The sequence below is a fragment of the Strongylocentrotus purpuratus genome, unplaced genomic scaffold (assembly GCF_000002235.5).
Source record: "Strongylocentrotus purpuratus isolate Spur 01 unplaced genomic scaffold, Spur_5.0 spur5_scaffold_14, whole genome shotgun sequence".
In the NCBI taxonomy this organism is placed as follows: domain Eukaryota; kingdom Metazoa; phylum Echinodermata; class Echinoidea; order Camarodonta; family Strongylocentrotidae; genus Strongylocentrotus; species Strongylocentrotus purpuratus.
This window is the reverse complement of record NW_022145599.1, coordinates 3,996,605-4,068,693: the sequence shown is the minus strand read 5'-3', so window position 1 is coordinate 4,068,693 and position 72,089 is coordinate 3,996,605. Positions and strand designations below refer to the sequence as shown.

The 72,089-nt window shown below is 38.0% G+C and overlaps 2 protein-coding genes across 3 annotated transcripts in view; one reads left to right on the top strand and one right to left on the bottom strand.

Annotated features, from left to right (window-relative positions):
* Positions 1-2,609, bottom strand: part of LOC577333 — a 5,586-nt gene extending 2,977 nt beyond the window's left edge. The window contains exons 1-2 of the mRNA XM_003728146.3: positions 2,468-2,609; positions 117-346 (exon numbers count right to left, since the gene is read on the bottom strand). Of these exons, the coding sequence (XP_003728194.1) occupies positions 117-321 (205 nt within the window). The 5' untranslated portion in view covers positions 322-346; positions 2,468-2,609. The remainder of the gene's footprint in view (positions 1-116; positions 347-2,467) is intronic.
* Positions 2,610-38,811: 36,202 nt separating this feature from the next.
* On the top strand, positions 38,812-66,021 carry LOC592016 (retinol dehydrogenase 8). Of its 2 annotated transcripts, XM_030984000.1 has the most exons (8): positions 38,812-39,087; positions 45,694-45,869; positions 46,229-46,396; positions 51,765-51,905; positions 61,436-61,720; positions 62,474-62,653; positions 63,230-63,323; positions 64,873-66,021. In XM_030984000.1, exons 1-8 carry the CDS (start codon positions 39,071-39,073, stop codon positions 65,204-65,206), a joined length of 1,395 nt encoding a protein of 464 aa, XP_030839860.1. In that variant the 5' UTR covers positions 38,812-39,070; the 3' UTR covers positions 65,207-66,021. The 2 variants fall into 2 exon arrangements, with proteins under 2 accessions (XP_030839860.1, XP_030839859.1); XM_030983999.1 differs by lacking the exons at positions 61,436-61,720; positions 62,474-62,653; positions 63,230-63,323; positions 64,873-66,021 and adding exons at positions 53,064-54,074; positions 55,311-55,762 and having other exon boundaries at positions 38,825-39,087.
* The last annotated feature ends 6,068 nt before the right edge of the window (positions 66,022-72,089 follow it).

Genomic DNA, 72,089 nt, shown 5'->3' with positions numbered 1-72,089 from the left:
ATTACATTCATTATGGTTAGTTTAATCGACACATTCATGCATAATTCACCCTTTATCTTTTAGATTGAAAATATTGAATTGAAATGCCCATAAGTCTTTCCATGATCTGTACATACCTGGTAAAGAGAAGCTCAGTCCTAGTGGCATGTCAACAGGTTTAATGATGACCTCACAAACATAGTTTGACTTCAGGTCATTGTCATGGCAACCAGATGTCTCGATGCTGAACTCTCCATCCCCTTGGTAGATTGACCTCAAGACTTCTAACTCTCCCTGTATATCATCGGACAAAGATTCCTCACTGCTCTCGACCCCTGCCATGATCTCCGTCTAGCTAATCAAAAACCTAGAAAATAAGGAAAGAAAAATGACAATGATAATGTTTTGGATTAATTTAGCACCTAATAACATGTTTCAAGTCTCTTAGCAGTTTACAGATATATTATAACCCCTGTCATCATATTCAAGCTTGCTCGCCTCCTAGAAAGCATTAGGTGACTATTTAGAAGTAGTCATAATGCTGAACAAACCACAGTAACTTTCACATTTGATCAGGTATGCATTTATCCCTTGGCCTGGTGGAGGGAAGCAATATAGACGAAATGTATTGCTTAAAGATAAAGACTAGTTATGATCATGCGATTGCATTGTGAAAGAAACGTTGTGGAATCGATCAGAAAAGGTTGATCATCTAGCATATAGCTATTGGTGTGTACTGCAAGGTTCTGAAATAATCAAAATGATAAGAAATGTGGCCCAGTCTTGATAAAGTTGCAAGCACTGTACACAGAAAGATGTATATGGGACTACCCCCACACGTGCGCAACATGTGCGTTATATCCATCAGGTCCAAATAGATATAATAATTTACCAAATATATCAATTAGTAGGCGGTTTCTCAGCAAAATTTGTATGATCACGTATTAGTCAAAACATATTCTTTCACATGATTGGTAATAAGAGCTTCCATTTCATTTTTCGAGAGGGGGGCGTTTCCAAAACTGGTCTTTACCTAAGGATCATCATAATATTATCTTATTCTTGGTTATTTATACAGTGCACATATCCACCATGCATGCGTGCTCAAGGCGCTCCAACTATTATACCCCGGCTCTGCTAGTGCTATGCCTAGGATCAAATCCATGACCTTTGTATCTCTCGTCAATTGCATAAACTATTCATATATATTTTGATGCAGTGACAATGTGAAGACTCCTTACAATTGACGTTTGGTAAAATGGTATGAAATTGCGAATACCAAGCAAGAAATATAAGGGAGCGTTTGCCATAGAATTCCTTTCCAAACTTCCAAACTGATCGAGTCAAGAATAAAATTGGACAGAACTTCACCACCTGTTCACAGAAATATTGAATCATCCAACATGTACACTGTAAGGGGCTATTTGTTTTCAGATTTTTTTGAGCTTTTTATTCTGGAGCTGGAGATGGAGAGCTGTCAGAATTAGTACAACTCAATAGTCGACGGCGGATGTCTGCGCCGGACTTGGACGATGCGTTCCGTGATTGAGCCCCGCCACCCGCCGCACAGTGGGCCAGGGAGGAACCAAAGTGCGCCAAAACTCATGTTTGGGGATTTATTTTTTATAAATCCAGAGGAAATGTTTGGATTTCCAGGGATTTTCGCTTAAATGTTACTACTAACATTTTCTCTGATGTCTAAGCTTTAAGCTGATACCAGATTTGGCTTCCCGATTCTGCCCCACATTTTTTGGGGCAATGTGGCAAGGGAAATCGGCTCTAACACAACAACGGGCAAGTAAAGTTCTGGCAGCCAAATTTGGTATCAACTTGAAGCTTAGACATCAGAGAAAATGGTGGTATTAAAATTTAAGCGGTACACCGCGGAGATCTAAACATTCCTTCTGGATTTATAAAAAACATGGATAATTAGTCCATTTTTCAGTGAATTACCCTATAAGATATCATGAAGATTGTGTTTCTATTAACTTTAACCCATTCATTCAACGAAATGAACTATCAGGAATATGTGAGAGCAATTTCATATCAATAACTTAAAAACTCCCATGTTGAATTGAAAGATTTATAAAATAGGTCTAGACTAAGTCACTTTTGCACTAAAACTGCGAATATGTAGGCTTTTGCTGTTTGAAGTAGTAAATTTATACCCTTACTGTGCATACCGGAATTAAATATTTCACTGAGGTATTCCTCTATGTATTACCTTTCAACTGGGCAAGAAAAAAATTGAAAAAAAAAAATCACCCAAACTTAGTTTTGGCCCACTTTGGTTCCTCCCTGGCCCACTGTGCGCCGGGCTCCACTGCAGCGCGCTCTCGTTGGCGTTGCAGAGCCCCATGACGTTACAAGGTAGTCGGGCATTCATGTAGGCCTAGTAGCGTAGCTCGTAGCACACGCTCTCTCACTCACGTTTCCACCTAATTTTCATGAATTATATTGAGAAAATAAGTATTAGGAAGTAACTCACCTAGATAAAACCTGAATGAGGTAACTGACTGTCTCTCTTCTATGAATGCCATCCCCAGCAGCAACTCGACAATAAATACCAATAACAATCTATATTTAGCTAATGACAAGCAGACACCCATTGCTTACAGTTGCGCAATATCCAGGAAAAATAAAAGTAATAAGAGCGCCACCTTTTGACGAAAATGTTAACATTTTAGTACGTCTGGATCTCAGAATGCATGATTTCAACAAGGAGTGGTTTATATTAAATTGATTGATTGATTGATTGATTTTATTCGCAAAGCCTCCAACACACAACAATATAAAATAATAACAGATCAAATTTAAGTCAGCCTGAACAGGATAACCCACGAAAGCTCGAGAGCTTATTTCCAGTGCACTCTTATTTCCACGGCGTCAAATTTCACTCTAAATGGCGTCAGCTGGGAGTCAACTCTATTCCTAGTTAAAGTGACACGGATTCCGAATCAATTTGACTCGGATTGTGTGGCATCAGCTGAGAATTGACTCAATTCAGAGTCAAGTTGACTCCTTTTCCTTGTCATTTTAACTAGGAATAGAGTTGACTCCCAGCTGACGCCAGTTAGAGTGAAATTTGACGCTGTGGAAATAAGAGTGTGGGGTCCCCGACCAAATAAATAAAATAAAATGAATTAATGAAACAAGAGGTACCTTCCTTATGTACATCACAATGTCAGATAGAGGTGTACATACTTCTGTATTACTAAAGTAGGATGGTCACTATCAAAAGTCTAGAGAAAAAAAGAAACATTAATGTAAAGTTCATGAGGTTCAAGGCTCTTTTCGCCTTATTTTCGCCGGATTCTTACCGGAACAATATCATTATCCACAACTAAAGGAAATAATTGTAATACTACCTGTTAGTAGTTACACACGCAGGAAGAAAACACATTGGAAGCGAAGTCGTTAACTTAACAGACACTGCTCTGCAGAACATGATACACTTGTTTACATGGCTATAAAGTATAAGGTTCTTGAGCAGGGCAAATTATTATCGGAGTAAACGGGCGTATGAGGTAAGCTTATTCTTCTTATTTCATTTAACAAAAACACAAAAATACAATGATGCCCGTAAAGTTGGTATACATTTTCGTACCTCTTAAATGATTGTGATGATATTACCAAGACAGTGTAGCTACATCAGCATCAATGCTGTTTTACTTGCGGGCACTGCATGCAAGCATTTTATTTCTCCAGCAATTTCCATGTACATATTTACACGCAGATGGAGAGTGGAAAATGTGGGTTAATGTACAGACAGAAGAACATAGTACCGAGATGGGATTTGAACCCCAACCCTTGGCTTCCGAGTCAATTGAATGAACCAATATCTGATATAGTACACACATGGTAGAATTACATACCCCTATAGTGTTGTGGAGATGTAGTAGAGTTCGGTATAGCGAAGTAATACAATCACAATCGGTGATGATGTTTTACAGTGCGTGTGTACAAAAGCTGTACCCAACTTCGTAGCTCCTTATTAAAAAATCATAACCAATACGACTATGATATCTATTTCATGATGAAGAAAAACTTGTTTTCTGTCCCATGATACCCTTTTCATAACATTTCTGCCACGGGTGACTGAGCGCCATGGTCTTTAAAGAGTGTTGTTAAAATCACCTGGGTTAATGGAACGAATGTGGGTATGAGGCTCTTGGGTCTTAAATCGTTTTAAAAGTTTAATTACGCCTCGTATTTCAGTGCTTCATAGTTTAAAATGATGCAATGTATCTAGGCTTTCTCAGAACCTTGTTTCAATCCATAGGATAATCTTCAATTATTTTGAAGAGCCTACGAACCTCTTGTCTCATGATATCTATAAGTTCTCTCTGCTCACTTGTCTGCTGCGCCATTTCAGACGCGTAAGGAGAATAATGTATTAGGTGTTTGTTTAATAATATCTCGAATAGTGAATGAAAACTCAAAGGTTACTAAACCCAAATGCAAGAAGGAACATCATTTTTATATGATGATAAGTATCAAATAAATCCCAAATGAACTGTATTTCCCATTACTAAATGCGAAGCCATGCGAATGAAGTCAAGATTTCTTTTCAAGTACCTGATATAGCCAATCAGGCGCGTACGCAGGATTTTTTTCAAGGGGGGGGGGGGGGGGGGTTTAACATTTATAAATCGGTCCGAAAATTTCGCAACCACTCAGCCAGCCGCTGAATAAGCCGGGGGGGGGGGGCGGGGGGTAAGAGGACACTTTTTTGTTTTTTTTGTTCCCCCCCTCGAAATAAAAAAAAATAACAAAAACAAAAGGGGGGGGGGGGTTAGGTTTTTTTAGGGGGGGGGGTTTACATACATAAAATTACCAAAGGGGGGGGGGGGGTTAACCCCCCCCCCCTGCGTACGCGCCTGTAGCCAATGTAAATACGTGAGCATTTCTTTTTGGAATGCGATGATACACACAGTCATAAATGCTTTCGACCCCATATGTATTGCTTCAGTGCGTTCAATCGACACTTTTTCACCCTAGAATCACGGTTTTCAAACACGGTACAAGAGGATTTTGACAAGACTTTTTGAAAAGTCTGCTGCTCTGTCATCCGTCCATGGCCGCACAATTACGAGTACATTGGACAGGCTATTATAGTTACCCTTTACGATGACATAATGTTATGTTATAACTATATTCAATTTTAATGGCTTTTGATCCATATCTATTGCTTCACCTCAAACTTGGTGCCAGCGAATTTTGACAAAAGTAACTTTTTGAAAAGCCTCCTGCTCAGTCATCCGTGCATGGCCGCACAATTATGAATATGGTATCATTAGACAGGGTATAAGTTATCCATACGATGACATATAGTTCAAATTCAGAGGTTATTATTCAATTTGAAGCTACCAAAGTTGGGTAAACCTTTTTTTGTGTGTAGATAAGCACTTTATAATAATGTATGTCACAATGGGCAAATAGAACTCCCGAGAAGTCATGCATGGCTGAGAATTTAGCGAGAGATAATTTATGTTAAAGACGTTTGCTGAAGCCATACAATGAGGAGAGAGAGACATAGAGAGAGATAGAGAGACACAGAGAGAGAGAGAGAGACAGAGAGGGGAGAAATATAAAAGAGAGACAGAGAGAGGGATGTATGTGAGAGAGAGAGAGAGAGAGAGAGAGAGAGAAAATGGGAGGGTGTGTGAGGAGAGAGAGAGAGAGAGAGAGAGACAGACAGACAGAGAGTGAGAGGGAGAGAGAGAGAGGGGGGGGGGGGGGGTGAGAATGAAATCCTAGTTAGCTGAGAAGCAAGATGTTGTTTCCTTCTTGTATTCATTGATTAGTTCTCATTTTATCAGTGACTCTCCGGTCAAATAAACCAGTCGCCTTTATTTATAGTTGGTGGAGTGAGTCCATACGGCAGATGTAACAAGGTAATAGATTTGTATTTTCTTGTCTCATCTTCTTATCATTTAATTATGCATGTTCAACAGTTTCGTGTTAGTCAATCGCTGATTTTCCTGAAACATAATATTGATACAATTTTTAATGAATACTGCATTTGTAATAATTTCTTTAATCATTATTATTTCGTTTAATTGACCTGATTTTTGATGTAATGCTGTGCACTGTACTATGGTAGATCGCGGGTATGTGACTGTCTTACTTAACCCAAACTTGTCTGTCTGCAAAGCTAGACAAATTTGGGATTTAGTTTCGTAGCCTTGTCGACATTATCGCAAAACTTGATTGAACTTTGCGGTCGTTCCTTTTTGGCAAAATATTGATAAAATAGAAACCTATATATCGACAAACATAAAGACTGAGGATCTACCTTGGCTTGTGGAAAATATTTCGGTTCAGAAAAGCCTCGTGATGCCCTTTTTTCGGGAGGGGGGAGGGGGGGACAAATTTAGACGGAATGATCTAGCCCCTCCTCCTTTCATCGATGCTGGATATCAACAAAATAATAGGATCGGAAAGACTTTCGAAAATGATCAATTTCAAATACTTAGACATCATAAAAGTAATCAGAATACGATTTCTTCGGGATAGCCTATCGGTATTTTCATTGAGGTCACAGTTTGCAATCATAGTTTTCAGTAAACATTGGATGAATGAATGATGGGAAAATAAAGAAATACAAAATCTACATTGATCTGCAGTCATTGAATGTAATGTCTGTCTTTACAGTTATACATAACTAATTCATCTATCCAATAACTTCCAGATTTTGCCCTAAAGGTTGGATCAACAAATCATTTATATTTTAGTAGTTTTTAAAATCATATTCAGGCATGTTAATCGGGCGGCTGGTTATGTTTCGGGGGGGGGGGGGGAATTGAGGAAAAAACCTTATCAACCAAGTTAAAAGTACTTATATCAGGGGTCTTTTCTTCTCCATTTTTTTCGTAGTTAGGGATTTTTTTCCAGACTGATGCCTCTCCCCCTCCCAAGCTAGACAAGAGACTGTATCCACAATTGGCCAATGGGCCATTCGAGCCATAGTGGGGGGGGGGGGGGGGGGGGGGGGGGGGGGGAGGGGGAGGGGAAATCGCCCCCTGAGAGGAAAAAAAGCCTCCAAGAATCGGGGGGGGGGGGGTCTGCAGTGTGGTTTGAGATCCGAGGTAGATATCAGAAGCGCAGGTACATTCGTTTATCATTTGGACATACTGATAACATATTCCCATTTTCGCCATTCGAGTGAATGATTGTTTGTCTGTTGGTGCGTATGTATAGACGAAGGTCGACCAAGCTGAGCGAAGTAGGGCACGCTGGGGATGATCTTATGGAAACAGTCCAATTAATTTTCTTTAAAAATGGGTTTAAGGGGTAGGAAATTACAATCATGTTTTATCCACTCCAAATTTCACACGGTATGTAAGATGTATGACCTTGTCAGTTATTCTTTTTGTACTGCCAATATCAGGGGCGTACGCAGGATTTTTTTTCGAGGGGGGGGGGGGGTTAAAATTTGAAAATCGCGCGGAAAATTTCACAACGACACAGCCAGCCGCTGAATAAGCGGGGGGGGGGGGGGCAAGTAGCCATTCAACTATAATAGTCCTATAGGACTGCATGGTTTTGCCAAGCATGGACAATTAATTAGATGCCTTAATTCACCCTCGGTCTTTTATTCTTCATCTATATTATCATTCATTATCTTGACTTATTTTATTCTACCTTTTCTCTTTTTTAATACCCTTGGTCTTCTTCTTCTTCTTCGTCTTCTTCTCGCGGGTTTTCCTTTTATTGGAGGCCATTTCCTTCTTTCTTTCCTTTTTTTCTCAGTTCAATTGCATGTTCATTCATGTGATAAAAAATGTGATGAAAAATGTGATATTTGATATACGTATTAGATTGCACTTGAATCAAGTTTCATCATTGTCGTGTTAATTATATTTTTGAACCTCGTCAACTTTGGAGGTCATTTTCTTTCTACTTTTTTCTCTTTGTTTTGGTTTCGGCATTTTTTCATTGCATATTGGCCTCGAATGGCGGAAATTGTTTTTGAATAATTATTGATACACATCACTAAGCCTACATTATTATTTGCTTTCTCAACACTCTATTCATTAGTTTATGATAATAATAATAATAATAATAATAATACTCAGTTTATATATAGCGCTTATTAGAATCATAAGCGATTCCAAACTTGGAGATTGTTACCCTAATTAATCTCCTTATCATAGTAGAATTGGTTTTCAACAACTATAATAATACGGATGTTCATGCCATGGCTCATTAAATGAATACTGATGGTATGCCGTGCACGATTTAGGTTACAAGTTTTCAAGGTTATTTTCCACATCTCACTCAAAAACACAAGTACATATTACAACATTGCATATTACACGGTAAAGGAAAAAATACATAAACCCGTTGAATCCTGAATTAATTGATTGGCTATAGGCTCAATACAGGGGCCACCTGGTACTAGTAGACAATGGGGAAAGTTAATTTACATAGAGTACATGGTTATATAAAATGGGACGATAACTTACATTAAAAAACAATTCAACAAACGCACACACACACAAACAAAATCAAAACAATATATTGTAAAAACTGAGGATGTGGGGGAAACACTAAAGGCTGAGTAGCCTATCAGTGGCCAATTCCAGATTATCAAAAATGCTATACATAACTAAAACAGTATTATGTTACAATTACATTAAACATTCATAAAAAAGTAGATAAGCTTACTTGCTTACATCTTTACTTTTTTCTCCCTCCTGGTCGCCATAACGTTCAGTCTTTTTCATTTTGTCTCTATTTGTTCCCAATACTGAGAAATAATGGTTTCATTCAACCGTTCAGAAAATATTCTCCAGCAAGATAGATAGATAGATAGATAGTTTATTGGTTTCCACAATATCTCATTTTACAAAGAGTGTAACAACATATTGAAAATGATTATTTTATACATGTACATACAATACCGGTACCCAATATTCAGAATATTGTCCTTCAGTTGAACTTCAGAGATATAGTGGCGGATCCTATGGAAAAGCAGAGTTTGTTGTGGATCCTTAAATTACAAATGATATAATTAACTAAAGTAAAGTTTATAGGATACAAATACACGCTAATACAGGGAAAGGGAGATTACTGGGGTACATGAACCGATACTCACAATTAACTACAAAAGACAAGGAAATTGGAAGGGAATGTTATCTGCAGCTCATTAAAACAATATTACAATATAGTTTGTTCTCGATATGAGTATATTATAAACATAGTTGGCATGGTCATACCGTTATTTACTCACTGTAAACAACAAAAGTATACAGCTTGAAGACAAGAATAGTCAGGAATCAGGAATGACAATATGTATTGCAAGAACCATTTTCAAAATGACTTTTGTTGACCATCATTATCATTATATTAGATCTAGAGCCAATTCAATAAGTTGTGGTTGTTATTTTTACCTGTCAGCTAAGAAGGCATAAATGCTTTTTAGTAAGCAACCAGCCTTCTTTAGTCTTTAACCATTGCGAAAGACAGGGGATGGCATTTACTGCTTGCAGATGATATGGCTGTCTTCGAAACTGAAATGCAAGAGGGACAGCTTGACTCACAATACACCGGAATTAATAAACAAAACCAGTGAATTCTAAGTTGGTATTATAAATCAAGTGTTTCTATTGTAGTAAGTTCTGCTATGTTTCTTATAGCGGGTTGGTCTCTTCCTTTTAAACGTATTACTTAGTTTAACCGAGGGTTGTATGCACATCAAGCTTCATTTTATACTGTAGCCTTCCTATATCATGTTTATCTCATTTATATGCATTAAGCGTGTGACTTAATGTCTTACCTGTGCTATGTCATACATTGCATTGGATACAAAGTATTAGATGTAAATGACACATTAATGCACATGAATATTTGAAAAGATGATATAGAAATCAATAAATCAATCATCAAATGTCAATCAGTTATCAATTAACAATAATGATACGTAATTATTTTCTATTTTATGTTTTTCTATTAATATCCACTTTGATTTTTTTTTTTTGGTATTTGAATGTCGATGCTACTGAACATTTTTGTCTATTTCTATCTTGTTTGAATGATCTTTGTTCCTGTTCATTACCTCCTGCATTTCTCTAATCATGGGCCGTATCTGCAGGCTCTTGGTGAGTTATAGTCTTATGACACCTAAAACAAGTTCGTTTACATCTGCTAACATTCATTGTTTATGCGCTCCTTTTATGGACGACGGAGGGTCTCGTATTTCTGACGTTATCAATGTGCCACCATGATGAGTCAGTGCACTTGATGTGCAATCTGGCGTCTTTTTGGCGCGAATTGTGCATTTTTACGGCGCAGTGTACAGTCATGCACCGTAAATCTCAGAATGAAGGAATAAAGAAAACTCTATTTCTGGATCAAAATTATTCCATAATGAGTCATTTTATTCATAGCTTTACAGAGAAAACAAACATGTTTAAAATTAGAATCGAATCTTGATTATAGCTTTTCTTTAAATAAAAACATAGACCTACAAACTAAGCTTTCCTTTCCTCTGAGCAATGGAAGAGACAAATCCGTTTCACTACTTTCTTTCTTTCTTTCTTTCTTCTCCTCCTTCTCCTGCTCCCTTTTTTTCGTTTTCGTTTTCTTCTTCATCTTCTTTTAAGGGCAGGCTTACAATTTTGTTCGATATCATGATATCTCTTTCTTTTTCTTGATGGTCTTATTTTTGTTGTTGTTCTTTTTCTTGATCTTCTTTCTTATTGTTCTTCTTTCTCATTGTTCATCTTCTTCTTCTCCGTCTTCTCTTTCTCCGTCTTCGTCTTCGTGGGATGGCAATGCATACTGCTACTACTATTACTAATCACGATGATTTCTTTTACCCAGGGAAGCCTTAATAGCATCAATGCTGTTCTCCCTTAGGGCCCTGCAATTATAATTACCCCAGTAATTGACCACACCTTGGTGGGGATCGCTGTCTTGGGGAAAGGACGTTAGTGATGGGCCGAGATTCGAACACACAGCCCGTGGGTTAAAGGTCAAGTGAATTGGCCAAAAGACGGATCCAAATCAGTTCGAAGTTGCAACTAATAACCAGCCGATTTCCGACTCGAGATATTTCCCCGAAGCTTGAAATTGCGTCCTCACCAGACCGATACGCTCATCATAAAACTAACGCAAATTAGCCCGCTATTTCCTAAAACTGCGGGCTGATGACGATGCAAATTAGCTGGTTAGTTTGAGATCGGGCTAGTTCAAATCAGGGGCGAATTCGTGAGCCCACCTTGATCTGCCACTGGTTAAAATAGGGGGTTGCAACTTTGCAACTTCGGTCTTATGATGACAGGCCTCAAACAGTGCGTCCCAGAAAAAAACGAAACCGAGAAGTATCGATGTTTTATCATAACTTAATCACAGTTATAATTGATAAATGACACATGTTTGGAAAGCTTAGATCCTCCTCTTTCATTTGATGTCATTTATATGATGCATATTTCACGCATGAGTGATTAAAATGAATTTGAAAAGAGGAAAACAAAAAAATCATTTGGCGGACGGTATCTGAATTTCAAAGAGAAAATCACATTTCTAGAAAGGTTGAGTTTCTGCCCTTTCATATGACACCTCAGTCAGGAAAAATGAGCTAGGAATAACAAAGTTCTGTTTGTATAAAGTGTTTGCATTTTCTTATTTTTATTAAACGAATTCGTTTTCACTGGCTGTCTGACGTATCAACAAACAACAAACAAACTCCGTTTCGTTGACAATCAGCCGTAGACGACAGATTTATAATGCATGGCTGATTGTCAACGAAACGGAGTTAAGTCTTTTGTCAATTCTGCTAGTTGCAACGGCAGGCAGCCAGTGAAAACGAATTCGTTTGATAAAATTATGAAAATGCCAGCACTATTTTAAACAAACAGAACTTTGTCATTCTTTGCTCATTTTTCCTGACTGAGGTGTCATATGAAAAGGCAGAGACTCAACTTTCTAGAAATGTGATTTTCTCTCTTCAAATTCATTTTAATCACTCGTGCGTGAAATATGCATCATATAAATGGCATGAAATGAAAGAGGAGGATTTAAGCTTTCCAAACATATGTCATTTATTAATTATAGATGTGAATAAGTTAAGATAAAACATCGATAATTCTCGGTTTCGTTTTTTCTGGGACGCACTGTACAATAGATCGGTGGGACTTACATTGACGTATAGTCAAATGCACACGACTGTCCACTAATGACGGTTTTATAACAACCTAAAGTTGTGGTGTTTGAATTGTACTCTAAATTGGTTTCACGATGTAAATTCGCCTTACCTATACTAGATGCCATTTACCGACTACTTCAAAATCTGAATGGTCTCATAGTTGATACTTTATTATACACTATAATAGATCTTGTATCAACGAAAAGCTCATTCCTTTATTTAGACACACGTAGCGCTGAAATAATAGACCTATAATTCATTCGAAGTACATTGGTGTCGTTAAACAAAACATTTATTAGTTCCTCTCCTTTTTATACATCCTCATCGGCAATGGCGAAGCGTTACAATCCAAGGGGGCATTCCCCTCATCGCCCACTTGAATAGAAATACACCAGGAAAATGTCACTGAAAGATTATACAAAATAAAATAAAACATAAGAAAATTGTAAAATTTTAAATACCTCTCCCATTTGGTCTGTACTGAAAAATTACACACAAATTATTATCTTAGATATAATTCTATTACATAAAACTCGTGCAAGTCTATAGAGATTAGCATATCCCAGGTGTTTAGGGAATGGAATCACACAGATATTTGTGTATTCAATGAGCACTGATAAAGACATAATTTAATTGTTTTTCCTCGTCAAATACTTTTCAGTATTGTCGCTTCCTGCCCTCGGTTCTCACAATATCCTGCATCTTCCCCCAGTATCACTGGTCACGTGGAAAGAAGTAACGGCTAATTTTAGTGAGTGTTCGTGTCCCGGTTGAAGAAAAAAAATAATGTGATTTACTTCCTCTATGAATTTTATCTATAAACTATGGACTCTATGAATAATCACTAGACACATCCGACCCAGATCACGTTTATTAATAGAAATCAGTGGCATAAAGTGAAAGTCTCTCCGCAATCACATTTCTAGATGCCCGCCCCCCCCCCCCCCTCCGGGAACGGACGGACCCCATGCGTGTTACCAAAATGTCCGGTAAAGGCAGGCGCGGATCCAGGAATTTCTTACCGGGGGGGGGGGGCACCGTGTGGGAAAAGATTTAGTCCCCCCAAAATATGAATAAGCGGGGGGGGGGGGGGGGGGGAGGGGGGAGGGGGGGGGTGGGGGGGGGGTAAGAGGACACCTTTTTTTTGGTCACGAAATATTTTGGTCACCGTTGGTCACCTTTTTAGGTCAGCCATTGGCAATTTTTTTAATTTATTTATTTATTTATTTTTAAATTCAATTAAACAAACAAAAACCAAAAAAATCATTTTTTTTTATTGGGCCGGGGGGGGGGGGGGGGGCACGCCCCTGTTTTTCAGTATATTTTGGGCGAATTTAGGGCTGATTTTAACATATTTTTTGGCCGGGGGGGGGGGCACGTGCCCCCTGTGCCCCCTGGATCCGTAATCGCCACTGAAAGGGGTACTTTTCGTGTGACAAAGTCCGGCCCGAGAATTGTAAAAAAAAAAAAAGGGGTGTATTAACTTTTCACCCGGAGATTTCTTTAAAAAGGGGTGTTTTTTCGTTTTTTCTCTCATCTCTTTGGACTCCTGAGAAATTATTCCGAATTTAGGGGGGAGGGGTACATCGAGCATTTTTCATGATTTAGGGGGGTCACCAAGGCAGGAAAAGCCCGCGAAAAGCCCACGAAAGGGGGGTTCGGAAATGTTTGCAGTCCTCAGATAGGGGGTGCTTTCAAAAAGAGGGAACAAGCATATGCGTACCCTACATAACACTGAGTGGGGGGGGGGGGGGGCGGGTTCACGTAAAGGGTAAGGGTATAAAATGTTGATAATAAAAGAATAAGATTTATAGACAGCATCACATTGGACCATCGAAACAGAGAGTGAAATGAATCTAAACGAATGTACGTTCATTGAAAGAGATTTATATCTTAAGGTTGTTTTTCATGGAGTTGTTTTGATATCAAAAACGAGTGAAAATGAAAATGATATGTAAAGTGACTTGTTCATTTTTGTACTTGGATTAGAGGATTGGAGTAACGCGCCGCTGATTCATTCCTCATTTGAATTTCTGTTTTGCTCTGGATTTTGATTTTATACCAACGGTAAGTTTGATTTGCAATGATATTCTATTTCTTTTGTTGTGCTTATTTAGAATTTACATACTGTACACTGTATATTATGAATGCATTCATGCTTCTTAATAATCATTCCCACCAATGATTCGGTTTTTTGAAATCGAACCAATAGCACGGTAGGGTATATCCAAGATATTTGATCATTTACTTGTTCCGTACGTCAAATAATATTGCATAGTTCTTCAAAAATGTCTTTTCATTTACGATTTGGTTTAACGAAATTTCTCGAAAAGCGTCATTAACTTAATACTATCATCAGATTATACTAAAATCCTAGATGTGATTTGTGTCAGTATCTAAAGCAAGTACTTTGCCTAATGTCCAAGCTTTACGGAATTACATTTCCAGAGAATTTTCAATTATGAAAAAAACAAATTGTTAGATAATTTAATAAAAAATCTACAGATTAATGATATGATAGATCTATATAAACTAATATGAGATAATTTCACAACAGTCGATTCTTCTATATCGACCATTCATCATATTCATAAAATAGTGAATTGTAGACAGTTTGTTAAGGAATGTCTGTTTATGAAATTAAATATTTCGGAAATCTGAAGAATGGTTGATAGCAAAACTTATTGTTGCAAAAGTACCTAATATTAGTTAATATATCATATCATTGGTTTGTACATTTACATTATAAACTATATTATATTCTCTTTATCCCATGTTGAATATTTTCTGGAAATGATATTTTAAAACGCTCGGAATTGACCATAACTGTCTCGGATAACTGCCTTCGGACAATCACTCCCGGGATTAATCCCTCTCATCAATGTCCAGAGAAAGCTATGGACTCCTTCCCTGCATGCGAGTAATCGTCTGCTCGTAAAATCTTAACATTAGTAATTAATATAGATAGTGACATATAAACGAGTAAAAACATTGATTTACCTCTCTAATAATTCGTGAGTTTGGTTCTGAAAGTATAATAGAAACAGGCAATTTAATTTTGGTATAAATAACGATTTCACAATGGTTACTCGTCTCAAGGAGGTCAGTGATCTTTTCAACCACGGGGTCATTTGATTTTTAATTTCTTTGATCTTTTCAGAATAATTATGTTCAACCATCTGTGATAAATGTACTGAAAAACCTATACTTATAGGTAAAATAACCTTCGGATATCCGGTTCAATTTGTATTCGTGTAACATTTCTGTTTTATGAGACCTGTGCTTCCGGATCCATATAACTTGCGTTTTTGCTATGTTGATTTTGAGATTGGACATATTTTCAAAGTTAGCAAGTATTTCAAGGGCACATTGTAAGTCTTGTCTGGTACTATTGTGTACAGAGGATTTCATCTGCATCTTGCAACAGTTTGAGTTTTTTTCCATTCATGTGCAATCCAACTATTTTGAGTGACGCATCAGGATACCAAGTATTCCACTCAATAACAAGAACAGGTACGGAGACAATGGATCTCCCTGGCGACCCCCTCACCCTATTAAAAATATAATAGTACAGTGTCCGTTAAAGGCCCACTGCACTACTTGTAGCTACTTGCGCCATCTATATAACAAACAGTGCCTAATCGGTGACCATTGGTCCCCCATGATCCTCTTTTTCTTATGTTAACTGAGAGTTGAGTTGATGAGATAACCACCTGTTCAGTGACCTTGCAGGGTGGTCTAATCCATCCTGTAAACTACGGCAGATAAGCTTTAAGTAGGACACACGAAGAGGCGTTTTCATAATACAATTTAATTCATTTCTGAAAAGATGGGCCAAATTGAAAGAAATCAAAAACTTTGTAGATCGAATGCCTTTTCGAAATCAATAACGAGTAGTGTAAAGTAATGTGTCGTGTAATAGACGTATATTTACCCCAATACAATTACCTTATAGAAATCCCTTTTGATTTTCGTATATCAAGTAAGACAAAACTCCTTTTATTCTATTAGCTATACAACCAGAGGCTAATTAATGAATAACGTTAATCAAGGAAATTGGGCGCCAGTTTTTTAAGTAACTCTCTAGACTTGTTCCCTTTTGGAAACAAAGTTATAGTCCCCAATTTTTGCGATTGCGATATAGGTGTCCCGTAAAATAAGCATGGTTCAATGAATTTACTTATTATTATCATAAGGCCTATTATCTTCTTCTTCTTCTTCTTTTTTTTTGCGTGGAGGGGGGTATATTAGAAAGGGGGTACATGCCAAGGTACTTGTCGGATGAAAGTTCTATTATCGATTTATGCTTTTCCTACGTGTCAACTTCAAGCTCCTGGATATGTTATTTCCATGACGAGGAAACGATGTCCGGGTTATGTGTATCATTAATGTAATACAAATACAATGGCCGATGGGATGTGAAAATCAGAAAGGGCAAAGGGCGGAAGTATTAAGCATCCGGTTTACGATTAAAAATGCATCGAATTATCATGATGAATAGCACTGGTCAAACAAAAATGGGTATAATAATTATCACAATGTGCCACAAAAGGCAACAGGGCATGGTAACTATAGCAGGTACCATCTACTCGTAAATAGCAATGAGAAAGGAGGGGACATAGTTATAGTAGGACACAGGTTATCAAGAGTTGGGGAGGGGAGGGGATGGTGGGGGGGGGGGGGGGGTTGTGAAGAAGTAGAGCGACTGAGCTGAGGGACTGCCCCCCTCTCACGCTGTAAGGATTTCTTTAATTTATGTCCTTAAAGTAGGTGTTTCTTCACATTTTATAAGAAATTTCCAAAAGGTAAGGAGGGAATGCTACGACACTCCCTAGTTCTTTTAAAATATGGCGGCAAACCTGATGTGCCCACCTGTTCACTGCTTTATTGGGGGGGGGGGGGGGCAGGGGTTTATGTGTTAAAGGAAAATCCAGCCTTACTAGCAAACTTCTCTAACAGGAGGTAGGTAAATCAGAATTAGACTGGTGACATTTTGAACAAAACCGGGCAAAAATAAGGAAGTTATGGATTTTTGAAAGTTGTAATCACTCCACGTATGGGAATTTCAAATTGGCTGAATCAACAATGTCACTGAAATGTAGTGCCGGACAACCTTCCTATTTATTTCAAGAAACGACTTTAAACGAATTTCTTCAAAATATATGATTCAGGAGGGTATTTTCTTTATAGAGGACTTACAGTATGATAATATTCTACCAATCCATAATAAATAATGTCAGTTGTGCCACCAAGGGGGAAGACACTTATAGGAGAAAACAGAAATTATCGATATCTTTGTACAGACAAACGGGCGAGAAGTCCGTCATTACGTCACAACCCATTGAGATTCGCATCGATTCAGGGATCTCATATTTCAAACATTCCTAACTCTCTATCATTGGTCTGAGTATTTCATACTTTCGCCGTTATTTTTCTCTGATTTTTCTGCCTTCATACACAAATATTACAAAGGTTGGATTGTCCTTTGATACATTTCAGCTAGATTCGACTTACTGTGCTGGCGATGGCTACGTATAATTTGATTTGATTTATTTACCAACAGCAATATATTTCATACAAAAATGTACATATACAAGAAGAGAAACTATTATTTGGTAAAAGGGGCCAGATAATAGCGCATGTGCTAGTCGAGCCTAACCCCTTAAACAGCTAAACAAAGTATTTTGGTCTAAATCAGTTTAAAGAACGTAACAAAACAAAAAATAATGAATTTACTTTTACAATCGATACTTTAAGAACAGTACTCAACGATGTCTTACAATATACAAACTAATAATGTAAAATATGAATTGTGTACATATGAGATTATTTAACTTGATATTTCATTCATGACTAATGACTTGTAACAGAATTCCGAAATTTATTTCGAGACCTTGTCAATCTGACATCAAAAGGTAATCTATTCCAAAATTCATTGCCCACAAAAGACAATGAAAATTGACCTTGTTTTGTTCTTAATTTTGGAAGACGTAATTGTCCACCTTCTTTTTGTCTTGTGGAATAGCTATGTTCTATAATGTCACAGTACTCTATCAAAATATGAGGCAAATTTTCATTGACTAGATCAAACATGAAAGTAGAAATGGATAAATAATGTAAATTATACACATTTCATACAATCAATATTTAAATAACATGGCGCAAGGCCAATGAGATAATGAGAGTTTTTTTCCTTTTTTTTTCTTCTTCTTTTTCTTTCTTTTATGTGATAAATAAAAATGTAGATAAATAAATAAATCAATAAAACAAGGCGATAAATTAGAATGCAGCTAACTTCACAGGTACATGCACACAGGAAATTGGGCACTGGGGCCAACGGAGGTGGTCATCCCCCGTGTGGTCAACAACTGGAGTGAAATCCAGTCTGGCTTGTCTTTGGTTGGTGCCTCCTATGGCCTTCCAGTAGGCAAGTTACCCATCAGCTCAAGGACCTGGTGTGTTTTGTATTTTGTTGAGCGACCTTCATTGATGCGAGTCCAAAATCATCTCAGTGTAAGAAATTAAATAATACCGTCTGTACCTCATATTGTGTCATGTAGATTAAAACTGGTCTTGCCTATTATAGTAGGCTATTTAAATTCTTATCCATCAAATATGATTTTGTAAATGTTATACATGAATATGCTTTGGTTTCATGCAGGGCCCATAATGACAGTTTATTATTGTGTCATGTAGATTAAAACTGGTCTTGCCTAATATAGTAGGCTATTTTATCATAAACACATATGATAAGAATTTTTTATTTTTTTTATTTTATTTAATATTTTTGTTTTTAGGGTCAGCTATATGCCTGTATATAGGTCGTTTGTAACGTATTGCACTTTATTAAGATTAAGGTATTACTAACTGCACCTTGCACAAGAAGCCCAAAATATCTGCATAATTTGAGATTTTGAAAACTGTTTATCAGTCTTATTTAATCATAATGTTTTTTGTTTGTTTTTTCTTTCTCGTTTTTTGTTGTTGTTTGCTTTTGTTTTTCCCAGAAAGGAGACAATCCCACCGACAGACATCCCATAATAGCTTTGGCCGGTATTGGAGGGGCCTAGGCTGCGCATGAACATGCAAGCCGAGAAGCCTGTCCAATGTACCAAACCGGGTTGGCAAGAAAATACGCACAAAACGGTCAAATGATTTTATGTAGACAGCCTGTCTGGAATCTCCGCAAAATGCGAAAAAATTGAACAAGGTCGATTTTTTTCCTTCCTCCTCATTTCTGCTTCCATTTAAAATTGTTAATACAACTTGAATTCGGCGTAAATATACGCCTTTAATACTAAAACAACAACAACAACAACGTAATTTTCCACCTCGGTATAAAACAACCCGGTCAAATGTTCCATCTAGACCCCCCACCCACTCAGTGTTATTTAGGGTACGCATATGCATGTTCCCTCTTTTTGAAAACACCCCCCTAAGTCCGGTGTGTAAAGTCAATACGGGCCGGATTTTTGTGTACTACAAGCCGGACTTTGGTGCGTGAAAAGTACCCCTTTACCGGACATTTCAGTAACACGCACGGTATCCCTCCGTTCACGGAGTGGGGGGGGGGGGGGGGGGGGGGGTGGGCATCTAGACATGTGATCGCGGAGAGACTTTCACTTCATGCCACTGATTTCTACTAATAAACATAATCTAGGTCGGATATGTCACGTGATGATTAATTCATAGAGTCCATAGTTAGGGGGGGGGGGGGCGGGCATCTAGACTTGTGATTGCGGAGAGACTTTCACTTCATGCCACTGATTTTTACTAATGAACGTGATCTGGGTCGGATGTGTCTAGTGATTATTCATAGAACTAGTCCATAGTTTATAGATAAAACTCATAGAGGATTAGAGGAAGTAAATCACCTTTTTTTTCCACATGATATGAAAAATGCCAGAAACGTGGGCGCACTTATGTTTTCTAAAGGTTGAAGGCTCATATCATTCCCAGGGCTCAAATTCCAAAATATGAATTTCCTTTTTCCCGGTTCATAGTTCGGAAAAATAAAAGTATTTCATTACCCCAGCATTTTACTATTCTGAAGATCTATTCGGAGATTCGTAAATTGATGGGCCCCTCTGAAGACCAGCTTTTAGCAAAAGGGTGATCCTTTCCATTTTGTGGGAAAATAAATAACTAAAAAAAATATAAAACTAAATTAAAATTTTAAAAGATAAAATTATGAACCATCGGAATTGTTTCCATTCTAGTAATGACGAATCATCGTAATAACGGACCTAATACTACTTACCCCCCCCACCATACACCACAACATTCAGTGAAAATTGTGTTTTTATATCAAAGCAAAATTTTACGATCAAAATTGGCCTTGGTCAATTATGCAAATTTTCTCGGAGAAAGAGCACATTGTAGTCTTCGAAATGAATTGGATATATGCAGTAGTGTTGTTAAAGGCCACAAATGGCGCTATAGCAATATTGGAGCCAACACGGACAGACAGTAATGGGTTCAAGCTTGGTGGTCTCCAATTCCCTGCGGTCTCCAATTCCCTGCACCTACCCTATATTGAAGAAAACGAGGCTTGTTTTTTTTAAGGTCTATATCTGCCATAATAATAATAAGGAGAGTTGTTACAGTAACCCTGAAAGGGCGGGGTTAGTATCTCTTTCATCCAATTAAGGGTGGGGTAGGGGTGCCCCCTTGGAATCTCAGTCATGGAATCAATGACGAAAAATTATTAAACTTGGCATATTGACAGAGTATTAAGCATAAAGAATAAGTTCGTGACATTTCATATGTCTCAAATGGCTTTTGAATGATTATTCACATATCAGCGAAGTGACAATTCCGGGTACCGCTTAGGCATTGTTAGCTATATAGAGGGCGCGAGTAGCTACAAGTAGTGCAGTCCCGCTTTAAAAGCATATGAAATGAAAGATGCATATCTTGGCGGCTTGAAATATGACTAGGTTGTGGTTAAGTGAAACAAATTGTTTTGAAGCCAGTATCATTTCAAAACCGAAAGTCAAGTGTGACAATTGCCCCACAACAGTGGCGGATCCAGGTGGGGGGCCTGGGGAAAAAACGTGTAAAATTTTACCTTTTTTTTAGATGCCCCCCCCTGGCGCTCAAGGTGTGTGTGTGTGTGGGGGGGGGGGTACGATTTTTCCAATTTTCGAGGGCTCAATAAAAAATTAGTGCTCACTACTCAGTACCCATGGTATCCTTTACGGTTCGAAATTATATAAACTTGTACAAAACTAAAACAAAAATATTAAAAAACTGGGCCACGCCAGCGGGGCGGGAAAACTCTTATCCTTGTGCTGGCTGAATTCAAGACAAAAAACAAAAAAATGTTGAGGAAAACAAATAATCACATTTCGTCCAAGATAGAAAATGGGGGCGAAGGGTAGGGGAGTCGAAGGGGAGCGATCGCAGTGAGTTTTTTCGGGGAGGAGGAAGGTGGGGCGTGGATAAACGTTGGACAATTAAGACACAGGTCAATATAATAGCTACAAAATATAAAGTTGGAGTTTCACAATCAAGAAGTTATAAGGCATATATTTTCACTTCACCCTCTCCTCTCTCTCCCCCTATCTCTCTCTCGTACATAATTATGTATACACACACGCACACACACCAAACGCGCACACGCGCACACTCACACACACACACACACACACACTCAATCACTCTTCAATCTCTACCTATCATATTTCTCTTCTTGCTGTACTTTTGCATCACCATGAATCCCCTATCTTGTTTGCTTGTATTTAATTTAAGGGGATAACTGAGATAAGCATTTATACTTTTGTTATCCCTCCACTTCATTGGTTGCACATGTATCGTTTTGTACACTTTTATTTCAGGTTGAGTGGAAATAAATTCAATTCAAAATTCAATTCAGTCCAATAATATTATCATGGGTCACACTAATATTAAGGCATCAAGCTTCGCTTATCTTGGAGCCTTGGCAATATATATATCTTTCAATTATATTGAGTTTTACCATGTATTTAGAACTGTATTCTACCCGTATGTGAAGCCGGATATATTCTCAAAGTCGCAAGCTTCGGCATTGATCAATTTGTCAGGCCAAGTCGGAAGCAAGATCCTATGCGGGTTTTTGCTGATGGATGGCTGGCACCGCGGTAAAGGGGGAACTTAAACAAAAATAAAAACCGATATTTTGACGAGGTCATAAGTGTATCCATCATTATTTTGATAATCTATGATCTAAATGAATCTTCTTTTACATTGACCTATACAGTGCGTCCCAGAAAAAACGAATCCGAGAATTATCGATGTTTTATCATAACTTAATCACAATTATAATTAATAAATGACACATATTTGGAAAGCGTAGATCCTCCTCTTTCATTTGATGCAACTCATAAACATGTATATTTCACGCATGAATGATTAAAATCAATTTGAAGAGAGGAAACCGAAAAGTCGTTTGGCGGGCGGTATCTGGATTTCAAAGAAAAAATCACATTTCTAGAAAGTTGGGTTTCTGCCCTTTCATATGACACCTCAATCAGGAAAAATGAGCAAGGAATGACAAAGTTCTGTTTGTTTAAAGTAGCCCTTACATTTTCATAATTTTAGCAAACAAATTCTTTTTCACTGGCTGCCTGCCGTATCAACAAACGACTTAACAAAAGACTTAACTCCGTTTCGTTGACAATCAGCCATGCATGAAGTCTTTCGTCTACGGCTGATTGTCAACGAAACGGAGTTAAGTCCACTGTTAATTTCGTTTGTTGATACGGCAGGCAGCCAGTGAAAACGAATTTGTTTGCTGAAATTATGAAAATGTAAGGGCTACTTTAAACAAACAGAACTTTGTCATTCCTTGCTCATTTTTCCTGTTTGAGGTGTCCAGGCGCGTACGCAGGGGGGGGGGGGGGTTGAACCCCCCCCCTTTAATATTTTTTATGTGTGTATTTTGGAGGAATACCCCCCACCCCCCCCCCCCCTTTGGTATTTTTTTTTTTTTAATTAAAAAAAAAAAAATTATACCAATGGCTGACATAAGAAAGTTGACCTTACCCCCCCCCCCCCCAACGGAGCAAAATGTCAATTTTTCAAATTTCGAGAAAAAAAGTGTCCTCTTCCCCCTCTTACTACTACTACTTCTGCTACTACTACTACTACTACTATCACTACTACAACTGCTTCTACCACTACTGCTGCTTCTATACTACTACTACTACTACTACTTCTACTACTACTACTACTATTATTATTATTATTACTCCTACGACTACTGCTACTTCTACTGCTGTTGATATTATCAATTACGATTTAGTTGTCGCTCTAGTGTTGAATTTAATATGTTAGGTATAACATGAAAGGAAAAAAGTCGTTCGGTAATAATCGTGAAAGATACAATAACTTCAGAGAAACGGAATTCAATGAAACATTTTTTTACTTAATCATTGCAGTACTCGTTTTTTCTTCCACACTAGGAGCAAGCAATGCAGAAGTTTTGCCATTGTGTTGAGGGATGTTTCATGAAGTTCTTGGTTTTCAACTTATTTGTCCTGATTTCGCTGCTATCCGTCACTACTTGGTATGTTCATGACCACTCTATTCTCTTCGTTGATACACGGGGTTGTGCAAAACATCATGGCGCCACCAAGTTTAGATGTGAGGTAATATTCCAGTAGGGCAGTAATTTTATTTATATATTTATTTATTATTTATTTATTGACTTATTTATTCACCTTCTTATTATTAAAATTATTTTTTATTTTTTCAATTAATATATCTATTATATGTATTTATGTATTTATTATTTGTTGATTCAATTTTTTATTAATTTATTTAGTACCTATGTCTTTCAATACATCGATATTTTGTTAAGGGTGATTTTTACAATGGTTTCGATGCCCTTTTTGATACAAGAGTGTTCTTGCATTAATAAGTCCATCCAGAAGATGTTGGATCACAAGGAGGGATAGCGGGGATATCGTAAAATGGGTGGTTCAATTCAGTTTTCAATTCAATTCAATAATGGTTTATTATGTAATTTCAAAATACATACATCATAATTGTCATTTTACATGAAAAGCAGCAGAAGCTGGATTATTCATGTTTACATGTTGACATAATAAAGTGACAGATTGCATTTTTAAATATTGACACGTTAAAAAGATTGTTAAAAATACATTCAAAATAACATTACACGTTAAGAATAACAAAAAAAGTTTTATACTCTCGTTTAGAATGAATACATTGGATTTTAAGACTAAAGACGACTGAAGTGAAGACTAGTACTGTGTTTGAAATTTAACATGTAGTTAAAAAAAAGCATTTAATTATGGTTAATTAGATTGATCAAATAAGGTAAAGGGCTGTTTTTGAAGCGATTGGTTTTGCATTTGAAATTATGATATGTAGGAGTCTGACGTAATGATATTCTAATTTCTTGTTTTGAAGGTAGCCAGTTCTGGCATGCTGGGTGAATTGCTAAAGATTTTGCAAATTTTCTACACAGTACTAGTTTTCTTTCCTCAAGTGTACTTAAATTGCATACTTGACATGCATGTGAATATGACATAAAATTAGAGCGTAAAATAATTTTGCAAACCCTCCGTTGTATTCGTTAGAGACTGTTTTTCTGTTCAGATGTAAGACCACTATGAAACACAGGGGCGCAATATTCTAATACTGGTCGAACCTGTGTAGAGAAATACTAAATCATTAAAAGGTAAATTAAATTTCTTAAGTTTCCTCAACATATACATTTTTCTATTACATCTTTTCATTAGCTCATCAATATACAAATTCCACTTTAGATCAGACTGGATGACCACTCCAAGAATTTTAGCACCTTGCCTATTACACAACTCGGTGTTGCAAATAAAGAGAATTTCTGGGTCTGGTGGATTTTTCATGAAAACACTTTAAAGGATTTAGTGACATATTATTCACAATAGACCGAGATTGCACAGAATTAAGTACAGATTGTAATTGTGAGACATATTTCCGACATTGTACTAACGAGAGGTCGTCGACATATTTGAAATACGGTATAGAAAGTTGCTCACATAAATCGTCAACCATAAATAAAAAGAGAATTGGCCCAAGACGTGTACCTTGGGGAACACCTGCATGATTGAATTCAACATTTGATAAAACACCGTTATATTTTGTATTTTGTTTTTTTGAAATTCTAAAAAACTAGCAATCCAATCTATTATCCTACCGATTATAATGATATTGAATGTGAACAAAGTCCCTCCTTTCGAGAAGAATGTGTAACTGTAAGTGAGTTTGAACATCAACAGATTCCAGTGATCATCCGCCCCCGCATACATCAGATGAAAAACAGAGATATCCGATACTTGATACATGAACTTGGGATACCATTTAATGAAAATCGGGAAGTAATAACCATTCAAAGAAATATGGTTCCACACTCAAACTCCTTTACTAACTTTGCAATTTGGAACGCACGTTCAGTGAAGGCCCGCGGAAAGTCTACTGCCATATGTGACTTTGTGATATCGAAACAGCTCCATATTTTTGCTGTCACGGAGACTTGGCTTACTAACTCAGATCGTGATAATCGTGCTCTTGCCGACATTAAGACAACTCTGCCGAACTTTGAATTCCACCACTCTCCTCGTCTTAGCGGAAAAGGAGGTGGGGTTGGTGTTTTGCTACATAAAGGGTTCAAAGTGAGTGTAAATCGGGAATTCACCTTTGAGTCCTTTGAGCATATTGACCTGATGCTAAGGTCATCTGGATCGACGGATCTTCGTCTTGTTGTCATCTACAGACCACCGTCCTCTGCTAGGAAGAGAGAGACTTTAAGTACCTTCTTCAATGAATTATCTACTTTGGTTGAGGTGCTCTGCATCAACCATCAGAGGCTGTTGATGGTCGGTGATTTTAATGTTCACGTAGATGACCCGAATAATGTTGATGCTCAGAGGTTTCTCAGTCTTTTGGATGTGGCTAATCTTCACAACCACATAAAGGGCCCCACACACTCCAGTGGTCACACACTTGATCTCGTCATTTCTCGAGATAGTGATGATCTTGTGTTGACATCATCGACTGATTCGTCTCTACCCTCTGATCATCGGTCTGCAATATGTGGCTTGTCGTTTGCACGACCGCTTCCTGTCAAACGTACAGTGGTGTTAAGGAAATACAAGGACATTGATCAACAGGACTTTCAGAAGGACATTCAGAAGTCACAACTATTCACAGATTCTCTGGATGGATGTGGTGACCTTGCTGACCTATATAACGAGGAGATGCAGAGGTTGTTAGATCAGCATGCACCGCTCGAGGAGAAGGAGTTCATCCTTAGACCGCAAGCTCCATGGTACTCGGACGCCCTCAGGAGATCCAAGCAAGAGCGGAGAAGAGCTGAAAGGGCAGTTTACAAATCTGGCCTTCAAATTCACAAGGACATTTACAAGGAGAAGTGCAAGTCCTATTTATTTCTTCTTCGTCAGACAAAAGAGGACTACTTTCTCAAGAACATCGATCATCGTGATCAACGAGGCTTGTATCGAATGGTTCGGACTCCCTCATCACCACATGCTTCTAGCCAAATACTGCCATGCCATGACTCTCCTGGCCAGCTTGCAGAGTCGTTCTGCAGTTTCTTCGATGAAAAAGTCAAGCGTATACGGCAGGAGCTAGATGCATCCATCTCTGAGGACCTGTCAGTTCCAGTCAAAGATCGGTGCTCCTCGTATCTGACTGAGTTCCACACAGTGTCTGAGGATGAATTAGTCAACATCATCAAGGGAACATCCAATTCTTACTGTGATTTGGACCCGATACCTACGTCTCTATTTAAGAAGGTGATATCTTGCCTGGCCCCAGTTCTTGTCAAAATAGTGAATACCAGCTTACAGAAAGGAGAGGTGCCTGCATGCTTGAAACATGCAATTGTCCAACCTAGACTTAAGAAAGATGGTCTTCCTCATGATGATGTATCAAGCTATCGGCCTATAGCGAATCTCAGTTTTGTTGGAAAGCTGGTAGAAAGGGTCGTCGCCAGGCAGATCAGGGAATACCTAGCTGATCATGATCTCCTTCCTAGCGCCCAATCGGCATATCGCGAACACTTTAGTGTTGAGACAGCGCTTCTCAGGGTCCAAAATGACCTCCTGATGGCTCTAGATGCTCGGCAGGATGCGGTACTGGTGCTGCTAGATTTTAGTGCAGCATTTGATACGATTGACCATGATCTGCTGCTTGAAAGAATGGAATCCTACTTTGGAATCAGGGGAATGGCTCTTCGATGGTTTTCCTCATACATGGAAAACAGAACGCATGTTGTTATGATAAAAAATGCCTCTTCGCAGACCTACCATGATAAGCATGGGGTTCCACAAGGATCCGTCATCGGGCCCCTTGCCTTCACAATGTACACAGCGCCAATGGAAGACATCATAACATCTCATGGTGTAAATGTAATGCTTTATGCGGATGACACGCAAATGTATATCGTGTTCAAGCCTAGTGAACGTGAAGAATCGTTAGAGAAGCTGAAAGCCTGCATAACTGATGTGAAGATTTGGGCAATGAAAAACAAATTGTCTTTGAATGATTCCAAAACTGAAGTTATCCATTTCACATCTAAGTTTCGTCGAGATCCTACCCTATCTAGTGTATATGTCGGTGACTGCCACATTAATCCTGTTCCTCGTGCCAAAAATTTGGGGGTTGTCTTTGACCAGCACATCACCTTGAAAGAACATATAAAAACTGTTTGCAAATCAGCAATGGCAGGAATCAGGTGCATAAGTAAAATCAGATGTTTCCTCTCGAAGCAAGGTGCACTCACTCTGGTGCATGCATTTGTGACAAGCAGATTAGACTCCTGTAACAGCTTGTTGTTTGGACTTCCCGCAATTGACATTCACCGGATCCAGATGATACAGAACATTGCAGCGAGACTGGTCACTCGCACTCCACACCAACAAAGTATAACTAGTACTCTTAAGAAACTACACTGGCTTCCTGTAGATAAGCGCATCATATTCAAACTCTTATTAATTACATTTAAAGCACAACATAGTTCTTCTCCTTCATACCTGACTGATTTACTCAAACAATACCACCCACCCCGAACCCTCCGTTCAAGCAATCAAGCATTACTTTGTGTACCAAAAACCAATACTATATTCTATGGGGGCAGATCATTTGCAGTTGCTGGACCAAACCTTTGGAACAATCTCCCCAATTTCATCCGACAGGCACCCACTTCTGCAACATTCAAATCTTCACTAAAAACGCACCTCTTTGGCCTTAATTAATTAGTTTAAGCTATCCTTACTTACGTTCTTTGTTTTGTTTTGACCATTTTAGCTATCTCTTTATTATGTTATTTACTATGTTAAGTTAGTCATTTTAGTGGTATAAGATTTGTATATTTCTCTGTGTTGATTCATTTTATGTGATTATATATATGCTTGTACAGCGCAAAGAGAAACTTATGTTTATTTTGCGCTATAATATTGTATTATTATTATTATTATTATTATCCAAGGCCTTATATCCATATGAATCATTTTTCTAATAAGAATATTGTGATGTATGCGATCAAAAGCTTTACTAAAATCTGTACAAATAACAGTTGACACAGATTTACTGTTTTCTGCATTTTTATATAGACTATGTAAAAGACCAATAATATAATGTGTAGTAGACAGACCAGGTCTATTGCCAAATTGGTGAGTGTCAATATGTTTATCAATATCTTCTAATAACCATTTTGCTATAAAGGATTCTGCTACTTTGGAAAAATATGAAGTCAATGCAATTGGGCGAAGATTATATGAGGAGGTTGAGATTTTGGAATCGGACATATTTCAGCAGTTTTCCATTGGGTTGGAACTTTTCCTTGTCTAAAAGATTGGTTTAGAATCTTCGTAGATGGTACACTCAATTCACATGCAAATTCCCGTATAATGCGTACCGGTATATCATTACTAACGGATGCTTTTTAAATTGTATTTTACGTAGTTTACAATACACTTCCCAGTTACTGATTTCTGGGCTATTGCACTTTGAAGGTAAAAAAAAAACATGGTAAAGTCCTCCTATATAAGGGAGGAAGATCCGAGGCAATAGACACAAACAAATTATTAATTGCATTAGCAGTTTCTTTATAACAATGAGGTGTTTGTGATTCAATACCAGGAATAGTAATTGGAACGGGGTCACATTTACCATTTGTAAGTATTTTAATATGTTTGTACCAAGCAGACAGATTATTCAACTTTTCTCTTTTTATACGATAATTATTGTAATAATTCTTTTTAGCAACAGATATAGCTTCAGCAACTTTATTGCGTAAATGTTTCCAAAGATAATTATTTCCTTTCTTAAAAGCGTTTTGTCTATCACGGATAAGCGATTTTAAATGTGGAGTTACCCATGGTTTATCAGTATTGCACAATTTTATTTCACATGTAGGCTAGTATAAATCAAGGTGAGTTTGAAGAGTATACGTTAAATCAGAGTTTTGAAAAACTTCCTCCCATGTATGAGCAGTTAACCACTGACCAAACAAGCGTACCCCACTGTCTTTCAATGGACGTACAATCTTGTTTTTCTTTTTAGTTGTTTGTTTAACAAAATTATCAGGAGACCAAATGATAAAGTTGTGGTCACTTTTGCCAATTGGTGAAAGAGCAAAATATTCGTATAAAATTCAGAAAAATTTGTGTAAATCTTGTCAAGTTTGTTACATTCCCTCGTGGGTTTATCCACTACTTGTTTAAACCTATCATCTCTTACGATTTCTCGAAAGTTAAAATCATTGAAATCACCTAAAATTGATATCCCTGCATCGGGGTGCTTGACATATAAAGTATCCACAGTCATGAGTATATGATCAACATAATCAGAACAATTTGGATTTTTCGGCGGAAATAAAGAACACACAGTATGAAACAAGATAATTGTCTCGGTAAGTGTGGTGGTCGTAACATTACCCATATTGCTCCAATATTCTCTGGCACAATAATATCACTTACAACATAAGGTTCTAGTCCATGTTTGGCAAGTAAAGCTACACCACCTCCTTGTCGACCTTTGCGTGGCTCCGCGTGGTTTCCGGGTTTCTTCGAAACCAAGACGAGGCACTCGTACATCATCATTATTTCCTGAGGGATGTTACTTGACTAACATCAGTTTGCTGAATGCTATACAACAACTTGTTTAAATCCCTATCTCGAGTAATTAGAGATTTTATAATTCATTCCATTTCGTTTTCTGAGTTTTTTCCACAAACATGATACTTGTTCTATATTCATTAAGAAGATACAATCTACATTTTACTGAACCGTAAGGAGAAAGATTTGTTCTCATACTAACAAAGCCGAGTGGGCTATGCAGTCATACTATATTCTTGAGTTTGTTTGTCTTTTTCTTTTTTGTATGTATTGTGATTTTGAATAATACCATACCGTCAAAAAGTGGTGTGATAAAAAATTGGAAATAAAGTTTATCAATATTCACAATTATATTTGACATGTTGTGTGTACCCACACGCAGATATTTCGCAGTTCCTTGGAAGACGTGTACAGGATAGAGGACTCTACGTCAAATGGTACGACACGCGAAAAGGAAGTGATCAGCGTAATCACCATCTCGTTTTCGGATTTCACACCCATTAATGGGTTAAGGGTAGTTCATCATCATAAACAGGTATGTCCTTCTCAGCACCACCGCCCTCATCATCAACACTATCATCATTATCCTTCTCAACGCCAAGCTCATCATCATCAACACTATCATCGTTATCTTTCTCAACACCACCACCCATCATCAACACTATCATCATTATCCTTCTCCGCACCACCACCCTTATCATCATCAACACTATCATCATTATCCTTTTTAACACCACCATCCTCATCATCAACACTATCATCATTATCCTTTTCAACATCACCACCTTCATCATCATCATTACTCTCAGTATTATCCTTCTCAACACCACCACCTTCATCATCATTAACATGTTAATCACTATCCTTCTCAACACCACCATCCTCATCAGCATCAACACTATCATCATTTTCCTTCTCAACACCACCCTCATCATCATCAACACTATCATCATTATCCTTCTCAACACCACCACCCTCATCATCATTACTATCATCATTATCCTTCTCAACACTACCACCCTCATCATCATCACTATCGTCATTATCCTTCTCAACACCACCACCCTCATCATCATCATTACTATCATCATTATCCTACTCAACACCACCACCTTCATCATCGTCAACACTATCATCATTACCCTTCTCAACACCACCACCCTCATCATCATTACTATCATCATTATCCTTCTCAACACCACCACCTTCATCATCGTCAACACTATCATCATTATCCTAATGTAATCATCGGCATCAGTATTTTGGATTCAGTAATGGATAGTAATTTTGGTTTATTGTTAAGCACATTATTTATGACCTTCCACGTACGCTTAGCATCATCAATAATTCTTTTTAGCTGCTCGTAACGACGATGTAAGGGTGTTAAGATAGATAGAGTATTTTCGTTCAATTCGTTCGGATTTGTTTTCTTATATAATTAAGTAATAAAGACGATTATTTTTGTTAGTGGAGCGAAGAAGAAAATTTTTAATCCATGGAGTCTCTGAACATATTTATGTTTTTTTTTTGAAAGTTGCGGGTCATTGTTTGGGCAGAGTGTACTATATATTGGGAGGTGTAGAAGTGAATGCAAATACAGGGAAGTGATCAGACATATCACTTTTTATTATCCCGGAGTTAAGAAGGTAGGTTAAAATATTGTAATATTCGGATGGGTTTCTTGATTATGGGTACACAAGGTTTTTAAGGCATATTATCATAAAATTGTTACATTTCAGGGGATTAAGGTTGAAGTATCCCATAATATAAAAAGTTTTATGTAAAAGAGATGGGGCAGATATTATACTTTGAAGCAAATCAAGGAATTAATTCGAATTGGCTTGGGGGTGAGGGTCAAACGCGGATCCACGGGTCAGGGGGGAGGGGGTGGGGGTGACGGGCCCGGGCCTCCCTAGCAAAAAAAAAAAAACTGTTGAAAAAATAAGATGGTAACGTAAATTTGACCTTAAAAAAAAAAATTAAAATTTAAAGCGCCCCCCCTCCCCCCTTGGCAAAAAAAGAAAAAAAGAATTAGAATTTTAAAAAAAAAATCGCCCCCTCCCCACCCCAACCCCAAATCCCCGCTTATTCACCGGCCGGATGATTTCCTGCTACATATTTCCCCACATATTTGAACATAAAACAAAACATTAGTGACTTAGATTATATATTATAATCACCATTACCTCCATCGATAGCATTATTATTCATCTTCACACTCGCCATCTGTCCTCATCCTCATCATCATCATAATTCCCATCATTGTCACCCCCACCATTATCATCATCATCATCATTTTTATCATTGTCGTCATTCTCATCCTCATCATTGTCGTCATTCTCATCATTATCGTCGTCGTTATCATTGTCACCATCATCATCATTGTTATCATTGTCGTCATTCTCATCATTATCATCATCATTGTAATCATCCTCATCCTCGTCATCATTGTAATTCCCATCACTGTCCCCATTATCATCACCCTCATCATTGTATTATTGTCACCATCCTCATCATCATCATCATCATCATCCTCATCATCATCATTGTCGTTATTCTCATCATCATCCTCGTCGTCGTCTTTGTCACCGTTATCATCATAAGCATCACCCTCCTGAAAAAACTCCATTGTCATTTTTGTAATGACGAGGAAACTGGGACATTATTATTATGCCGCCAAAATAATTTCGAAATATAAATATATTATCAGGATACATTGTCAAGTGCTGCTCTGAATATAAATTACTTTATTTCTATGGTTCTTGAGTTTCATTGTTTTTTTGTGGTTATCATTTATATTATTTTCCTCCTGCCCAGAACCTTACAGTGTACAAACCTCGAGATTTTTTGAAAACCGACAGCCCTTGTTTTTTGGATCAGTTTCACTTTCCGAGTGGCAAGTCATCTATTCAGACATTGAATGTATTGAAGTCTCATTTGGTAAGTTTGTTAACAAATATTTTATTGATGATGCTTATGCTCAATTGAACTTGTCATTCTCAAAACTGTATCAAATATATAATTTATATATCACAATTATCCTTACGACAGGAATTATTTTATAAATCTTCCTGCTCATGCCAATTATCATAAACGCTTTGCTACTAATGGTATTTAATAGGAGTCCTATTCTATGGTTTTACTTTTAAGTGGCGTTCAATACGTTGTACATACATGAACATGAACAATAAACGCAACAAAATATTTAAAAGGAAATACTGCTGCATTGATATAGTCAGAACCGTGAAAATAATTGCCCTGTTCTTCATAGAGGAAAAAAAATCAATTTACTTTAGTTTGGTTCATTAAAACAAAAGTTCTCTTTCACGATGTTTGTGAAGTATTTTTTTTTTGTATAGGGGGATTAGCTTTTAATAAGACTTCTGTATTCTCGCTAATAACCCAACATTTCCATACTAGGTTGTTTTCGTTGTTAATGTTTGTTTTCTTTTTGCCTTTTAATTGGATATGTTTTTTCTTCATTATTTTGACGTTTTGATGTCTTTGCTTTTGATGAATGTGTTAAATGAACTGAAGTGACCTGAGGTCCGCGTGGTCCATGATAACACTCACAGAACTCGAAACCCTATTCAAGACGACATTATTGTGTTGTTTGTATCGTTAGGTGGCGCTCAACACATCGTTTGACAGTTTTCAGCTGCGACAAGGTATGATTGGACGACGAGAGGTGACGAACCTTTGTGACGTAGTAGGAAATTATGCCATCAATCTATGCAGTGAGGTCCCTTCCTATTGGCTAACCTGATTTGGGTGTCGTAAGAAGAAAGGTGCGAAAGTTACCATATAATTTTTCCATCACCACGTCACAGACATCGTCGATCACATGACCATCGGAGGACTATGACGTCATGTTTTTGCAGCCAAAAGCAAATTCTGTAGAACTTTGCAGGAATTATGAATATGTCGTGTATGTCCTATCTGTGAAATTGAAACATATTATGCAAGGAAACCCATTTACCTTCTAGACTTCACTGTCATACACTATTGAGTGACTGACTGACATCTTTTTTGCTAAATGGTATAGCATACATAAAATGAGCTGTAACAGGTTCGTAAGCATTTTGTCTACATCAATAACCCACTACTTCTAATGGCCAAATTTAAACTGATTGAATCTTTGTGCAGCACAAAACGTACACCATTCGGTAAAAGGGTCTGAAAATTAGACTATTACTTAGGTTATTGCAATCACTTAAGTCTATTCGTCAACTAATGGTCGTTAAGTTCCCACTAATAGCCATTTTCAAGCCGTTTCGTTTTGAGGGAAGTCCTAAATTATTATAATATTGTCTTTCAAATGCCGTTGAATTTAACCTTTTCATTGTTTGGACCTGCAAATGGTAAAGACATGTCTTAAAGACATGATTTGGAAGGAAGCTCACATTAGATTAGAGGAAACAACTGAAGACAGGCAAATAATTAATTATGTTGTTTTATTAATTAAATATTTGATCTTAGTAGGGAGAAAATGAAGCTTCCAAATATTGAAGCAATGGGAGAAAAGTTGCTTAAAAGTAAACAAGAAGAAAGAAAGTTTGCTACCGAGCGAAATACATTGACACTACACTATAAAAATGGGAACATTTTGAAAGTATCACACATCCGTATGAAATGAAACATACAATGGATGAGGAATGGAGGGGTTCGCCGGGTTCGCAATCGTGTGGAGTTGACCGCACTCTCTTCTCTTCTCTTCTTTCTGTTTGTCTGTTTTGTTTGTTTGTGTGTCTGTTGTTTGTTGTTTGTTGGGGGGAAGAAGAATGGGGAGGGGAGGGGAAGGCTTTGATCTATAATATTCATTCAGTATAATCAATTTGAAGACATTATATACTATGCATTTAAGTATATTATGTATTTCTGAGGGCTGTACAACTTTCTTTACATTTTGTTATGTATGATTTTTCATTTGTATTGAATGAATGCAATAAAGAATGCTACGGTTGCTTGTTCAAAGATATTATCCATCCAATTTTCAAAATTTCCCCAAATTTTGCATTACCTTTAAGGCGTAGCCTGTGTTTTCCCCCAGTGGGATTACCAACATCCATCGCTTGTGGAGGCCGATGGAGGGGAAGGGGGTGGAAAATTGCTGTGCAATGTTAAATTATATACTATTAATCAAAATTGATGTCGAAATATTGAAACATGACATTCTAAGTTAATATAATATATAAGTGGGGGGGGGGGGGGGAGTTACCGATGGCACTTACTCCGCCCCCTTGATACGCCTCTTTAAAAAGTGCAAATTGTTTTAGAATCATATTCCATGTCTGAGTTATGTAATCATTTTATGTAATGTTTTTGCATTACAATTATAATACACCATTGTTTATTCATTCACGGTGGTATCATATCATGTCAAAATAATATCAATTCTTGAAGTTTATATATTTTGTAGACGATGATATGAGTGTGTTTCTCGACGAACATGCGTTCTCCCTTTCTTAGAACTTTGTAAAGGGCGTCTTGACCTGTCAGTTTGTTTACCTCTTATAATAATAATGAATTGTTAATATTACATTTGTGTAGCGCTGAATAATTCTGTTTCGAAGTGCTTTTTTAATGTTGCTCAGTATTACCATTATCATTTGATGCAATTTTTATTCCGCACATACATGTACGTACATCATGTAAGCTTTGTAATCCTCTGGGACCGTCAGCCAGTCGCCATGTACAGGCACACCCATGCTTCGTCTTTTACAGAGTGCCCACTTACTACCCTGAATGGGGAGAAAAAATGTAATGGAAATGCTGTACTTTGAATAGAGACCATGATCTTTGCATCTATAGTATAAACACATCAAGTATTCTTCTTCTTCTTATCGAGTCACTACACAAGTCCCGTCTAGTGCTCTGGCACAGGCTCTGGCACGGCATTTGACGGCTTCCAAGTCTATTTAAACTCCTTGACTATGACACCTCGATGATATAATGTAAAGAATGTTAAAAGCCAAAAGCTTAGTTTATTACAAGTTCAATTTTCCGCATACTTTACGTCTACGGGAGAGAAAGGGAGAGAGAGAGAGAGAGAGAGAGGGAGGGAGAGAGAGAGAGAGAGAGAGAGAAAGGGAGAGAGACAGAGAGGGAGTTAGAGAGAGAAAGGGAGAGAGACTGAGAGACAGAGAAAGAGAGTAAGAGAGAGAGAGAAAGAGAGAAAGGGAGAGAGACAGAGGGCGAGAGAGAGAGAGAAAGGGAGAGAGACTGAGAGACAGAGAAAGAGAGTAAGAGAGAGAGAGAGAGAGAGAGAGAAAGGGAGAGAGACTGAGAGACAGAGAAAGAGAGTAAGAGAGAGAGAGGGAGAGAGAGAAAGAGAGAAAGGGAGAGACAGAGAAAAAGAGTAAGAAAGATAAAGAGAGGAGGTTAATACTATTACTCACTTATTCATAGATCAGACAAAACTGTTGTGGTGTTTATTGTATATTGTTCAATTGCCAGGTACCCACTGCCAAGTGAAAAATGATGTGCATAGAAAAATGCCATCATGTGTCCAGATCCCAAACAGTATTATGCCAGGAAAACATCACTTATTGGGGTTCAAAATAGCCCCCCCCCCCTCCCCAACCAAAAAAAAAAAAAAATCGCCTCGCCTCGCGACTGGTTGACGATGCCCTGCATGTTAGTAGATACCAAGAAAACATTACTGACGGGGGTTCAAAATAGCAAATAAAATTGCCTCGCCTCTTCGCGGCTCGTGGATGATGCTCCAATCGTCATTGGGTCAACCCCCCTCCCCCTTGGCAAAAAGCTAGATCCGCCCCTGAACCTTATCTATTAAATGCAACACTAGATTATGTTTTTCTTTTATTTCATAAAATGAAGTGAAATAAACAAAGGGTTTATTGCAGGGGGGGGGGGGTTAGGGGGTTAACCCCCCCCTTTGTGATTTTTTTTTTAAATTTTATTTTATTTTATTAAAAAAAAAAACCAACGGAACAAAATGTCAATTTTTCAAATTTCGAGACAAAAAAAAAATAGAAAGAAAAAAGTGTCCTCTTACCCCCCCCCCCCCGCTTATTCACCGGCTGGCTGAGTCATTGCGAAATTTTCGGCCCGATTTAAAAATGTTAACCCCCCTCGGGCCCTTGAAAAATCCTGCGTACGCTACTGTGTCCAATCTATATTTAAACAACTCCAATTTTTCAACTTCAGAATGTCAACAACGAATTATTATTCGCATCACACATTCTAACTTTAAACAAAGAATGAACATATCTAGTGTGCAAATCAGAGGTTGTGCATTTCTTAAACGTTCTTCAATAGTGCACACAGTACAACTTCTTATATTGTGTATGTAACTGTGTGTGTGTGCGTTGGGGGTGTTTGTGTGTATACTTGACTGTGGAAACATATCAAATCAATCAAATTCTCTTGACTTTTTTTCCCTGTCCCTTCTCTCTCTCTCTCAACCTAACCTACAAATTATATTGTTAGCTACACGTTCGATCTACATCCTTCATGGCTATAAAATATTAAACGGAGTGGAAAATCCGTCAAAGGTTTTTACACCCTGTTCATCGCTTCAGATCCCTCATACATTCTTAGAAGTATTTGTCTTTCAAAATCAAAACGTAGACCTTATTCACACACACTTCCTGGACCAAGTTATGGCAGGCTTGCTTCCCAGCGGTTTCACGTAAACAACGTGTTTATTCAATAGAAAAGCAAGGTCAAATCAAAACGAAATCGAGCGCACCGCCTGTATAACGGTCTAGCGGTGTTTGGGCGTGCAAGTAATGAAAGAGAGAAAGAGAAAAAGTAAAAGAATAAAAACAAAGAATGAAATAAGAAAATATAGAGAGAAAATCGTATAATGTTAAACACAAACGATGACATGAGGAAATTAAAAAGAGGAAGAGTAAAATGATAGGACAAAAACGAATGTTAACATAATCTAACTCTAGAAAGAGGAGAAAGTAGAATCGGATAAAATTAAAGAATAGCAAATTGAGAGAGAGGGAAAGGGACAAAAGGATTTTAAAATGTCAAGGAGAGAAGATAGAAAATATGATAGAGATTTAAAACAAACAAAAATGACATAGGGAAAGATAGAAAGTACTATAGGTGGGGTTAAGGGGGGGGGGGCCTATAATAATTTTGATATCATTGTGAAGAAAAATATTTATGCTTTATGCTGATTATAACATCTTCTTGACGCAAGAATGATTTCTATGTGAAAATCAGCCCTACTCTTTAGATTTATTGTCGAAAAACCCCATTTTCAAGGCGAAATATTTGTTTCCAAAATATATTTAACATGATTGTCATATAAGTATATAGAGAGTGCAACTTCTTATCTTTAAAATAAGACCCATTTCATGAGAAATGAACAATTATAAAGGCAAAAACTGCCGATCGGGAAGACCGTCTGCAGTACTCATTACGTATGCAAGACACGTAAATTCTTGCATACGTGCTGAACAAAAAAGAGGGTTTTCGCACCGGCTGCGGTCTGACTGCCCACCCCCCCCCTCCCAGTCCGCTCATGCGCGGAGCTCGACGCTAAATATATTACCCTGCGCTCAACCGTGCTGGCTCTAGGTGTACGTGTATTTCCGGGTTGACACAGGACGATCCTCATCATTAGAACAACGAAAGCACAGGAGGACACACAGTGTCCGAGCTCGGAGCTCCACTATACTCGACTATATTCTTACGAACCAGACTAGACGAAAAATAGCCACATTAATATAACAAATCAGTAGTAAAGGCAGCAGCAACAGGAAGAGCTCTGGAGGCCACTTGTGATGTACTCAAGTTCCACTGATAAAGAAACTTCGAAAAGTTAGATATGGGATCAAGGACGAAGTGAGTTACCCGCTGAAGACTAATATTTATTTATTAAGGGTACCCGTCATTGTTAGTCAAACAGTTTTTGAGCGTCAAGAAACGCCTGGCTGGAATGCTCCCTAGTTAGTGGAGATAGTGCACACAGTGTGTGTTTGGCAAGTATTGAATCCAATGACAGGGGGGTAATAATATATCTGTAAACAGGGGCGGCGCCAGGTTATTTTTTTTAGGGGGGCGATTGGGCGCGCCAAGCAGGGGTGTCTGAGGGGGATGTGCCCCCCTCATGTTGTTGTGTTGTTGTTGGTAATTGGTTAATGGCGTTCATTCAGTATTGAATATATACGCCATATCTTGAGTTTTATAAGAAAATCAGTTACACATAAGAAATTTGAGAATAATTATTAGGGATAAGAAGGATAACATCAAACAAACGATCTACTCAAGATGACGCTCTTTTCATTTCACCTCGCTGTTTGATAAAGTCGAGTTCTACGGAGCTAATACAAAAGAAAAGTTCGCTCTAAGGCCATATAAAAAATAAAAAAATGTTTTATTAGCGTCCTGTTTTTTTCGAAAAATAGGAAGGAGGAGGCCTTCTTTTTTTCTTTCAAAATGGCCGCTCAAAATGGCCGCTCAGTACATTTTCCCTGACAGTCGGGCTATTTTTCAAGATTGCCGCCGACATTTGTGACCCGGCACCACAAAACCAACAAAAAGTCGCAACCAGCGATTCTCCGTAATCAGCTAAAATGTCAATTTAGGTGAAAAAAATAGATTTTTGTTTTTTTACATTTTCTGAAAGAGTGGTCTTTTCTGTACCTAGTATCAAAATTTGGAAGTCTAAAACATAGTAGAAGATGTGTTTTAAACGGTTTTTCTAGACCACTTTTTTTCGCACAGCCTTCGGTCTCTTCCAAAATTTGATCACTTTTCCCGAGCGAAATTATCGTGGTCCGGAAATGGTCAGTCGTTGCTAACGGGTCGTGCTACGCGGGCTGTGATTGGTCCGTTATAGCAATCAGTGCGGCGCGCCATTTTGTTTGTATCCGCTTTCACATCCGAGTTCCAGATTTGCGTTCGTCTTATATTCTCCGTTAACGACTTCGAGTCGCTTGAGTTGTTGCATTTTCAAACTTGTGATAAAGGATGAGAAAGAGTTGTTGCATTTTAAACTTGTGATACACGATGAGAAAGAGTTGTTGCATTTTTAAACTTGTGATAAAGGATGAGAAAGAGTTGTTGCATTTTAAACTTGTGATACAGGATGAGAAAGAGTTGTTGCATTTTCAAACTTGTGATAAAGGATGAGAAAGAGTTGTTGCATTTTCAAACTTGTGATAAAGGATGAGAAAGAGTTGTTGCATTTTTAAACTTGTGATAAAGGATGAGAAAGAGTTGTTGCATTTTAAACTTGTGATACAGGATGAGAAAGAGTTGTTGCATTTTCAAACTTGTGATAAAGGATGAGAGAGAGAGTTGTTGCATTTTTAAACTTGTGATACAGGATGAGAAAGAGTTGTGACATTCCCTAAATAATTTTGTTTTCATTTCTGTGCTTCCAAATTTATTCTCCCATAAGAGTTTTGAAATCAAGTTCTTATTGTAAACACACATTCACACTCTTGGTATCATCATTTTGCTTACAGCTATCATAATTCTCCCCCTTCTTTTCCCTCTCTGTCTCTCTCTCTCATTCTTTCTATTTTTCGTTATTCTATGTTGGTGTCTTTACTGTGTGTCTCCTGCCTTTCTTTATTTTTATACCACTTTCTGGCTGGTATTTATGAATTGCTCCCATTAATTATCATCAGGATGGCTACTGGAAATGAAAGAGCAAGTCATAGTAAAAATACTTTGAACCTCCTGTGAGAAAGAAAACAGTATGGGAATTAAGTATAAAGCAAGTTCATAATGTGGTTACAAATAATTGCCCAGATGTATACAAAACAAGATAGGTGACAAGCAGTGTTATGTAAGGGGGAACAAAAAGACTCCGGGTCCACCATGAATAGGCATTGTCTAGTGCAGGTGTCTCGGCACTATGTTGCAGTTCACTTAATCTGTCCAATTACAACTCTATACATTTACAACATAATAACTTTTGAAAGACTTAAGTCCACACATTGAAACCTCAGAAACATAATGAACAGACTATGTTTGACCATCAGGCCAAATTTCAGCCTAATCTGAAAATCTCTTCATAGTGGTTGCTATGGCCTTTTGATTCACCCTTCTATTGATTTCCCTGGGGTTTGCTTGCTCCGCATGCTTGAATAGCCCCAAACTTTAAAGCTCTCTTTCTCACAATTTAATACCAGTAACCTCCCTCACCAGCTCTTTTCATTCACTAAATATTTAGGAAGCTTCAATTTGGACAAGTAATATACCATTTTAATGAGGAGAACTTCTTCTTTCATAATCAGATGAAATCAGGAAAATAATTTTTGCGACTTTTTGTTGATTTTGTGGTGCCGGGTCACATTTTTAGAAAAAAAAATTAAAATCAGTAATAGATCCATTTTAGCAGTGTTTTCATGTTTTTTTTCTTTAAAAAAAAAAAAAAAATTATAAAAAAAAATTAAATATTTTTTTTTTTTTTTTAATTCCCCAAAAATAAAAAATAGGAGGCGGCCCCCCAAAAGGAAGCGGGCGGGGACGCTAAACATGTATATTTTGTTAAGTGGCCTCAAGGAAAAAAACATAAAATGCCGTGGCAGGATTTCACGCCCGAGATTTGCCTTCGAAAATTGCCCGTCCAGAAGGCGTTTTAAATCATAACAATTCCATAGCTCTTTTTAAAAGTGGAATAAATAGAAAAAAAGAGTCCGGGAACTATATCGAGATTATAAAACATGTGTGTCATGAAGATGTAAACAAAAAAGCGTAGCCTGATAGTGATAAAGTTGAGCAGCAATTGGAAATGCAATACAAAACATTAATCAGTTCATGGTGATAATTTATCATTCGACTTCTACTTTGCGCTATATGTACTAAATGATCGCAAAACGGGCAGGGACACAAATACAATCATTGATTTTTGCTCTAACATTCGAATCATTTATTCGTAGATTTGTATTATTAAGTGGCGAAAGTGAAATTTTGAAAACATAATGCACAGATACAAAAACATACCAAACATGTTTTGATTCTTATTCTAAAAAAAAAAACGGCAAATTTTAAAAGATCTTTTTAAAAGGAGGGAGGCGCTATAGCCCAGTGGTAGAGCAGAGCAGCTCGTAACCGGGAGCTCCCTGGTTAGAAACCAAGTTGATATGCCATGGTAAGGCATAACTAACATCACATTTCGTTCGGAGAGGTCTTAAACCCGGTCCCCTGTTTGCCTAATTCAGAGCATACACATGCTTCATATAGCAGTCAGGAAAAAAAAAGCGAACGGTACAGGAAGCTACCTTTTATGGATAGGCCTAAATTGAAGGTTTGACTTAATTAGGGAGAAGAAGGATAACATCAAACAAAAGATCTACTCATGATGACGCTCTTTTCATTTCACCTAGCTGTAAGATAAAGTAGAGTTCTATGGAGCGAATACAAAAGAAAAGTTCGCTCTAAAAGAAAAAAACATAGAATGCCGTAGCAGGATTTCACGCGGCCGAGCAAGGCTATTGTTTGATCGCTATAATAGTCCGACTTGCTATGGATTCTTGTTTAGCTACAATAAGGCTGCGTATTATGTGTGTGTGTGAGGGAGGGGGGGGGGGGGGCGGCGAAGTGAACGGCCGGACCAAAAATGGCAGAGGCCCATCAGGAGGGCTCCCCTCGCTAGTTATAAGACCGCTATTCATTGGACAACTATTCATGAAGACCGCTATTCGTAATTTGAGAACATGGTCATTATGTATAAGGGTCATGAATTCGTAATACGACATCCCCCTCCCCAAAACTAAATAAATAAATAGAAAGCATGAATAGAATAATAAACTTAACTACAATGACAAATAATGCCCGGTAATTGGGAATAGCCGCCTATGAGGGGAACAATGGGCGCAACAACTATTAGCTGCTCAAAGAGCTGTCTTTTTTGCGTTGCAATAACAAAGTGCTTGTAAAAGTTACAAGTACTATAATATCTGTATGTTATATAACACACAATGTGAACATAACGTGTTCAAGGCCTTATAACTATATACAGTGCGCGTTAAAACAAAAGACTTTACTAGCGCTAGCTAACAAATATGAAACGTCAAAACGTCACGAACAATTGACAACAAATTGTTACGACAAATGCCACCACTAATACAATTTCTTCGCGAAGATTCATGTTTGGAACAGATAGGCGATTTCGAATTGTTCCATCTACCGAAACGTTTTGATGATGCAGGCTCCTGACAATACGACTATCATTTTTGTAATATCTTTAATTTGCAGATGTTTTTTTTGTTTCGTATGACATATTTATAAACGCCCTATCATCTTATTTCAAGCACAATCTTTCAATCTCATTGATTATAAGTATCATTTTTAAATCACGGGTTTTGAAATACAATAGCTGATTTTGCGAAGATTTAGAGAACCTACGTTTCTATTCTTTAAATCGATCTTGCACGAGAAAGAACAGATTGATGATATAGATATATGACCTATTTTGATCGGATGACAGAACAAAATAAATGTAATATGAAACAAATAATGTGTCAAAACATACAGAAGGAATACAATTATACATATCGTTTTTGTTTTGTTCGTGAACAAATTAATATAATACAAGTATTGACCACATTAATGAACAGAAATGAACAATCATGCCAACGTCAACGCCTACACAACTTCGATGTTTGGGAGGGAAATAAACAATCAGAACAACAATCTAAATCAATGTCTTGTACGTAAAAAAATAATAAAACATATCAGTAGCCAAGGTGAAAATTTTAGAGTCAAATCTTTCAAGACGAGAGCGGACACACACGCGGGGATTACATGAATAGGTAATGCGTAGGAACGGGCGCGAAAGCTTTTCTTTAAGCTCCCATTCACAAATTCACAATTCACAAAAAACTCTTCGCCGTTAAAGGTAAAGACCAGTTATGGTCATGCGATTGCATTGTGTAATATACAATTCCTTTCCAGAAGCTATTGCGACGAGCACTGCCGGGAGATAACATGCTACCCACCACTCGGGCTGTGCATGCAAAGATTTGCGAACGAACGTTCCATACGTACATCATGTGGGGAAACTGAATTCAGACAAGGATGAATATTGCAGTAAAACGAATTGTCTTCTTTCTCTAATAATTTAGTGAAGCGGCAAAGCTTAAGCGCGGGAGGGGGGGGGGGGGCAACCGAATTAAGACTAGGATTAAGAGTTATAATTAAATGAAACGTCAAAGTATACGATACAACGAATCCTTTTCTTTTCCTAATAATTTAATGAAACGTGAAAGCTACGCGCGGGATGGGCGAAAATGATTTCAGACGTGGATTAAGAATCAATCAAATGAAACGCCAAAGATTCCGCGCTTCGCGCGGGAGGGGGGGGGGGGGGAGGAAACTGAATTCAGACAAGGACTCGATACAACGAATCGTCTTCCTTCTCTAATAATTTAATGAAACGGTAAAGCTTCCGCGCTTAGCGCTGGATGGGCGAAAAGGAATACAGATAAGGACTAAGAGTAATAATTTATTGAAACGTCAAAGCTTTGTCACTGAACCATGACTGTACGCAGCGGGGGCTAGGGTAGGGGGCAGTTTCCATAAATATAAAAAAACACAGAAAAAGCAATAAATTTTCAATAATTTATTGCATTTTACCCCGGTTCCCAACATAAACAAATCTTATGTGTACCCATGCCTTGAGCCATAATGCATGGCCGTCCAGAGAATTTTTTTATGTTGGGGACCAGGGTAAAATGCAATAAATTATTGAAAATTTATTGCATTTTCTGTTTTTTTTTAAATTTATGGAAACTGCCCCCTACCCTAGCCCCCGCTGCGTACAGTCATGGTTCAGTGACAAAGCAATGGCCTCGCAACTGTGAGGCCCCAGGATCAAAACCGTGTCGATGTGCTATATTAGTGCCCTTTTGTGGGGCATTGATCCTCATTACTGTCATTTATGACTTAAGGGCGTAGGTCCCCTAGTTGATAAGCATAGTAGCACACACATACTTCAGCAGTCACGCAAAACACACATTGGCAAATTATTATTCAATAAAATCTGAGAATGTATACTATTATCTAGATCTATTATTTTTAAATTATTTTTAAAATAATTCCGTAAATTGAGGTAAAAAAAAAAAAATTTAACCTTTATGAGCAACAGTGTATGTATATTTGTGCATTGTGTCGATGTCATGTTATGTTTTTCCAATTTCTAAACGATTTTGAGTGTAATTATTTCCTATTTCAATGTCATGCTTTTTATGTCTTTTCATACATTTTAATGTAAACGCAATATGTAAAATCCCACAATGAATTTCCATGTTATTATTGGACGAAATAAAATTGAATTGAATTGAATTGAATTGAATAGCTGTTAGTGTATTGCTTCGCTTTGATACTCATCAGAATGTAACATATTATCGCTCAAAGTAAATATGGCTCGAGGAAACATGATCAAGGAGAACATACACATAACATATTCCTTGTTTCTTTACTGTCTCTTTCCAGAGAATTCGCAAATTACTCCAAACTGTCCCGCATAGAAGAAGAGATTGGCAAATTCAGAAATGGCGCCGTCAAAAGGAAAAAGGTCACCGCGCATGCACAAAATGGCGGTGAAATTCAAAGTTCAGAGAAGAAGACATCAAGATCATCGCCACAGGCCTTTCATGCCCCTGATGGAGGTGAGTTTTGAGTCAGAATTTTGTTCCAGTAATTCTGCAAGGATTTTTTTAATAAAAAAAAACAATATATTTTTAGTTATTAATAGTTCGCCATTCCGTAACATCCCAATACAGAAGCCAGACAACCCACGAGAACGACAGCCCCAAAGTAAAGTCCAGTAGTGTCAGTCGCAGGAACCCTATAAGAAAAGTCATGAGAAGGCCAATAAACATTACCCAAATGTGTCGTTCTTTTAAAACCTCTGAGAACTTGTCAGAGGACCCGCAAGACCATTCGCATGTGGCCATCCATATATCTATTTGTTATCTTGACTATGTTGTTTACAATTCTTAATAAGCGTTGATGTTATTATGTCTAGGTTATGGATGGTTCATTCTACTTGCTGCTCATTGTACGCTCATCTTCAGGGAGGGGATTGCTAAGTGCCTTGGTGTATTCCTACCAACCTTCCGAAGTTACTTCGATGTGTCCACGTCTCTGATTGGTTGGATTAGTTCCATCTGTGTCACGTTTGCTGATTTCACAGGTATGGTAGCTTTGAATAACAACTCTAGATTAGTACAGAAAACTTTCATCAGTTGGGGATGATGATAACATGTAGTTTTTAAGCTTCTCCCAACCTTAAATTTGTTATGCAAGCTTTCATCCACTCCTGTGGACTTTCTCAAGCTAAGTGGTCAGTCTGAGACAGTCACACGTTTGCTTCGCTGCACTGCCTGGTGTCCTGCGATCACTGGATCAAAGATCGGTGACAATAGGTACCCGGAAGCGAATTTTTTTTCCGTACTCGAGAGGGCAAATACCCCATGTGCGCATGCGCGTGGACTTATGATTTCTCTGCTACTTCCCATACGAAATGTACATGTATTCGCATCTACTGTGCACGATTCGCGTTCTACGAGTAAACGATGGCATAGTAGTCTTCAAACACAGACTCTGATTTGCCAGTTTGACAAAACAATTACGCATATATCGTGCGTAGCAATAGTACTAGTATTCAAGTCTGAGTAGTTGTATGATTCAGACATTTTAGTGCTTACAGAAATGCATCCCAAATTGAATAGCATGGTATAGTAGTCTGCAAGCACAGACGCTAATCGGACAGTTTGACAACATAGTGTCTTGAGTAGTGCTTTATATTCAAATATGTGTAGTTTTATGATTCAGACCCTACTGGTGCGTGTATTGGAAAGGCATCTCAACTTGCAGAGTGGCATAGTAGTCTGCAAGCACAGACGCTAATCTGACAGTTTGACAAAATAGTGTTATTCAAGTCTGAGTAGTTTTATGATTCAGACCCTACTGGTGCGTGTATCGTTGTGTTAAGAGTTAACATCCTTCTGGCTCTCAGCAGACCATGATTATAAATAAAAGTAATACAGAGAGTGCGAGCATACTGGAGGGAGGGCTAGAGAGAGAGAGAGAGAGAGAGAAAGAGAGAGAGATATGGAGAGAGAGAGAGAGAGAGAGAAAGAGAGAGAGATATGGAGAGAGAGAGAGAGAGAGAGAGAAAGAGTGTGAGAGAGCAGTGGCACAATACATAGGCCTACCATGGGGTCTGGAATCATTAAACTACACAAACTTGCATAAAATCACTACTCATCAATACACAATATATTATTATGTCCTTGCAGACTACTATACTACACTCTACACATTGAGATGCATTTCTAACGCACGCACCAGTAGGGTCTGAATCATACATCTACGCAGACTTGAATAAAGTACTTCTCAGCACACTACTAGTATGTTGTCAAACTGTCAGATTAGCGTCTGTGCTTGCAGACTACTATACCATTCTATACAAGTTGGCGACTTGAATAAAGTACTTCTCAGCACACTACTAGTATGTTGTCAAACTGTCAGATTAGCGTCTGTGCTTGCAGACTACTATACCATTCTATACAAGTTGCAATGTATTTCCATATGCACTACTGGGTCTGAATCATACAACTACACAGACTTGAATAAGCACATCGCGACACATACGCATATTGATTTGTCAAACTGGCAAATCAGAGTCTGTGTTTGAAGACTACTATGCCATCGTTTACTCGTAGAACGCGAATCGTGCACAGTACATGCGAATACATGTACATTTCGTATGGGAAGTAGCAGAGAAATCATAAGTCCACGCGCATGCGCACATGGGATTTTTGCTCTCTCGAGTACGGAAAAAAAATTCGCTACCCGGAAGTCCCTGTTTAGTGATGGCTTCATCCTCTTAATCCATATGGAATCTTTCACTCTTTCACTCTAGATTAGTTGCGCTACAAATCTATATGACAAGAGGTATACAGCATGGGACTTCTATAGTCTTATATATAAAATAAGCATCACATTGAAAGGAATGTTACACGCTGGAATTTGGGTGTGTCAGGTATACTCGGGCGTAATCGACACAACTTTCTGTTTTAAGAGGTGTTACGCATTTACATATTTCCCTCTGTACTTTCATGCATGTCTTGAGTTATGTACAGGTTACTCTTTATACAATACACACATGTTATACCTGTATAAATTGTTTTCTTTCTTCATTACTATGAAAACCCAAATCTGCGCATTTTAGTCATAATTTGGTTAGTTCTGTTGTATACGGGTCCCCACTCAGAGGTCGGAATGACCGCATGCGTGTTGCCAAAATGTCCGGTAAAGGGGTACTTTTCGTGCGACAAAGTCCGGCCCGAGAATTGTACAAAAAAGGGGTGTATTTGACTTTTCACCCGGAGATTTCTTTAAAAAAAGGGGGTATTTTTCATTTTTTTCCCTCTCATATCTTTGGACTCCTGAGAACTTATTCCGAATTTAGGGGGGTACATTGAGCATTTTTCCTGATTTAGGGGGGTCTCCAAGGCAGGAAAAGCCCGCGAAAAGCCCGCGAAAGGGGGGTTCGGAAATGTTGGCAGTCCTCAGATAGGGGGTGGTTTCAAAAAGAGGGTACGAGCATATGCGTACCCGAAATAACACTGAGTGGGGGCCGGGATACGGGTGTGAGTGTTGGGCAATAAACAAAGAGCTTGGAAGAAGATAACAGGCAACATGACCGGGTTCTTGTTACTTTGTCCCCTCAGAGAGACCATACAACTGAAAGCCAGTAAGTATTGCAGTCTCTCCAACGGCTTCCTGTTAAATATCGTATAGATTATAAGTTACTCCTGCTTGTATTTCTTTTTTTTTTTTTTACATGGGTCTGCCCCTCAGTTTCATCGTAGTGTAATTAGCCTTTATATATACAATCCTTCTAGACATCTGAGATCATCAGAATCATCTTTGGTTGTGTTGCAAACTCGAAATTCTTGGGGGATAGGGCTTTTTCACGTTCCGGTCCGTTATCTTGAAACAAACTGCCACAATCTTTTCAATTCAATTAAGTTTTATTTCTGTTTCCAACAAAACATTGCAAATCAATAATAATCATTTACAAACATATTTGAAACAAAGGGGTCCACTAAAAAGCAATAATAGTACAATAATATTGTGAACCCCTCAAATGATAGTTAGGAATAATGAGAAATCGAATTTCGGAATTCGTAACTACAAAAAGGAACTAGAAATAGGGAGGAAAAATGGATGCCAACAGAGACGAGAAAAAAACTAGAAAATACTTTACATGCCAAAGATAGGAGAACACGGTAACAATACAAAAAGAAGACGACGCCAAAAGAGAAGTGAGAGATCGGGGGTACAGAAAGTAATTCAAATGGATGAGCTGCATGTGGGGTTGAGAAGAAGATGATGAAGGAGATTTGTGCATTAGAAAGGAGATATGCATGAGAGGGTTCTAGAACACATACCCCCTGGACAACCACCCTCTACAACTACCCGAGTACCCGCTACCCCTGGACAACTACCCTAGCCTCTAGGACCACTACCCCCGGGACAATCACCCTCTAGGATGATTACCCCTAACTAACTACTCTCTAGGACAACCACCCCTAGGACAACTACCCCGGACAACTACCACTAGGACAACCACCCTCTAGGACAACTACCCCCGGACAACTACTCTCTAGGACCACTACCCCCGGGACAATCACCCTCTAGGATGATTACCCTCCATCTAACTACTCCCTAGGACAACCACCCCCTAGGACAACTACCCCCGGACAACTACCACCTAGGACAACCACCCTCTAGGAAAACTACCCCGATTCATAATTACCCTATGAGTGGTTATTGTCCTCCTCTCCTCTCAGCTCTACTATTATGTAAAGAAGCTAAATCCTTGAATATTGCACAATATTGAGTTGTCTTTCAGCCAAGTTTCAGTTACTCCCATAACAGAAAACTGAAAATTCAGACTATTCAACAAAGCAGAATACCATCAAAGTTGCTTAGAATACTACGACAATTATATGTAATATGGAAACATTTATCGAGCTCAAAGAATATTTAAAAAGGGTAGAATTAAGGTCATCAGGCAAATAACAAGATTATCTAATGCATGTAATTACTTCTATCAATAATCAATACACAATAATATACATGTGTAGTGGCCTTGAGTTAACATCGTTTGACAATGGTTTAATACATGACTTTGGTGCTTACGTATTGTTGCAAAGATCACATTTTGCCTCTTAGGCGCTTCCCCAACCTTTGTAGATTTCGGAATACAGGGAGTGCCAATAGGGACTTTTAGAATTGCCGAACGACAACGTGGATTGCTACGATCGACGTCCTTTTAATGCACTGACTTGAATGGACGTCACACGTATCAGTCCACGCAAATCTAAAAGTCCCTATTGTCGCGTTTTACTGACCCACTTCTTATCCCTTTCTTCCCTGACGTCGGATTTCACTGCCTTTCTCAACATTTTCTAATTGCTATCTGATATTCAACTAACGACTTTTTCCTACAACGATTGCCGTCTCTACATTTCCATAGGATTTGGTACTAAACTTTGGACTGGACTTTTTGTAAGACATGTAGTGGCATTCAAAATCTACCTGTGACAAATTGGTCTAACAAATGCACTCGTTTAAAAACGAATGAAACGATAATTATCTTCCCACTCGGCTTTGTAAAGTACTGGAGTGGCGTCGCACAGGCCTAGTTCTCGGGGATGTTGGTTCTGAATGGCCTTACCCCCTTCAGCCTGCTACTTGAATGGTTTCACGGTGTACCTATTCTATTGTATAGGCTCTATTGTTACTTTGAGCTGGTAGACTTGCGGTAGACTTTGCGACCGGCGGGTGTACCGAAGTGCTGACGTAATGCTCGGCGGTCGTCAGCTTTGTCGAATATTGGAGTGGCGCGCTGGCGGGCTGGATGGGGATGTGCTTTTGGTTATTCTTTTTTGATAGGCCTCTATATTCTACCCGTCTGGGATAAGTGGCCTTTCGGCATGGCTGGAGTGGCGCCGCACACCGGTACTCTCTGTGTCGTTAGCATGATTCATCTGAATATACAGTGCGTCCCAGAAAAAAACGAAACCGAGAATTATCGATGTTTTATTGTAACTTAATCACAATTATAATTAATAAATAACACATATGTGTAAAGCTTAGATCCTCCTCTTTCATTTGATGCAACTCATATGATGCATATTTCACGCATGAGTGGTTAAAAACAATTAAATGAAGAAATGGTCATTTGGCGAACGGTATCTGAATTTCAAAGAGAAAATCACATTTCGAGAGCGTTCATTTTCTGTCCTTTCATATGACACCTCAATCAGGAAAAATGAACCAGGAATAAGACAATTCTGTTTGTTTAAAGTAATGCTTGCATTTCCATAATTTTATTATGCATGGCTGATCGTCAACGAAATGGAGTTTGTTCTTTTTTGCTACGGCAGGCAGCCAGTGAAAACGAATTCGTTTAATAAAATTATGGAAATAATGGATGCGAAATATAAATTGTATGTTCTTTTTAACTATCAATATTGATTCAGGTTTGATAAGCGGTCCTTTATGCAGACGCTTTGGATGTAAGCCTGTCGCTATGGTCGGGGGTTTCTTTGCTGGACTCGGCCTTACACTTGCTGCTTTTACGGTCGAAGTCAGCCAACTCGCAATATGTCTAGCGATTTCAGGTAATCACGTAATCTGATTATTTTTCCTAATTTTCCACTTGGAATTAAATAAATGTTTTTATTCTCCGGCTAATGGCAAAATCATGAAACTAGATTCAGTCTTCCCTCCGTCTTCAAATCATTTGCACCTGCTTATGATTATCTGAGACATACATTTCATTAATTGATTACATCGCATTTAACAAATTTGAAAGATTGGATAGATGTGATCATTGTAAGAATGAATGCCTGATAATGTTAAATGTCACAGGTGACCTTGATGGCCCTACTAATAGCGTTTGATATCCTCGAATCGTATAATTTATATAAATATAAGATGCTCCTTGACATATTTGAGGAGTTAATAATAAAAAGGAACAATACTTGTTGTTGTTAATAGGTAGGTTGAATATGACATTGTACAGAATACTTTTCTAGTTGCAACAATTTTTCTTTACTAAAAACGCTGATTTCGGCTCCATACTATATGAAAAACCTTTTCTTTACAAATCTGATATAAACAAATGTTTCCCTAATGAAATGGTCACAACCCGCCGTGCGTCTTTTTACATTGTGCGTGTCCAGAACCGCGGTCGGATCGTAGGCCAACTTTTGAGTATCCCACATCCTTCTTACAATATCTCGCCGTGGGCGCCTTTCCCTTCACACGCCCACTCTTACGATGGTAGGCCATTAGTTCGACAAGCGTTATAGCCTGAGCTGGCAAACGGTCTATCATATGTCGGGTCAGGTGTAGACACCTTCTCACAAACATACATTCCCTTCACCTGCAAGAATCCAATAGGTGAACTCCCACCCCTCGTACAGGTATCTTACAACTGCCTTGTGCTACAACGGCTGCGCGCGTGTCACGTGCGCTCATCAAGAAACGTAGGTTTGGACATGTCGTTAAGAAAACATTCTGCAGCCGATTGAGTGTTCTGCGTTCTTTGAAGAAACGTGTAGACCCGTGGGTCCGACGCAAGGATTTTCTACAAAATTTGTCGTAGAGAGCAGACGCAAAGAGGTACGCGACCGGTTATGACAAAGGATTGAGTAAGGGCCTTTTTAATTTTCTCTTTGTACAATATCAAATTATGTATATGATTTTATAAACATGAAGGTGCCCCTGTAGATAAAGCACTAACAAGTTTCACCCATTTATTTTCTTTGTGTTAGGTATCGGTCTTGGTCTTTCTTTGACGCCCAGTCTTACGATGGTAGGCCATTATTTCGACAAGCGTTATAGCCTGGCCAACGGTCTATCATATGCTGGGTCTGGTGTAGGAATCCTGGTCCTCGCACCGGTAGCCCAGGTCCTTATAGACATATACACATGGCGAGGTGGTCTCATGATATTAGGAGCACTGGGTTTCCATGTTAGTGTATGTGGTGCCCTCTTGCGTCCTCTCCGAGTTGATCAGCGATCAGATCGACGAAGAAAGGACAAGATTGAATACAAATCCGTCGAAAACAATGGACCTTTATCGCCAAACGATCGCTTTGAAGACAGCCATACGAAATCTAGTGAATTAATAGAAATGCAACATGTAGAGCAGAGTGAATCTGGGGATAGGTACGAAGACAGGGCTCGCCTTTTAGAGGACGCAGAAGATCCAGGAGATCCTATCGTTACCGATTCGGACGAATACTCCAACAAACTTGAAACCCACGATGAAGACGAAGACGAAGCCAAGTCAAGGGCCAATCGATGCATTTCTGTACTTGGGCTTTCTTTGTTTAAAGACGTTTTCTTCGTCATACTCGTGATCGTGCAATTTTGCGGGCGGTTTGTTTACATGGGTTGGCTTATATATCTCATACCTCACGCCGAAGAAAAAGGAATAGCGCCTCTCGAAGCTACCTTCATAGCCTCTATAGCCGGTGTGTCAAACATTGTTACTCGGGCTGGGCACGGGTTGATTGTCGACTATAAACTGCTTACTGCTGCCCAACTTCTCACCATAGGTTCGTTCGTGTCAGCGTTGCCCATGTTGCTAGATCCTGTCTTAAACGACTACGCTTCGTTAATGGTGGGATCACTGACCTACGGTGCAGCCAGTGGTGTATTCTTCCCAATCGCCGTAGTTGTGATCAAGCAGTCCATCGGTATGGAAAGATTCCCCAATGCTCTAGGATGGTCGTACGGTTTCGCAGGAGTCGGACGGATGTCTGCAGGTTTCATTACAGGTACCTCATGAGTTTGCTTACAGTTACAGAAATAGGAATTTTCAAATTATCAGTGTCAAATTTGCCTTGAAAGTATTCCAGATTGATGGGAAACATACACACTTTAACAAAAGCAAAATTAAATCAAATAAATAGACAGTGAGTAGGCCTTCTTTTAGGTACCCTGTGGTTACATACCATGATTTAGTTGACTGTATTTGAGGATGTAGCCCATATTCATGCCATTTAACTCTTATCAGAAGAATGCCAACAAAGTTTCCAATCAACATTAAATTACCAACATGGTAGCGGACTGAAACCCAAATGTCTCGACGATCTGCACAAACAAGAATGAAGGAGGTTTAAGGGCTTAAAACTGTAGGCAGTCCCCCCCCCCCCTCCCCTAACAAAAAATACACATGAACAAAAAAATTCCTTCTTTGTTCACAACAAAAGCTAATGGATAACTTTTTAATTAAAGCGAAAAGTTATGTCCTTTAATTTTATTCGACAGTTTTTGTTTTAAGTTTTGTCTGTTTAAAATTTGGTTTCTGCAACCCTCCCCCCCCCCCAATTTTGCCGCCAATAGTTAATCAATGCGTTTCAAACCCTAGCAGATCAAGAGCCATCTATAGACATAAGTTAGCCAGCTTGGTTGTAGTCGGTACAAACATGACGTATACAACTGTGCCACAACTGTTTAGCCATTTTCGCGAAAAAGAATCCAATGAAACCGCTCGCGAAGAGCCTAGAACCGTTAGGGTTAGTGAAAGGGTTATAATAATCATGCGAACGCTGCATCCATCAACTTATCGTTGGCTCAATCGGTAAGGATAGCGTACAATCTTGGGAGTTGTTGGTTCGAGTCTCGGTATTTATTCTGTCCTATTATTTAACTTTATAAATATAAATATTGAGGCAAAGCAATACAATAATCAAAGTCTATGTTCAGCTCTAGCGATCCAAAAATACCACGAAGAGTAATGTTAGACTCTCTAGTTGTTCGCTCAGTATATTTGACTGAAGTGGCTAAACAGTTGTGTGAAGAAAATAGACGCCGTATGTGGCCAACTCTCCACATGAAGGACCTAACCCTGGTTGAGGTTAACGCCACTTACGTCCAAGCGGGTCGCACAAGTCCGTTTTATTTTTTCTCTATTTTGCAAATATATTAAGGTCGTATACTCTCGCCTATAACATCTCATCTCTTATCATTTTTGTTGATATTCTTATTCATCCTCTCTCTCTCTTTGCCAGGTTGGTTGTTTGACCATTTCGGGAGCTACGATCAAGCCTTCATCCTGCTCGGTCTGATCCAAAGCTTCGCAACGGTCCTGCTCTTTGTATTCCTCTATATCTCCAAATCTCCAGAGGGAAGAAAAAAATGAAAATACACCCCATAAATGTCTGCTAATTCAATTGAATCAAATTTTAACTTTCGCCTATGCCTTGCACATCCTATTCCTCCATTTTGCTAGATGACAGATGTAGAATAAAAAGAATTATAATTATGTTTTATCTTAACCAAAACAGAGAAGGAAATCTAGTTTTTCTTAAAAGGAGTCGTATTAAAGCCCGTTTACAGTGTTGAGAGCCCCAAATTCGCCAAATATTAGATGACAAAATTTCACTTAGATAAATTATTGTATCATAACGTGAAAGAGGATGTTAGTTACGATACACTTCTGCAAAAAAAAAAAAAAAAAAAATGTGTTTGAAGATATTTGTTGAAAGAATTCGTAATGAGGATTTTCTGTTGTACGTAGAAAACCTAAAGTTTGTTTTCTTCTATCAATATTTTACTTCAAACACATTTGTTTTGAAAATCCTTGCAGAAAATGTATTTTAAAAGACATCCTCTTTCACATTGTGATACATTTTAAATGAAATTTTGACATCAAATTTTAAAAATGAAAAAGATATATCATAACAAAGTACGGTAGGTATGACTAACAATTCTAAAACTTTTTGTTTTATAATAATGCAGGCCATTTTAAACTGTAATGCTTTACCTTTCACAATCGTTACCTAAATATTGAATTATAATGGTAAATGTAATGATAAAGGTCATTTTAAACTGATGCTTGAAGAACATAACATTCTTTATTTTATAATTGTCTTTGTAAAATATGTATTATATATGTGAACTACGATGAGGTTGTTATGACATAAAGCTTGCAATATTAAAATGCTGCACTTAAAGGAATAGTTTCCCGAGTCAATATATGACACGGTTTCGAAAATCTTACTGGCTTCCTTGACATAAGCTGTGATTAATATTGATTATGATCATTCTTATATAAAATATATAAGATGTAAGAAGGAACTACTCCTTTCAAGCTGCTCAAACAACCATGACGTAATATATACGTTGCTGCAAGAGAGACAATCATGTATAGTGTGCAATTGTAGTTGGAACTTATTTTTTCTTCTAAAATGTTCATTTCTTTTGCTGCGATAAAGTGCCTGTGACAAATTAAAAGTATATATAATGGAGCAAGCAATACTTTTTTGCCCGTAAATTTAATTAAGTATGACTGGAAACTAAATATTAGGTTTGCACAGTCATTATTATGTACATATTTCATTTCATTATTCAAGGAGAGCTGTTAAAATTATTTTACGAATATATCCGTATCTGCATACATCCGTCATCAAATTCATTATATATTATATATTACCCGTATATATTCACAATTCTTCGTCATTATGTAGTTTCAAGCACAGTTTATGTACAATTGATGTGTTTGAAACAATGAGTAGGAAATTAGATTATACTATTTTTTGTGAAATAAAAAATATTCCTTTTATTCTAACGTTTGCGTGGATAACATAATTCATAAAGTTTGCACATATACATCTGTGATGTTTTTAAACTGATGCTCTAATAGCATCACATACTTGATTACATATTACTGTCTTTAAACATTTTAATTTTTGTTATGTTACCTAAGCAATGAATTTTGATCGTAAATGTAATAATACAGGCCCTTTTAAACTATAGTGCTTTTCCTTTCACGATTGTTACACTTTTTTGGCCTAAATATTGAATTCTAATGGTAAATGTAATGATATAGGTCATGTTAAACTGATGCTTGAAGAACAACGTTCTAGTTCTAGATTTTACAATTGTCTTTTTAAAATATGTATTGTATGTGAATTGTGAGCTGCAATGATATACCTCTTCCTTGACATAAGTGTGTGATTAATATTGATCATGATTATTCCTCTATAAAAGATTTAAGATGTAAGATTGTAATATGATTTCATTTGTTTTGTTGAATTGTAAATATATATAATGTGTCAATGTTGCTGACTGCCAACCGCGACTTTTTGATACCATTTTTGTGGTTCAAGGACACCTACCCCCTGGAAATCCACCACCCCTCGGATATCCACCCCAGTCAACTACCCCCTAGGACAACTACCCCTAGGACAATTACCCCCTAGGGCAATCACCCCAGGACAACTACCCCCCGACAATTACCCCCAGATAACTACCCCCTAGGACACCTACCCCGGACAACTACCCCCTACGACAACCATCCTCTAGGACAATTACTCCCGGGACAACTATCCTAGGGGGTAATTGGGGGTAGGTGTCCGGATACGCATTTTTGCATATGCTTTTTCAGTAGAACGGAAATGTAACAAACAAAATGTAGTTAGCAGGCGGGTGTGTGTGAGTTTGTGTTGTTAAAGAGTGAGCTAGATAGAGGGAGGAACAGAGAGGGGGATAAAGAAAGAGAGAGGGAGAGAGCGAGAGAGAGCGAGAGAGAGCGAGAGAGAAAGATGGGGGAGGAAGAGAAAATATGGACCACCTGATAGACGGAAATGATGGAATAGCGGAAATGAGAAGGGAAGGAAAAGAGGAAGAATTAGTTGTATTTTTTCAAGGATAGACTAAATGGAACATGAAAATCCGAAAGACAAATAAAGTTTTAGATAGAGAGAAAGGCAAAGGGACAAACGGAAAAAGGTTAGTGATGGAACGACTTTGAAGAAAGTAGTAGAGAGAAGGAGCAGGGCATAAGGAATCTAAAGTTATAGAAAAAGGATATAATTATAGAGGTGACGATGATATAGGTTTTCCCGGCCAATTCGCAGTATTTTCAGTCCATTTGATAAAGCGTTAATTCAATGAGCCATTTTTGCAATGAAATCAAGGTAAGGTAAGGTAAGGTATGGTATTTATTCATCAACATATCGCAGCCAATGGCTGAATTGCATGCATGATTTACAGAGATTTGATTAAAAAAATGAAAAACATATTTACAATTCGTTATTTAACAATAATTCAAAGACAGAAAAATCAAGGTAATTGCATTATTCTTTAAGTGCCTCGTTAATAATTATTTCATTCATTTCTTACGAATAGTTGTATTTCAATAGTCAGAATGCGAATTACATACATGTTAGGTATGGCAAGTAAGAATGTTTGTCCTACCTAGCAATATCGAATGAATGCAATTCTCATTCTGACTATTAAAATACATTATTCGTAACAGGTGAATGAAAAAACAGGAAGAACAATATAAAAGAGACGTATTATCCTTTGATTATTGGGCTATATACAACTACTTTGTTGTGACCACTGCTAATGATTTCTTTTTTTTTAATCAGAAAAAAAAAATCCTTTTTTATAAACAAAGTCCTGAATTGAAACCATTTTCTTGTAAACTTATTAATTCTACAGTTCGAATCTGCAATATACTTTTTTGAAATAATTTATAATCGAAACTCTACTATTATCAAAGTTGGGCAATGTTTTCTTTATTTTGCATGTTTACCCATCTGTCGCACCACATCAATATACCATTCAATGCATACTTATTTGAACCTCTTAAACCAAATAATTTATCTTGTAGTGGAAATATCATTCTATTTCCGGTTCTAGTATACATCCAGTGTTCCAACCTATCCCAAATAATTTCGTTTATGTTTATAATGCGTAGAATCACATAGCAGGTGTAAAACTGTTTCGCTCTGTTTATTACAAAATGTACATTCTTCTCTTGGGACTATATTAATTTTAAACAGTAAATCATTGGTATATAATATACGCTGGAAAACCTTAAACTGAAACCATCGTAGAAACCACATCAATGGTACAATTAAATCCAATGGAACAATATGTTTTCCAACTCTTGTGATTTAGGTCCGAAATGCATTTCCATTTAAGAATTTTTTTACATTTACCCCTCCTTCTCTTTAAGACAATTGCATAGATATGTGAACATCCTTTAATACGTTTCATAACCAATGCCATTGTATCTGGTAAAAGGGGTTGTGGCGCCCTTTAAAAAGAAGTACAATTGCTAAACCCTTTTCTAATTGCATCGCATAATTCATGATGAAAAGAGAACATTTATTTTAATATTATACGTATCTTGGAAATCTTCCAGAGAGAAAAAAAAATAACCATTTGTCTCTAAAATATCATTGACAAAACGAACTCTCCTCTTACACAATTTTTTAATTGCATACATTTTGTGTTGTCATGTATATAGGGCAAGCGTCTCTGTCTTACCTATACAGTATAGCAACAACTACTGCATGCAATTCGCATTCTGGCTATTGAGATACAATTAAGTATAACAGGTGAATGAAATAATTTGTATCGAGGCACTTCACAAAGACGTACGTACATATATATTAACCTGGGTTACATTACGTAAATAGCCTACTGCCGAAAAGTGATCTCTGGCATTAAACATCGCAAATGCGTTTTTTGAGGTTTTGACCTGAACTCTACTCACCAAAATGAAACCTGCCTGGTTCATAGTCCGCCATTTTCGAACACAATCCCAAGGTCCCTTATTTACATAAACAAATATCATATCGACCGATCTTTGAACACATTTGGATTCTAATCATCGTTCTTTTATTGTAAAACGCATTTCATCCAACACGTTTATAGACGTATCCATAAGTTCATGAAGTGAGTCCCGGGGAAGGAATAGGTTATCTCGCAAGACTGGCCTCTCTGGCCATTGGTTCTGGATTTAAAAGGTGAGAGAAATTCGATCTAAATCGTAATCCTTAATTTCTTATTAATGCAACTCTTTCTGGGATGAGTAGTACTATATCAGCCTATTTCAACCTTCTCTTTATCATTACCTACATGCATAAATAATATTTGCATAATCAAACGTTATATTTGTGTCCTGCACTTTTTCATGAATTCACAGCGTGTCTCACAGGAATCGTGCACGGCTAAAGAGGATCTCGGCATAATACGAGACAACTTGGCTCGAGGTTGTATGTTTATTTCCTGAGGTCTCTGTAAACAGGGGCGGATCTAGCTTTTTGCTAAGGGGGGGGGGGTTTGACCAAAATAATGACGATGCGGAGCATCGTCCACGAGCCGCGAAGCGGCGAGCCGATTTTTTTTTGGGTGTTTATTTGAACCCCGTAAGTGATGTTTTCCTGGCATCTATTAACACAATGGAGACCATAAAAAGCAGTGCATGATAACGTCTTTTTAAATCAAGTAACAGTTTAATACATAGTTATATCCAGAGTTATCATGTGTTTGGTTAAGTTACCAGATGAGTTGAATATCTTCTCACAATATTTGCACTTGAAAGGGTTTCTCTCCAGCGTGCGTTCTTTTTTCTTTCTTTTTTTCTTTCTTTTTTCTTTTTTTTTCCTTTTTTTTTTTTTTTTTTGGGGGGGGGGGGCCGCCCAAGGGGGGGGGGGTTGCAACCCCCCAACCCCCCCTGGATCCGCCACTGGTAAACAATCCGTAGAAGCGCTTATCATTGTTACGGGACAAATGTTCGTCACTTAAACTTCTAATATACATTAATCAATGGCTCTAGGAGATTTGAAAAATTAAGGATTCGTGATTATTATTCGTCACTATAATTCATACACATACAGGAAAATGATTTAATACACGGGGCGGGGGCGAACGTGTTAACTGTAGTCAGTGGCAGATCCAGGCTCCCCCCTGGGAAAAAAACGTGTAAAAACACGTTAATGTAACCCTTTTTTGGAGATCTCGAAAACTTGAAAAATCGCACCCCCCCCCTTTGGCGCTCAAGAGGGGGGGGGGGGGGGGTGCGATTTTTTAAATTTTCGAGGGCAAACAAAAAAATTAAAGCACACTACCCCCCCCCCCCCTAAGAAATCATGGATCCGCGTCTGACTGTAGTATCCCCTCTTTAGCATTAGGTCTACACAGAAGTTTGTTCAATAGTACCAAAGTTCATTGATTAACTTACTGCTTTGTCATCAGTCATCCTTTAGACAGAACAAAACGTATTTTGGAATATGATGTGAAAACGTGAAGGAATCATCTCCATAAGGACCTATTTCTTTACTGATATAACTGATGTAAAGTAACACTTAAACAAAATATATATCATTTTCTATAGTAAGTTATCAGGCGTTCGATATGGCGCCAAAGATTACGCTGATCACGGGCTGCTCCTCTGGCATTGGTCTTGCTACAGCTGTGAAGCTTGCCCGGGAAGCTGCGAAAGGGTATGTGGTGTACGCCACGATGCGCAACCTAGACAAGCGGAGCGAGCTGGAGAAGGCCGCAGGACAGGAGCTCAACAGTACCCTGTTCGTTCTCGAGCTCGATGTGACGAAACACGACACGATCACGGCTGCGGTGAACACTGTGATAGAAAAGCACGGTCGTTTGGATATTTTGGGTGAATATCAAACAATAATTTCAATACGTTAGTATAGCATGCACCCCCCCCCGCCCCGCTTAAATAATAAATGCAGTATTATGCCAGTCGTGAATAATCAAAGGCATACAAGGCACAATTGTTTGGAAATACAAATAATCGGGCAATTCTCACCTCATACCACAGAGATTCTCGAATATGTCATTTAAATACCTTAATAATACCTAGTGTATTTGATGACGATAATAAAACGTTTACCATGATAATCTTGTTTTCATTCGCTCTGCTCGCTCACAAAATGTTTGCCTCTGCGGGTGATATTATCAGCGTTATATCTTGCTACAGATGCTACGAACCTAGTGGAAGATGACAGAAAGGTGACCAGTTAGCTCGAGACCGTCCTTATTTCTTTTATCAACACTCCTTCTTTTCCGTGTTGGGGGTGTTCTCACTATTCAGCATGATATAAAATCAGGATAACCTTATAATCATGATTATCATAAAAGTAAAGAATCGACATCACCGGAGTACGGTAAAATTATATAGATGCATATTCAATCTTTTGTAACTTGAGGCAAATTTTTCTTTCATGTTTCTTTTCTGTATCCCTTTTTTTCTTGACATTACCTTCTGATCATCATTTTGCTTCAATGATCTCTTTCTCTTATTTTTTTAATTTGCCCTATCCCTTTCTCATTTCTCTCTGTCTCTCTTTGATATGTGGGTTCCGTGTGATATTATTTCTCCCCCTTGAAACGTATCGACCAACATCAGTCAACAACTCGGGTATTGGCAGCTATGGTCTCCTTGAAGACACCACCTTTGAGCAGATCAGAAGAGTCATGGAAACTAACTTCTTTGGGGCCGTTAGGATGACCCAGGAAGTGATTCCTATTATGAAGAAGCAGAGGTCAGGGCGTATCATTAACATCAGCAGTACCACCGGTATATTTGGTGAGCGGAAAGATGCCTTCATAATTGAAAACAAGATCTAAAACTAGGACTTCTGGGGGTGTTTAACAAAGATCCTAAATCGAACTTAAGTCTAAAAATTATGGAGAGCCATTGTAGCCTTAAAATAAAATATATTCAAACGAAAATTCAAGGATTTCAGACTTTTATAAATTCCACATCACCTTAAGAACATGAAATCTCTTTGATAATAGAGAATATTGAACGATTTAAATCAAAATGTTATGCCTTTTAAAATAACTTTTACAAAATATTTCCATAGATGCTAACGGCTTTCCATAATTGTAAAGTCCAACATACAGATAAGTTCAACTTAGGATCTTTGTGAAACAACCCCAGGATATATAGAGGGAGAGAGAGGAGCGGTGAGAGGCAGACAAAAGGAGAGAGAGAGGGGAAGAGCGAGAGAGAGAAACAGAGAGAGAGAGAGAGAGAGAAACAGAGAGAGAACGCAACAAGATATTGTAACAAAATCATAAGTAACCATGCATGAATAAACAATGAATCTTCGGTGCAGAAAATTTGGAATTCAGTTGATACTCTCAAATTTTGTGACAGGTATCCCTTACATGGAGATCTACTGCGCCTCTAAATATGCACTGGAGGGTTTTTCCGAGAGTCTAGCGGCCACCCTTCGACCTTACAATATCTGGTAAGATTTATTCTCCCTAGTACCTTCCCCTATTTCAGCTCGATTCTTCTCCTTCTTCTCCTCTCCCTACTCCTCCTCTTCTTTTTTAAATCGTATTTATAACCTTCAGAGTTTCTTCGAGAGTCCAGCGGCTACTCTAAGACCTAATTCAGGGAAGACCTACTTCACATTCCCTTCCCCTATGTACTCCAGCTCCTCCCCCTCCTTCTCATGGTTGTTATGATTGAATAATGTCTTTTACGTGGCGATCTCGCAGCGCCCGATGATGTTGGCCATTTTTAACCTTACCACTTCATCATTCGTACATCCCCTAGCTACTCCTCCTTGTCCTATCGTGTAACTATACCAAAAAAAAAACAAAAAAAAACTTCATCAATTATAGTATGCTCTATATACATGAGCATGTAGCTTTGGACTTCTAGAGGCTTTCTTCGTCTTCCTGCTTTTCCTCTTTATCCTTCTATTGATCTTACCCCCACACCACCTCCAAATTCTCCTCCCTTGTATATCCCTCTCTACACACTTTCCTCATCTCCTTTGGTCCCTTTTATTGAAGGGTAGTAGCATTTTTCTTGATGTTAAGCGTTTAAGGCATGAATTATGGATCAATAAGAAAGGAAAGTCATCAGGTCTTCGTGATTTTGTTAAACAAACAAGGCATTTCATACATGTTTTATATTTTTACCGAGGTGTATAAATAGGTTTGTTGCCAGAAACATTGTGAAACGCTGTAACATCATACGGAGCCTGGTTGGAATTCTCCCCTTGACGGAGTGAGCATGCACTGTATTGGGTGTAATTACCTCGTTAGTTATGAGGACCGCTATTCATAATTAAGGGACTGCTATTCGTAACGCGGAACTTCCTATACGTGAAGGACCGCTGTTCATAACACGGAAATAGGGGTTATTATATCCTGCATCAAAAATTTGTTGGCTTTTGATTGGTTGAGAGCTCGTCACATGACCAAAAATATTTGAGCTATTTTTAGAAAGTACTATATGAGAGTACTATTTTGGTTTACTATTTGGGAGTTGAAAAAAAAAATGTGAATTTTTTTTTTGAATTGAATCAATTTTTTTTTCTTCAAATCTTAATTTAATGAAAACAAAATATTTTAAATCTTTTTAGATGAGATGAGATTTTCCCAAAAATGTTTTTGTTTTTTTTTTTTTTTAAATAAATTTTTGATGCAGGATATAAAACAAATATACCATGCCTTCTATTCGAGGTACTGGTTAAACTATGGGCCTCGGTGACTCCAAAAGTACCATTTGCTTCGGGGCTGCGCCCCTCAGCAAATAGTACTATTGGAGTCACCTCTTGCGCATAGTTTTAACCAGAACCTCTCAAGGCTGTGAATATTTGTATACTATTCATAAAGGTATAAGAACTGTTATTCGTAAGTACCGCTTTTCATAATGTGAGACGAGGGTCGCTATTCATAATTCACATTGAGGGTCAGTACTCATATAGGTGTGGGTAAAATTTCTTTTAATTCAACTTTTCTCTTTGACATTCATCCTTTTTCTTTCTCTCAAATGTTCAGGGTGTCTACTATTCAACCTGGGCCGGTCCATTCCAAATTTGGCGAGAACTTGGCGGTCAATGACCTCCCGACTTTCGACTTTGCCCTTCAACTTGACCCGAGTGACCCGGTTCGAAGGTCGGTCGAAAAATGCTCTTCGGTTCTTCGTAAAGGTTTTGATAACCCTCAGGAACCGGGAGATATAGCAGACGTCATCCACAGAGCAATAACAGACGACAGGCCTCATTTTCAATATCCGACAAGTCAATTTCGCGCCCAGTACGCAGCCAAAAAGTTTGTTGACCCTTCAAATGATGCAATGGTAGAATACTTTGCTGATGCATGTACTCCATGAGATGCAAAGCCCCCCCCCCCCCTCTTCATATTGGAATGATGTCATATATATCATCACCAAAAGACGAAGGGTCTCTTTGTAACCATGGTTACGAGCAGGGTGTTGCTAGGGGAGGGTTCAGGTTACACATTGACCAGTCTCTTCTTTTTTTTATTTAATTATTTCTGTCGAAAAGATGTATTAAGGAGACCGTATTAGCGACATTTTTTAAAAACATTTTCTTTGCACCTGTCAGGAAATTTAGAATTAATTGTACTTGACATCTTTATCAAGGATTTGTTAGAAAGTGATAATCAAATAAAGAAGAGTGAAATCACTTTTGTTGGGCCAGTACTTTTACTTTGAATATGACGGAATGATGTATGGCCAAACAAATTTTTGGGATCAATTTATTATGTCCTCCTATATTTATGTTGCATTAACACAAAATGAAAAGAAAACAAACAGACATATAATTTCCGACTACTATTATTTAAGATCGTATTATATAATTTCTAGGCTGTTTGATTAAAGGCAATATGATTTATTTTATACCAAGTATAAAGGAAACCATAAACTAACATCATATATTTATGTTACATACAGATAGATCTCTGAAGATTTGTGATTAACGTCATCTTTTGTTGTATATTTTCTCCCTCTTTTTTCTCGTTATCGGTACCACCTCATCATTAACATTAGACCTTATATTTACTTTGAATTGTATACTTTTCTTTTATCATTGGGGGTAGTCCTCGACAAATCATTTTTGATTTTTGACTACCCCTTCTATATTTGCTGATTTTCTTTTTTAAACATACATTCTTCAATATGTAGTCGCTTTATATATACTATACATGTTCTATTATTGTATTGTATGTATGTATTTTATTGTATATATTTTCCTATGTTTGGCATTTGTGGAGAAATAAATTGAATTGAATTGAATCGAATTGAATTAAATATTAAAGTCCGATGAACGTGATCGTACTGTGAAGTTGTTAATCTAACCATGACATCTATTTGTTGTCTGTTCGATCGTCCGTGTTTAGTTTTTGTTTAATTTAAAGTATTTTTTGAATTATTGTTCAAGTATATTGTACTTTGTAAGCAAGGCGCCCCTGATATCAAAGGTAATATGTTCCAAAAGTATTAAAAGGGAAATCACAAGGTTCATAATTTGTGTTTCAATCAATCAAGTTCAAAAGATTCTGACTTTTAAAAAAACGCTGTACTTTACTAAAATTCTATTTAACTCCTTGTCACTATGCCATGCATACCCACTGAAAATCTGCTGGGAACGTGCCAGGGGCGTAAATCCGTACCGAGGAGTGGGGGGGGGGGGGGGGGATGATCGGCGATAGCTATCACATACTAGCACGAGCACACGCCCACACTAATTTACGCAAGCGCGCGCGATTGCGCACGCACAAACACACAACACATACACATACACACACACACCACACAAACGCACACACACACACGCACACACACAAACGAACAAACAACAAACAATATTAGAGAAAGAAGACGATTCGTTGTACCGTTCTCGAAAATAATCCTCGTCTGAATTCAGTTCCCCCCTTCCCTCCCGCGCGAAGCGCGGAAGCTTTTATGTTTCATTAAATCATTAGGGAAAGAAGACGATTCGTTGTACCGTTCTCGACTTTTAATCCTCATCTGAATTCAGTTTTTCCCTTCCCCCCTCCTGCGCGAAGCGCGGAAGCTTTTACGTTTCATAAAATCATTGGAGAAAGAAGACGATTCGTTGTACCGTTCTCGACTTTTAATCCTCGTCTGAATTCAGTCCCCCCCCCCTCCCGCGCGAAGCGTGGAAGCTTTTAAGTTTCATTAAATCATTAGAGAAAGAAGACGATTCGTTGTTCCGTTCTCGACTCTTAATCCTCGTCTGAATTCAGTTTCCGCCTCCCCTCCCGCGCGAAGCGCCTTAGCTTTTACGTTTCATGAAATCATTAGAGAAAGAAGACGATTCGTTGTACCGTTCTCGACTCTTAATCCTCGTCTGAATTCAGTTCCCCCCTTCCCTCCCGCGCGAAGCGCGGAAGCTTTTACGTTTCATTAAATCATTGGGGAAAGAAGAAGATTCGTTGTACCGTTCTCTACTTTTAATCCTCATCTGAATTTAGTTTTTTCCTTCCCCCCCTCCTGCGCGAAGCGCGGAAGCTTTTACGTTTCATAAAATTATTGGAGAAAGAAGACGATTCGTTGTACCGTTCTTGACTTTAAATCCTCATCTGAATTCAGTTTTTCCCTCCCCCCTCCCACGTGAAACGCGGAAGCTTTTACGTTTCATTAAATCATTAGAGAAAGAAGATGATTCGTTGTACCGTTCTCGACTTTTAATACTCATCTGAATTCAGTTTCCCCCCCCTCCCGCGCGAAGCGCGGAAGCTTATACGTTTCATTAAATCATTAGAGAAAGAAGACGATTCGTTGTACCTTTCTCGACTTTTAATCCTCATCTAAATTCAGTTTTTCCCTTCTCCCATCCTGCGCGAAGCGCGGAAGCTTTTACGTTTCATTAAATCATTAGAGAAAGAAGACGATTCGTTGTACCGTTCTCGACTTTTAATCCTCATCTGAATTCAGTTTTTTCCTTCTCCCCCCCCCCCCTCCTTCCCGCGCGAAGCGCGGAAGCTATTACGTTTCATTAAATCTTTAGAGAAAGAAGACGATTCGTTGTACCGTTCTCGACTTTTAATCCTCATCTGAATTCATTTTTTTCCTTCTCCCCCCCCCCTCCTTCCCGCGCGAAGCGCGGAAGCTATTACGTTTCATTAAATCATTAGAGAAAGAAGACGATTCGTTGTACCATTCTCGACTCTTAATTTCTTTAAAAAGGGGGAGGGTTTTTTTTCTCTCTCTCTTTGGACTCCTGAGAAATGTAAAACGGAGGTTATAAAATATCTTGAATATCATAGAAAAATTGATCAAATCCCGGGATCAAATTCCTGAAATTCCTGCTAGCTTTGAAAGCTCATTCAGGATTATTTCATTTTGAAAAGTAAAAGCATTAGCCCCCAGTCCCCCTCGATCGACTAGAGCTCACCTGAAATGGGGGGGGGGGGGGGGGGGGGTTGTTGTACATTTAGCAGTGTTCCGGATGGGGGGGGGGGGGGTCTCCAAGGTAGGAAAAGCCAGCGAAAAGCCGGCGAAAGGGGGATTCAGAAATGTTGGCAGTCCTGAGATAGGGTGGGGGGGGGGGTGCTTTTAAAGGGCGGGAACGAGCGTACGCGTACCCTAAATAATACTAAGTGGGGGGAGCCGGGCATCTACTGTACATGATTGCACTTTTTAAGCGCTCGCGCGCTGGCGCACTTTTTGGAAACTTAGAATCAAGAACAGAGTCATTCTTGATTATGAATTTCACAAATTACAAAACAATTTGGTGTTATTTCATAAGATATGGTCGTACAATAATGTACTCTTTCTTTCAGATGATATTGATCTCACATGGTTGATTTAATTGTTGTTTGTGATAAGTTTGTCTTGAGAAGAAGCTCATAGTTGGAAGTTATGAATTCCCATAATTTAATCGTTTTGAAACACTCTATGGATGTGTAATCTTTTGTAATCAGTGTTTAGTACAATTTATGTTTTTTCTCAATTTCTACCGTCGAAATTATTGTTTTTTTATGAATTGTTTAATGGTTACTTTCTCATGTATTACGTACTACTTGTTGTTGATTATTGGTATATGATTCACAAACACTTATTATATTAAGTGCATCACTGTTATTTTTTTTTGTCTGTTTTAATTATTATATGTATTGTAAATAAAGTTTTACTTTCAAAAGTCAAAAAGTCTTCTTCTTCTTCTTCTTCTTCTTCTTCTTCTTCTTCTTCTTCTTCTTCTTCTTCTTCTTCTTCCTTTTTTTTCTCTCTTTTTTTTTGCAATATCAGGGGGGGGGGATGATTGTACAGGCCATCCCCCCCTATTTCAAGCTAGGGGGGATGCAGCCCCCCCCCCCCATCCCCCGGGATTTACGCCCCTGGAACGTGCCCCCCCCCACCGTTTCGGATACTCATGTGCTTCCTCAAAGGATTCAACAAAATTGAACACGATGATATCTCTAACATAACTTCGTCAGCTGGACGCAAGAGGGCCGTTACTGCCATTGGCAATACAAGGCTCTGGTTCTTGTGGACGGCCAATGACTTGTCATACGTCTCAAACAGAATTTGTAAAGTTTATCTAAATAATTAAATACGACCCATTGATTTTAGTTTTCGACAAAAGATTCTCCATCGTCATTTAATATTCATCATACACCAAAATGTACATAAATGAGATTATATGATTAAATCTTCAGGTCATTTATTCCTTTTCATACGATTCAAATTTTATGTTTAAATTTCCATTTACACCCTCAACTTTCTTGAAATAAAACTATTAAAAGCAATGTCAATGCTTTGTGCGTCATTCTTTTGAAATGCGCGATTGTGTTGACAATAACGAAATACGTGATCCCAAAGTAATTTTTGTGGATATAAAAAAACTTCTTGAAATTGCCTTTCAGTTGATTTATCGAGAATAATTCGAATGATTTGATTTGAATTTAGTTCCGTATAAAAAGAAGTACAATAATCGAAACATTACACAATATTTACACATACTTTTTTATAAGAGATAAATGGATGGATGGCCCTACTCAGCATCCACCACCATGGTGGCGCTGTTCCACCAAGGGGTCCAGAATTTGATACAAATATATAGAAATATGTTATCGAAAGTCACTATACACAAATGAATAATTAAACAAAGACAATTATATTACAATTCAATTTAAAGTACAACAGAAACAACCTAAGTACACCCACAAAATGTATCAAAGTATGCATCCATTGATATTAAATATTGATTTAATTTGTATCATTGCAAAAGGGAAGGTTATATCGAACAAGGTTATCGACATTTCCCGTTTGGAAAAATTCAAAGTAACGATTATTATCAATTTTAAAACGGTAAAATACAGCCCGTCTTTCGCACTCGAAGAGGTGGAGACCTGTCGCGATATCCCCTTCTGTGTTGGAGTGTTCCAATTAAGGCCCGAAATGTGGTTTCGTTGATAATCTTTCGTCCACCTGCGTTGTACCTGTAACCAATACGTAAATATGATAAAACAGAGGTGATAGATAAATAGTACATCGCTCATTTTTAAGGTATCTCAGTTTTAGAGCAAATAATATCAATAAAATTAATGTTTGTTCAAAAGAGACTGGTTTCAGGGACGAAATCATTGATTTGAAAGTCTGCATTATTTGATTTTACTCCACATAATTACTTCTGGATGAACATCGTGAAATCTAGTCATCATCGAGACATTTATTCATCATCATCATTAAAGTTACCCATCATTATGAATTACTTATTGTCAAACTACAGTCATCGTTGTGAAATCTAGTCGTAATTTAGTCATCATCGAGAAATATAGTCGTAATTTAGTTATCATCATGAAAATTAAATCCTGACCAGCAACAGATGAATGAAATTAAACCCTTCTAAATTAACATAAGCTTGTAATAATTGCTACCAAAACAGTATCCTTAACTAACACTGAGACCGGCCCATCATTTGATTCCTTACAAAAAAATATCGCAAGCAACAATAATCATCTATTCACGGTTCAGTCATAAGTAACCATTTTTTTGTTTTTGCTCACCCTTAGAAGTGATGGTTTCACACCGATCGCAACTGACGGGACAGTTGGACAACATCCAGGAAGGGTTGGCTTCACAATCGCCCGCTTTAGCCCAACCAGCACAGTTCTCGTACATGTCCATGCAGTCTGCACAATAAATCAAAATTATTTTATAGGCCTACTTTAAAATCTAAAATCAAACCGGCAAGATTTTAAATGCAGAACATGAAATGAAGCAATTTTATTGATGAATGAAATATAGGAATTGAATGTCGTTAATAGCGCTTGTATTTTCAGCAAGCATTCATTGCATAAATCGAACTAGTGTATATTATGTAATGACTTTGCTACCACTGACATTCAAGAGCTTCCATTTTAGCGCTGAAATTTCGTTTTACCAGGTGATTCCTACTTATGCGTTTAGAGTTAAATGCAAATCAATATCCTGGCCAAAATCGGTCATGGTGATGTGACGTCATTGAAATGTTTGCTCGAAGTTCTTTCGTAATCGTTTATTTTTTCTTTACACTTTTGGTTTGTATTGATTCATATAAACGTTAGAAATAGAAATACACTGAAACTTGAGTCATACCACCGAGACTGACACTTATATTGTGTGTGTGCTTGAAAGGGAGGAAGGGAGAGAAGTATAGGGAGAGAAGAAAAGAAAAGAGAAGAGAAGAGAAGAGAGAGAGACAGAGAGACAGACAGAGAGAGACAGAGAGACAGAGAACGACAGATAGAGAGAGAGCGAGAGAAAGAGAGAGAGAGAGAGAGAGAGAGAGAGAGAGAGAGAGAGAGAGAGAGAGAGAGAGAGAGAGAATAACAGCTAACCTGGTAACCGGCATAGGAGATGTCGGTCGACGTTGTTCAAAACCGGTAGACGAACCGGTGGTTTGGAGATCAGTTTTGGTAGGAGTTTTATCACGGTTCCGTCCGAGCTGATAATCGACTGGCATATGTTTTGCAGTTGGGCCTTGTTCGTGTTCATCTGCGAAGTCAATGATAACGACACCTTGAGTAGTGGTTTTGTCTCGATGTTCCCAATTCCAGCTTTTTTAAATAGAAGAAGTTAGGCAGGACATGAGATCAACGTCTTTGCTACATTATTGTAATATAGGAAGGATACGTAAACATAAAAGAGGGATAATTTGCCCTTTCTCGAAATGAATTCCAACCAAGACAAAAATAATAATGACGGTATTGCTGATGACGAGGAGGGGATCAGAATGAATTTA

Bases quoted from the DNA above. Each gene is read 5' to 3' on its own strand.
- LOC592016 (XM_030983999.1), top strand. The intron at 46,397-51,764 runs GTATGGTAGCTT...ATATTGATTCAG, and splicing joins CACGTTTGCTGATTTCACAG to GTTTGATAAGCGGTCCTTTA. The intron at 51,906-53,063 runs GTAATCACGTAA...TCTTTGTGTTAG, and splicing joins AATATGTCTAGCGATTTCAG to GTATCGGTCTTGGTCTTTCT.